Genomic DNA, 72,089 nt, shown 5'->3' with positions numbered 1-72,089 from the left:
GAGAAGAGATAAAACTGTCACTGTATGCAGATGACATGATACTATACATAGAAAACCCTAAGGACTCAACCCCAAAACTACTTGAACTGATTCATAAATTCAGCAAAGTAGCAGGATAGAAGATTAACACTCAGAAGTCAGTTGCATTTCTGTATACCAGCAATGAAATATTAGAAAAGGAATACAAAAATACGATACCTTTTAAAATTGCACCTCACAAAATCAAATACCTCGGAATACACCTGACCAAGGAGGTAAAGGACCTATATGCCGAGAACTATAAAACTTTAATCAAAGAAATCAAAGAAGATGGAAAGAAATGGAAAGATATTCCGTGTTCCTGGATTGGAAAAATCAATATTGTAAAAATGGCCATACTACCCAAAGCAATCTACAGATTCAATGCAATCCCTATCAAATGACCCATGACATTTTTCACAGAACTAGAACAAACAATCCAAACATTTATATGGAACAACAAAAGACCCAGAATCACCAAAGCAATCCTGAGAAACAAAAACCAAGCAGGAGGCATAACTCTCCCAGACTTCAGGAAATATTACAAAGCCACAGTCATCAAAACAGTGTGGTACTGGTATCAAAACAGACAGACAGACCAATGGAACAGAATAGAGAATCCGGAAATCAACCCTGACACCTATGGTCAATTAATCTTTGACAAGGGAGGCAAGAACATCAAATGGGAAAAAGAAAGTCTATTCAGCAAGCATTGCTGGGAAACCTGGACAGCTGCATGCAAAGCAAGGAAACTAGAACACACCCTCACACCATGCACAAAAATAAACTCAAAATGGCTGAAAGACTTCAATATACGACAGGACACCATCCAACTCCTAGAAGAAAACATAGGCAAAACACTCTCTGACATCAACATCATGAATATTTTCTCAGGTCAGTCTCTCAAAGCAATAGAAATTAGAGCAAAAATAAACCCATGGGACCTCATCAAACTGAAAAGCTTTTGCACAGCAAAGGAAACCAAAAAGAAAACAAAAAGACAACTTACAGAATGGGAGAAAACAGTTTCAAATGATGCAACGGACAAGGGCTTAATCTCTAGAATATATAAACAATTTATACAACTCAACAGCAAAAAAACCCAATCACCCAATGGAAAAGTGGGCAAAAGACCTAAATGGACATTTCTCCAAGGAAGATATACAGATGGCCAACAAGCACATGAAAAAATGCTCTACATCCTTGATCATTAGAGAAATGCAAATCAAAACTACCATGAGATACCACTTCACACCAGTCAGAATGGCCATCATTAATAAGTCCACAAATAACAAGTGCTGGAGGGATTGCGGAGAAAAGGGAACCCTCCTGCATTCTTGGTGGGAATGTAAACTGGTACAGCCACTATGGCGAACAGTCAGGAGGTACCTTAGAAATCTATACATAGAACTACCATATGACCCAGCAGTCCCACTTTTAGGCATATATCTGGACAAAACTTTCCTTTAAAAAGACACATGCACCCACATGTTCATTGCAGCTTTATTCACAATAGCCAAGAAATGAAAACAACCTAAATGTCCATTGACAGATGATCGGATTAGGAAGATGTGGTATATATACACAATGGAATACTACTCAGCCATAAAAAAAAATGCCATTTGCAGTGACATGGGTGGAACTAGAGACTCTCATACTACATGAAGTAAGTCAGAAAGACAAAGACAAATACCACATGATGTCACTTATATCTGGAATCTAATATACAGCACAAATGAATTTTTCCACAGAAAAGAAAATCATGGAGTTGGAAAATAGACTTGTGGCTGCCCAGGGGGAAAGGGAGGGAGTGGGAGGGATCAGGTGCTTGGGGCTAACGGATGAAACTATTGCTCTTGGAATGGATTTACAATGAGATCCTGCTGTGTTGCACTGAGAACTATGTCTAGATACTTACATCACAACATGACAATGGGAGGAAAAATTATGTCTACATGTATGTGTAACTTGCTCACCATGCTATACAATGGAAAAAATAAATAAATAAGAAAAAATAAATTAAGAAAATACACTAAGGGATGTTTTACAACCTTTTAGTAAAATTATAGGTAATTTTCTTCTGCTTTTGAGGTGTTTTAAAAATTTACTATAAGCTTGTTTCTTTTTTTACCAAAATTTTTAAAAATGTTAACTCAAAAATTTCAACTTCACAGTATTAAAGAAGGCTTATTCTTTATATCTAATTCTTCACTCAGTGAAATGGGGGGATGTTGCCTCTGGAGCTGAGGCTGAGTGAACACAATGGGATTCTGTTTGGTGTTGGAGGGGGGAGTCTGCCTGCTGCTAGCTGAAGCAGCCACTGCCAAACTTTCAGCAACAAAATCTGCAAAGAAGTTTGAGCATGGACCCTATCCCCCAAACTAAAATTGGTTCAGAACCAGTATACCAGACACATACCTGATCCTTCAAGAACAAAATAAAACCTACATAAAGTACACAGACACACAAACAAAGCTGGTATATCTGCTATTTACTATAAATGTTCTTGGAAATTTTACTCACTGCCTAGAGCTCATTTAGGACGCAAGTGCTGCATGTCTGGTTTTGGAGACCTCATCAGTGTCCTCTCAATACCACCCATGTATAAACTAACCGCATAAGTAAGCCGAGTATGAAAAAAGTTTCCACTTCTTGGTTTTGTGCTCTCTCCTCAAACTGGTTCTCCTTTATATCATGTGCATTTTCTCTTAACCATCTCACTTCCTCAAACTTCCTCTTAGAAAGTCAGGCCTGGAGAATAATCTGAAATTGTAAATAAATTATATATCCACCAATAAATAAATTGTCAGGACCATTACAGTATGTATACATGATAGAATGTTTTACCAGTAATACAAAAAATAGTATTGAAGACTGTCCCAAAATATGAGCAAAGACTTAAGATATGCTGGTTAGTGAGAAAAATAAGGTTCCAACTTGTTATAGTATGATTAGAAAAAGATTAGGAATGGAAAATGGGGAAGAGGCAGCAAGATATTAACAACAATTTGATTCAGATGGACTAGTGGTGCCATTAATACTGTTTTCTATATTTGTATATTTGCCTATTTTTCTTAGTTTTATTTTCTAAAATAGTCATTAAAATGTGTAGAATTTTCTGATACAGTGTAAATGCCTGTAAACTCAAAGAGTAGATACCTACAGTGGTATGCAACTTAAAATGATTAAAACTTTTATGTGCAAAAGGTATTAATGGTGTTATTTCTAGGATGACAGTGCAGTGGCAGAGTTATTTTGATAGAGACTTAGTCCTGTGAGTCTTAGGCTTTTGAAATTGTCTCCCTAAGACAATCTCCTTCTCAGAGTTGGAAGTATTACCCCTGTGTGTGGGAAAGTGACACAATCTGGATATTTCAACAAGCTTAGTTTCCTCAATAGTTGGTGTCTTTAGCTTTACCCATATCCTTCTAGGCCTCTCTATGTCCAGGAATTTCTCCTTTTTTTCCTCTTGAATTTCATACCATCACACAATGTGCCTGAGATTGTCTTTAATATCTTAGGCACAAATGAATAATATCATTGATCCTGAAACTACATGCCATCCTAGAAACTAAATTCTTTTCACACTATTCTTACAGAAATTCTCTGAGCAACAGCTTAATACTAACAAAATTTGTTCTATCTCCCCATTCCTCCCACGTTCAAAGGTGATACCTGGATACCGTACTCTTATATGTTTTCTCTATCCCACAAATAATAATTCAGTGAACTTTACTATATATATATATATATATATATATATATATATATATACTTTTAGGTATAATGTTTTGAAATTATAAAAACCCTCTTACGGAGTTCCCATCACAGCACAGTAGAAACAAATGTGACTAGGAATCATGAGGTTGCGGGTTTGATCCCTGGCCTCAATCAGGGGGCTAAGGATCCAGTGTTGCCATAAGCTGTGGTGTAGGTCACAGATGCAGCTCAAATCCTATGTTGTTGTGGCTGTGGTGTAGGCCAGCCGCTGTAGCTCTGATTGGACCCCTAGCCTAGGAACCTCCAAATGCCACGGGTATGGCCCTAAAAAGCAAAAAAAAAAAAAAAAAAAAAACAAAAACAAAAACAAAAACAAAAACAAAAAAACCCTCTTTAGCCATATCTTTTTATTCTCTGCCCAGCCACCTCCACTGAATCTTTCTTATAATGAAACCCAAAGTCTTTACAACACCCTACACAGCCCTAAATGATTTGCCCTCATCTTCTTATCTCTCTGCTAGCTTGTTCTATTACTTCCCCATTACACTACATAGCCACAGTAGCCTTCTTGCTGTTTCTCCAACATGTTATAATTTCTTCGGCCTGGTTTCTATGACTAACTATTCTTTTTGCCTGGAATGCAATTTTTGCAGGTATCCAGAAAGGTTGTTCTTTCACTTTAAGATGCTGTTTAAATGTTTACCTTCTGTCAGGCTTTCCTTACCACTCTATTTAAAATCATAACTCCATCATTCTAACATTCCCCACTCTCTGCATTATTTTTTTCTCCATATTATTTTCTAATATATATGTATTATTTATTTCTTCTCCTTTCAATAAAATACAGATACTATGAAGACATTTTGGAGTTGTTTTCTATAAGAAATCTGAGATCTGAAATAGTGATTTTCACATGGTAGGTATTCCATAAAATATTTGTGGAATAAATGAATGTCAGTTAAATTTATTTTTCCCTTTTTTTGAAAATTTTTATTATAGTTGGCTTTCAGTGTTCTGTCAATTTCCACTGTACAGCAAAGTGAGCCAGATATACATATATAGACATTCTTTTTCTCACATTATCCTCTATCATGTTCCATCCCAGGTGACTGGATATAGTTCCCTGTGCTTTACAGCAGGATCTCAAAATTACAATGAGGTACCACCTCACACCAGTCAGAATGGCCATCATTGGTAAGACTACAAATAACAAATGCTGGAGAGTGGGGAGAAAAGGGAGCCCTCCCACATTACTGGTGGGAATGTAAATTGGTTCAACCACTGTGGAAAAGAGTATGGACGTACCTCAGAAAACTGAATATAGAACTACCATATGTTCTAGCATCCCCACTCCTGGGCATATACCTGGACAAAATATTCATTCAAAAAGATCCATGCACCACTATGTTCACTGCAGCACTATTCACAACAGCCAAGACAAGAGGACAACCTAAATGTGTATCAACAGATGAATGGATTAAGAAAATGTGGTACATATACACAATGGAATACTATTCATCCATAAAAAGAACAAAAAATGCCATTTGCAGCAACATGGATGCAACTACAGACTCCCATAGTAAGTGAAGTATGTCAGAAGGAGAAGGACAAATACCATATGATATCACTTACATCTGGAATCTAATATATGACATGAATCTGTCTATAGAAAAGAAACAAACTCATGGGGATGGATAACAGACCTGTGGTTGCCAAGGGCAAGGGGGAGGGAATGGGATGGACCTGGAGTTTGGGGTTAGTAGATCCAAAATATTGCATTTGGAGTGGACAAGCAATGAGATCCAATTAAACTTCTTACTGACTTTTTTCCAGGTTTACTAACATGTAAGTTTAAGGCTTATAACATGATGATTTGATATACATATATATTATATACATATATATAATATATATGTATATATTTGATATACATATATATTATAAAATGAACACCATAATAAAGTTATTTGATACCTCAACTGCCTCTCAAAATTACCTTTTCTTGGTTGGGGCTAGGAACAAGAGATTTAAGGTTTACTTTCTTGCCAAATTTCAAGTATATATTTGTTAATTATAGTCACCCAGCAGTACATTAGAACTTATCCATCTTTTTAAAAAAAATTTATTGGAGCATACTTAACTTACAATGTTGTATTTCAGGTTTGTAGCAAAGTGAATCAGTTATATGTATACATATATCCATTCTTTTTTCCCATAGAGGCTATTATTACAGAAACTTTAGTAGACCTCCCTGTACAATATAGTAGGTCCTTGTTAGTTTTCTATTTTATATAGAGCAGTATGTATGTGTTAATCCCATCCTCCCAATTTGTTGTGCCCTCCCCACATGGTTCCCACTTTAGTAACCATAACTTTGATTTCAAAAGCTGTGAGTTCGTTTCTATTTTATAAAGAAGTTCTTTTGTACCATTTTTATTACATTCTACATATAAGTGATATCATATATTTGTATTTTTCTGTCTGACTTATTTCACCTAGAATATTAATTTCTAGGTCCATCCATGTTGTTGCAGATGGCATTGCTTCATTCTTTATTATGTCTGAGTAATATTCTATGGTACATATGTCCCACATCTTTTTTATTCAGTCCTCTGTTGATTTTCATTTAGGTTGCTTCCATGTCATGGCTATTGTAAATAGTGTTACAATTAACACTACAGTATATGTATCTTTTTCAATTATGGTTTTCACTGAATATATGCCCAAGAGTGGGATTGCTCCATCATATGGTAGTTCTGTTTTTAGATTTTTAGGAACCTCCATACCATTCTCCATAGTGGTTGCACCAGCTTACATTCCTACCAACAGTGTAGGAGGGTTCCCTTTTCTCCACATCTCTCCAGCATTTGTTGTTTGTTATCTTCTTTTTTTGTTGTTGTTGTTGTTGCTATTTCTTGGGCCGCTCCCGCGGCATATGGAGGTTCCCAGGCTAGGGGTCCAATCGGAGCTGCAGCCACCGGCCTACGCCAGAGCCACAGCAACTCGGGATCCGAGCCGCGTCTGCAACCTACACCACAGCTCACGGCAACGCCGGATCGTTAACCCACTGAGCAAGGGCAGGACCGAACCCGCAACCTCATGGTTCCTAGTTGGATTCGTTAACCACTGCGCCACGACGGGAACTCCTGTTGTTTGTTATCTTTTTGATGATGGCCACTTTGACTGGTATGAAGTGATATTTCACTGTAGTTTTGATTTACATTTCTCTAATAATTAGTGATGTTGAAGATATTTTCATGTGCTTTTTGGCCATTTGTCTGTCTTTGGAGAAATGTCTGTTCAGATTTTCTGATCATTTTTTAATTGGATTGTTTGGGTTTGTTATTAATAGATGTATGAGATGTTTGCGTATTCTGGAGATTAATCAATTACTTGTTGGCAGCTTCATTTGTAAAGATTTTTTCCTATTCTGTGCATTGTGTTTTCATTTTGTTTATGGTTTCCTTTGCTGTGCAAAAGCTTTTAGGTTTAATTAGGCCCCATTTGTTTGTTCTTGTTTTTATTTTCTTACTCTAGGAGGTGGATCCAAAATGATACTGCTACAATTTATGTCTAAGAGTGTTTCACCATTTTCCTCTAGGAGTTTTAGAGTATCTGGTCCTATGTTTAGGTCTTTAATCCATTTTGAGTTTATTTTTGTGTATGGTGTTATAGACTGTTCTAATTTCATTCTTTTACATGTAACTGTAGTTTTTCTAGCCCCACTTATTGAAGAGACTGTCTTTTCTCCATTATATATTCTCGCCTCATTTGTAATAGATTGATTGACCATAGGTGCATGGGTTTAGCTCTGGGCTTTCTATGCTGTTCCATTTATCTCTATTTCTGTCTTTGTAGCAGTACTATACTGTTTTGATGGCTGTAGATTTGTAGTACAGCCTGAAGTGAAAGAGACTGATTGCTCCTCTATTTTTCTTCCTCAAAATTGCTTTGGCTATTCAGGGTCTTTGTGTTTCCATACACATTTAAAAATTTTTTGTTCTAGTTCTGTGAAAAATGACATTGTCAATTTGATAGGGAATTAAATCTGTAGATTTCCTTGGGTAGTATAGTCATTTTGAAGATATTGATTCTTCCAACCCAAGAGCATGGTATATCTTTGCATTTGTTTGTGCCATCTTTGATTTCTTTCATCATCATCTTATAGTTTTCAGACTACAGGTCTTTTGCCTCTTTAGGTAGGTTTATTTCTAGGTATTTTATTCTTTTTGATATGATTTTAAATGCGATGTTTCCCTTAATTTCTTTTTCTGATCTTTCATTTATTGTTAGTGTATAGGAATGCAAAAGATTTCTGTGTATCTTGTATCCTGTAACTTTACCAAATTCATTGATGAGCCCTAATAGTTTTTCTGATAGAATCCTTAGGATTTTTTAATAATAGAAATGAACTTTTGCAGAGTTCCCATCGTGGCTCAGTGGTTAACAAATCCAACAAGGATCCATGAGGTTGCGGGTTGGATCCCTGGCCTCACTCAGTGGGTTAAGGATCTGGCGTTGCCATGAGCTGCGCTGTATGTCACAGACACGGCTCAGATCCCACATTGCTGTGGCTCTGGCATTTACCAGTGGCTACAACTCTGATTAGACCCCTAGCCTGGGAACATCCATATGCCATGGGAGCGGCCCTAAAAAAGGCAAAAAGACAAAAAGTAAAAAAAAAAAATTTAATGGATTTTCTATGTCATCTCCAAGCAGTGACAGTTTTACTTTCTCATGTCCAATTTAGAATCCTTTTAGTTCTTTTTCTCCTCATTGCTGTGGCTAGGGCATCAAAAACAATGATGAATAAAAGTAGTGAGAATGTATATCCTTGATATTAGGGAAAATGCTTTGAGCTTTTACTGTTGAGAATGAAGTTAGCAGTGGGATTGCTATATATAGCTTTTATTATGTTAAGTTAGGTTCCCTCTATGACCACTTTCTGGAGAGGTTTTTTGTTCTTGCTGTTATCAAAAATGGCTGTTCAATTTTATCAAAAGTTTTTTCTGCATTTACTGAGAAGATCATGTGGTTTTTAATCTTCATTTTGTTAATGTGGTGTATCACAAGGATTGATTTGCAGATATTTCAGAATACTTGCATCCCTGGGATAAACTCCATTTGATCATGGTGTATGATTCTTCAAATACATTGTTGGATTTGCTTTGCTAACATTTTATTAAGGAGTTCTGTGTCTAGGTTCATCAATGAGATTGGCCTTTAATTTTCTTTTTTTTCTGCTATCTTTGTCTGGTTTTGGTATCAGGGCATTGGTGGCTTCACCATCACCAGAGTATAAGCTTGGCAGTTAGAACTTACTCATATGACAGCTGGAAATTTGTACCCTTTAGCCAACATCTTCCCACTTCCTTCATATCCCCCGTCTTCAGCAATCACCATTCTACTCTCTATTTTTATGAGATTTACCTGTCGACTCTTTTTGCTGCAAATAAAATGCAACTCCAATGTCTCTAAAAAACTATGCAAGTGCAAATATATGATGGGCAAAGAATGATTTCTTCTTCTTCAAAATAAATAGAGGGAACCTAGTGATAAAGCTTCCTATTGTCATTACAATGACATCCCAATTATTACTTAATTATTCCCTAGGAACCTTCAACTATACATGGATACAAAAGCATAAAAAAATAGAATCTCTTTCCACATTTTCACTATTCTTTTATGAATAGTAAGACTTGGTGCTGGATTATGAGTAAGTGAAAATTCAAAATGATCTCCTCCTTTAAACAAATACTAACAAAGTACCAAGAGAAAGCCCCAAATCCCCAAAGATCATGATGCAAGCAAGTCTGTAAATATATTACCTTCATCTGTGCTCTCATCTTCACCACAACCATGTGCCTTGAAGCTGGAGAAAAAATATCCTGCAGGATTCACCCTTTACAACCCATGAAAGATTATAAACTGGATCATCCAATTTCTTGTGGGTCCCTCACATGCCTTCTGCTCCATGGAGTAATACTTCATCTCCCACCTCTGAACCTCTTCTCAGCATTCATCCAAGGAGTGAGGGGAAACTCTACCCTGAAAGCCACATGTACTCCAATTTTTTACAAAAGTGATTTTATAGGAAGTATTTCTTCTTATCTTTGAGGAAGCTGAAAATATTTCATAAGAACAAAATGCTGACCAAACAACTCTAAAAATACAGATTTCCTCCTTGTTTCCTTAAGTTTTGGAAGATATTTTTCACTCAGTTCATTTTCTCTCTAAGAGATGAATGAGAGAGAGAAACCAAGAGGCTTAGGATTTCTACTGGAAATGCCTATTTACTCATAAACTGCTGGAGAAGGATTTATTTTGATGAGTTCTGATGCTTGGTGAGTAGAGGGAATATGGCAAACCTTTCATTTAAGAGATATCTTCTTTCCCAAGCCCATATATTGCTCCTCAGTTCCATTAGATTAATGCACCCTGGTTTAACATGTATTAATTCTTCTTGAAGTAACAATTTTCAGCATGTATGAGTTTGTTTTTCTTTTTTCTTCTTTTGTATATTCAAGATGTACTCTAAATCTGTCATTGGACAATCACCATCCTCAGGAAATAGTCCAAAACAAAAAGGGTAAGTATCAATAATGATTTAAAACAAATCCTTTGTCAATGACTTTCCTCTACATAAATACCTCAAGATGACTGACACTAGGATCCTGAGTAAAAAGAACAGGAATGTCTAAAGGACAGAGAGATAATCTACTGAAATATAAACACAGCTTTCAAACAAGGTATTAGGAGACATGATTCCTCAAAACCCCTGGGTGAATAAGTGAATTCTGTCTTTAAAATCATTAACAAACTATTTGAGACAACACAGAGAGCCAAGAATTTTGCTGGCCTAATTTACTACATCTATATTTACATATTCCAAAGGGTAATGGGGATCTATAAATAGTAGCAGTTCCTTCAATTTAGGTGCCATCTCAATCATCAAATAAAAGAGTTAGCAATCTATGTGGCCGGACTTAGGACTCCTGATATCATCTTCCTATACAGGACTATGTCAAGGACTTTCCAGACTCAAAGTCTTACATTCCCACCTTGAAAAGGCAACCTTGATTTATTAAATATTCCTTATGGAATCCAAAAGTATTTCCAGTAGTGGAAAATCAAAATTCAGCAAAAAAAATGTGTTAAAAATCTGCTGTTAACCCTCCACATTTAAAAAAATGTGTTAAAAATCTGCACAGGCTCTATCACATCCACAGCTGTTTACATAGCACTTAAAAGCCTACACAACACAGTGAAGATGTTCATAAATATTTTTGGGGCTGAGTAATAATATTCCATTACACTGTAATGTTATTGGTACAATAATATATGTGGTAAAATTTTATTACTTTATGGCTTATTAGTCCATGTATCAATATACCACATCTTTTTTATTCATTTGTCTCTTGATGGACACTTGAGTTGCTTCTATATCTGCCATTTGCAGCAGTGTGGATGGACCTAGAGAATATTCCATTATGGAAATAAGTCAGACAAAGACAAAAGGCTGTATGATACTAACTTGTATGTGGAATGTAAACAATAATACAAATGAGTGTATATGGAAAAATAGAAACAAATCATAGATATAGAAAACAAACAAGTGGTTAACAGTGGGGAGACGGAAGGGGGAAGGAAGATCATGTTGGGGTATAGGACTAAGAGATAAATACTATTATAAATAAAATATATAGGCAGTAAGGATATATTTATAGAGCAGGGAAATACATCCATTAGCTTGAAATAACTTTTATTGCGGTATAATCTGTAAAAACACTGAATCGCCATGCTGTACACCTAAAGTAATACAATACTGTCAATCAAAAAGAAAGAAAGAAAGATTTTTGAATGATTTCTTCAGCCTAATGTAGTTACATTGGAACAAGGCTGAGGAAACAGGAGAATTGAGTTTTGATTCAATAACAACTAGCTGGGATAGAAGCAGCCAGAGGGGGAGAGAAGTGAGACATTTCTTGTTTCATTTTTAAGGCCTAGATGGGCTTAATGAGATAGTGGGATGTAAAAAGATACCAAAGGTCTGTCTAAAATGAAGGACATGGAAAGAGGCTATGAAGGAAGCATTATGAAAATCCTCACAGACACACTATATATATATAGAATATATAATATTCTATATAAGTATTATTTTTATATATTATTATTATTATATATAAATATATGTATTATTTTTTCTTTCAACTAACTTGATTTTGGATACCACATCAGGCACACTGAACTTGTCCAGTCACTGAGACAGGCTGCTCTTCCTTTTCTTAATTGTCATATTCAGCTTATTACACCTTGACTAAGCTGGAGGAACTGAAAGTGAGAATGAGATTTAGGTTCTACCATGGTACCACATTGGAACAGAGTGCTTTACAATACCTTGCTTTCAGTTTTATTATTATATCACTTACAAATCATAAAGAAACAAGTATTCTCAGTACTGTTGAAAGAACACATGGACAGAACTATAAGAACAATAGCACGGGTAAACAGATGAAAGAGGAGACTAATATAGGCAATTTATCAGAATCACGAAAGTTTACATTCCTAGTACCAAGTTTAGCATTCTCAAAAGGTAAAATTTTGTCTCCAATTTACGTTCTTCCCTCTTTTTGATTATTGTGACTTTTTAAAATAATATGTGCTCAGGGTCTGGATCATGAATGTCATAGTTATAGTCGCTTAAGGAAAAGTCTGTTAACAACTTATAAAAGATAAAGACATTAGGTGTTTTCAGGAAGAATCTGCACACTCCACTGAAGTGCAGTATCCATTATCATCTCCATGTCTTCCAGAATAATGAATGTGTCCAGCAGAGAAACCACCCACACCGTTAGCCACTTTATCCTCCTCGGCTTCCCCTCACACCCACGAATGCAGCTCCTCTACTTCGGGCTCTTCTCAGTAGCCTACACCCTGACCCTGATGGGGAACACAGCCATTGTCTGCGCTGTGCGGTGGGATCGGCGCCTTCACACCCCCATGTACATCCTCTTGGGGAACTTCTCTCTCCTGGAAATATGTTATGTCACCACGACTGTCCCTAACATGTTGGCCAACTTCCTGTCCACAAGCAAGTCCATCTCCTTTGTGAGCTGTTTTGCACAGTTCTATTTCTTCTTCTCTTTCGGGTGTGATGAGGGCTTCTACCTTTGCATCATGGCCTTTGACAGGTACCTTGCCATCTGCCGTCCTCTGCACTACCCACGCATCATGACAAAACAACTGTGCACTGGCCTCATCGTCTCTGGGTGGTCCTGTGGGTTCATCCTCTTCCTAACCCCGGTCGTTCTCATTTCTCAGTTGCCCTATTGTGGCCCAAATGTCATCAACCATTTCATGTGTGATCCTGTCCCACTGATGATGCTGTCCTGTTCTGAAGACACCACCACACAATTTATTTACTCTACTTTCAATTCCATTTTCATGACTGGCACCTTTCTCTTCATCCTCTGCTCCTATGCTCTGGTGATTCTGGCTGTGCTAAGGATGCCCTCGGCAGCGAGCAAGCGCAAGGCTTTCTCCACTTGTGCTTCTCATCTGGCTGTGGTAATCCTCTTTTTTGGCTCTGTTATGGTGATGTATGTTAGCCCTGGATCAGAACACCCAGTGGAAATGCAAAAACTTGTGACTTTATTTTATTCTGTGATAACACCTTTATGCAATCCTCTAATTTATAGCCTCCGGAACAAGGAGATGAAGACTGCCCTAAGGAAAGTATGTGGGACTGAAGGACATGTTAGTAAAATACAAATGAGAGCTAAATTTCATTTTTCAAATGCAACTTACCTTAATAAGACATAAGTGATACCTCCATTCATTAAGTTTTATTAAGAAGCTATTGTAATGGGTACTGATTGTCATCCTATCACTTGCCGCAAGATTCAGTAGTCTTATTTAAGAAAAATATTTTAACAATTCCATTTTCAAGATACTATCAAGAAAGTGAAACTTCATGTATCTAAACCAATCAGCCCCACCATATATAATTCAATTTCTAAATAGAAGATAGAAGTCTCCTTTGTATTACTGAGTTGAAGCACATGTAATAGAGGTGACAGACTGACCTGGAGATTCATACTGTAAGCCAGAAATTTTCCACTGGAAGATACTGCCTGTTAAAAAAGACTCAATTTTAAAGAAAGTCTACCTTGCCAGAGTGTAGCATTTATTTTACTCTAAGAAGACAGACTAATAACATTGGCTAGATATTTGTGATTTTTTTGATGCAATTAGAAATGGAATTGTTTTCTTAATTTCTCATTTGGTTATTTCATTATTAGTGTACAGAAATGCCATCATTTTCTATATATTAATCTTGTATCCTTTAACCTTACTGAATTCATTATTGTTAGTTTTACCAGTTTTTTATGGAGTTTTTAGGGTTCTTTGTACATTATATCTTGTCATTTGCAAATAGTGACAGTTTTACTTCTTTCTTTCTGATGTGGATACATATTTTTTCCTTGCTCAACAGCTCTGGTTAGGACTTCCAATACTATCCTAAGTAAATGATGAGAGTGCACATCTTTGTTTTATTCCTTTTGTAGAGAGAAATCTTTCACTTTTCACCCCTGAGAATGATGTTAGCTGTGGTTCTGTCATTTGTAGCCTTTATTATGGTGAGGTACATTCCCCTCTATACCACTTTGTGGAGAATTTTTATTATAAATGGCTATTGAACTCTATAAAATGCTTTTTGTGTATCTATTGAGACTATCACATATGAAAGGAAAAATGAAAATACGGGGTATATATATACAATGGACTATTACTTGGCCATAAAAAAGAATGAAATCCTGTCATTTGCAGCAATGTGGACAGACCAAGAGAATATTATGCTTAGCTAAATAAGTTAAAGAAAGACAAATACTACATGATATCAATTATACATGGAATCTAAAAAATAATACAAATCATAGAGGAGAACAAAAACAGCTCACAGATAAGGAAATCAAACTGATATTTAACAGTGAGAAGAAGAAAGGGGAGAGAGGCAAGTTTGGGGTATGGTATTAAGAGATTCAAACTAGTATGTATAATACAGATAAGCAACAAGGATATATTGTATACAAGGATATATTATATAGCTATTAGCTTACAATAACATTTAAAGGAGTATAATCTGTAAAAACCCTGAATCACTATGCTGTACACCTGAAAGAGAGAAAATGCAAGGAAATTTGAAGAATAATAGAAACACATACAGTGTCTAATCTTAGAGTGGAGAAATGTCTTGAAACTTCTGGGGAAAACAACATTTTCAGAAAGGCTAACTTTCCCACAACGTCTTGGAGAGATACAGTTTCATGGAAGAATGGATTCTGAGCTACATGTCATCTCAGACTAAAAAAGATTTGGGACTGATTTGGAAAGACACTATTGTAACACCAAGAAGTTCATATTAGAGAAGATAGACTATCGTTAAAATGGCAGAAAATTAACAGATACTTAATGTAAACAGATAATTGAGCTGGGTATGACAAGGTTTTTGAAATGAAGGATGAAACCCCAGATACTCTAGAAATTCTAAAAACTCTAGAAATTCTCCAAAGTATAACCTTGGAATGTCCTTGAGTTAGCACTGAAAAGAGAGTAGACCCAAAGGTGGGTGGTAAATGGAAACTAAACATTTCCTCTGAATTGCTCCCAGCCTGAGTTTGAGGTATGGGTAAGCATGCACTTAAAAGCCTGTGGCTGCAGCCAGTTTGAATAAGAAATTATGAGGCTTGGAGTTCCCATTGTGGCTCAGCAGTTAACGAACTTGACTATATCCATGAGGACAGGGGTTCCATCCCTGGCCTTGCTCAGTGGGTTAAGGATCTGTTGTTGCCTTGAGCTGTGGTGTAGGTTGCAGATGCAACTCATATTATGTGTTGCTGTAGCTGTGGCATCCAGCAGCTACAGCTCCGATTCAACCCTTAGCCTGGGAACATCCATATGCCACAGTGAGACCCCTAAAAAATAAAAAGAAAGAAAAAGAAATGATGACACTTATCCTGCCACCTGTGGCACTGGGTCAATGTGCACAAAGCTTGGAGAAGGGAAGCCAGTGCTGAAGAGAATCAGAGTGCTTAACTAAAGAAGTAAGTTCAGAACACATCCTCATCTCTCCTTCCCACAGAAATCAACTCGGCCAAGACTGTACAACACTCCCAGTGTAGGATGTCAGTGTAATTACTTACTTAGCTAAAAATGAGTCACTTCTGAAGTTCCGCCCTTGAGTGGGATTTTTGCCCCTATAGACTCCCTAGGACTTTTGTCTAATCACAGTGGCTGGTTAGACTGTGAGCTCCTTAAGGGCAAAGAGTAACTTTTCTTGTCACTCTAGAAACTAACATTCAAATCATCTTTATCAAGTAGAGTGCTTTAAGTGACAACATTATTTAAGAAATCAGCTTAAAAAAAATAAAAGGGTGTCTGTTTTAATGTTGATCTGATGAGGAAAAAGCATAACAATTTAGGAGTTCCCGTCGTGGCGCAGTGGTTAACAAATCCGACTAGGAACCATGAGGCTGCGGGTTCGGTCCCTGCCCTTGCTCAGTGGGTTGACGATCCAGCGTTGCCGTGAGCTGTGGTGTAGGTTGCAGACGCGGCTCGGATCCCGCGTTGCTGTGGCTTTGGCGTAGGCCGGTGGCTGCAGCTCCGATTGGACCCCTGGCCTGGGAACCTCCATATGCCGCGGGAGCAGCCCAAGAAATAGCAACAACAACAACAACAACAAAAAAGACAAAAAAAAAAAGCATAACAATTTAATAACAGCTAAATGTAATTTTCACTAGGGCTACCCTAGTCCCTTGAAAGATAAAACACCTAGACGAATTATAGCCAACTCCATAATTCTCTGTAAACTTCTGTTTTGTCCCATGAAAGGGGTAATGCCTCCCTCACATGTTGCAAGTAAAATCTGCTAGCACAGGGCCAGGCATGAGATAGACTTGTGGGGATGGCCCAGGAACATGAATGCTGCGTTAGACCCCAAGTGGTTCAAATACACCCTGAAGTCTGTAGGCTAGTAGACCACTCCAGTGAGCATCACTTCCTCTGCTGAGTGGCCTGTAGGTGGAATAGAGGAGACCAAATTGTAAGACTCCTCTGCTGAGCAAGAATAACAGGCAGGTTATTCTTAATGGGTGATTGGCAAGGTACCTGGGATTTGGGGATTCCCTGGAGTGAATTTTAGCTGTCACATAAAGAAGCACATGAAGAAAGAGGAGCTCCAGAATCCTGGAAGCCACTGGTGACATCCAACATGGAGCTGGTGTTTTAAACCCAGAAACTCTCTGGAGGCATCAGGTGAACAGGAAATCAGGGGGGTCATTACTAGGTGACAGTCTCTGACAGATTCAGGAAGGTTCTTTCACCTTTACACTCATCACTGAAAGTAAAACTCATTTGGGGATTGAGTGATGCACTGTGATTGTCCCTGCGGCTCCTGAGAGGCAACCCCCAGGGATAATATAGGGCCAGAAAAGGATAAATAATAAAAGGAAGGGAGAGTTTGCTCATCTCTACTCCTTTTTTGTCTAACAGCTAAAGGGGAATCTTTTATGAAGACCAGCCTGTGTCAATACTGCAGTAGGAATCCACAATCTTGAATACCTTAGATTGCTTAGAAATGTTTAAGTATAAGTGGGAGGTCTCTGACTGTCCTGATTCAATGTTCACTTTGTCATAAATGTTGCTACCAAAAAAATCCATGAGCGTTATTTTATCTATAAACATATTTTAAATTATAGAAGAATTAAACATATTTTAAATTATAAAATAACATATCATTCTTCTACAAAACCCACATATGGTTTGGTTGGCCTTCCCAGAGAATATCTATGAAATATTTGTTTGAAAATCTTGTCAGGTTAATCTTAGTACCTCTTTGTTTCCTGTTATTTTTCAGATGACATGACAGAATTTAGTGAGTTTGGCTTGAATCAGAAATGCAATCGTTGAAATTAGGTTTATTTATTTATTTATTTAAAACGATTTTTTTCCTTATAGTTGATTTACAATGTCCTGTCAATATCTGTGGTATAGCAAAGTGACCCTGTCATAAGTAAATATATGTCAATATACACATATATATATATTTATATATATATTCTTCTTCTCATATTATCTTGCATCATGTTCTATCACAAGTGACTGGGTATAGTGCCCTGTGCTATAGAGCAGGACCTCATTGTTTATCCAGTCTAAACATAATAGTTCACATCTACAAACCCCAAACTCCCAGTCCATCCCACTCCCTCCCCCTCCCCCTTGCCAAACACAAGTCTGTTCTCCACATCTCTGAGTTTCCTTCTGTTCTGTAGACAAGTTCATCTGTGTCATATTTTAGATTCTACATTTAAATGATACCATACGGCATTTGTCATTCTCTTCCTGACTTACTTCACTAAGTATGAGAATCTCTTTTTCCATCCATGCTGCTGTAAATGGCATTAGTTTGCCTTTTTTATGGCTGAGTAGAATTTCATTGTATGTATGTACCACTTCTTTGTTACTTGTAGGCTTATTAATGATAGCCATTCTGACGGGCTATGATTAGGTCTATTTAGGTCTTCCACCCATTTTTCAATTGGGTTGTTCTTTTCTGTTGAGCGGAAGACAACTAAGGTCAATTAATCTTCAACAAGGGGGGCAAGAATATTAAATAGGAAAAAGATAGTATCCTCAGCAAGTAGGACTGGGAAAACTGGACAGCTACATGTAAATCAATGAAACTACAACACACCTTCACACCATGCACAAAAGCAAGCTTGAAATGGTTTAAAGACTTAAACCTAAGACAAGAGACCATAAAACTCCTAGAAGAGAACACAGGCCAAACATCCTCTGACATCAGTCATACAAATGTTTTCTTAGGTCAGGATCCCATGGCAATAGAAATAAAAACAAAAACAAACCAATGGGACGTAATCAAGCTTAGAAATTTTGTACAGCAAAATGCTATAAAATTAGGTTGTGATGATCATTGTACAACAGTAAATGTAATAAAATTCATTGAGTAATTTTTTTAAAAAAAAGGAAAACATTTAAAAAAAAAAGACAACCTATGGATTAGGCAAAAATTGTTGTAAATGATGCAACTGACAAGGGCTTAATCTCCAAATTTTGAAATTAAGATTTTTAAATTCCCTATACCTGAAAAAGGAAAACTGAACTTGTATTACTAGGTGAAATGTATAATAAGGCAGAAACAGGATGATCCCTCCTACATTTTTGGTAGGAATGTAAATTGGTGTAGCCAGTATGGAGAGTCCTCAAAAAACTTAAAACAGAGCTACCATATGATCCAGAAACCTCACTCCCTGGCATATATACAGAAAAAACTATAACTTAAAATGATACATACACCCCTATGTTTATAGCAATACTATTTACAATATCCAAGACAGAGAAAAAACTTAAATGTCCATTCACAGAGGAATGAATATATACAAATATATATACACACACTATATATACTCTATACACACACACACTATGATATATTACTTAGCCATAAAAAAGAGTAAAATAAGTCATTTGCAACAAAATGGATGAAACTAGAGATTATTATCCTAAGATAGGTAAGTCAGAAAAAGACAAACACTATGTGATATCACTTATATATGAAATACAATACAAATGAGCATGTATATGAAAGAGAAACAGATTCACAGATATAGAGAACAGATTTGTGATTGCCAAGTGGGGAGGGTGGTTGGGGAGGGAAGGATTGAAAGTTTTGGATTAGCCAATGCCAATGCAAACTATTATATATAGAATGGATAAACAATAAAGTCCTACTGTATAGCACAGGGAACTATATTCAATATCTTATAATAAACCATAATGGAAAATAGATGAAAAAGAATACATATATACATGTAAATAAATGAAACTAGAACACACCCTCAGACCATGTACAAGTAAACCCCACCAATTGGTAACTTTGGGTAAATCTACTTATCTTCTCTGAATCATCTATAACAGATGGATGACAAAGTTATTTACCTCACAAAGCTGTTATAGAAATAAAGTGAGATCATATATATAAAGGTTTTGGATTTATGAAGTTTTCAATTTATAATTAAATTCTGTGAAGTGAGATCTCTCTAGTAAGTAGAATTTGTAATTTGATCTAGTTAGCTATTATATAAAATGTATATAGTTAATTAGTAGAAAATATTACACTCATATATAATTTTACTCTGAGATAATAAACTATAGCATTACAAAAAAAAAAAAAAAGGAGTTCCCGTCGTGGCGCAGTGGTTAACGAATCCGACTAGGAACCATGAGGTTGCGGGTTCGGTTCTCTGCCCTTGCTCAGTGGGTTAACGATCCGGCGTTGCCGTGAGCTGTGGTGTAGGTTGCAGATGCGGCTCGGATCCTGCGTTGCTGTGGCTCTGGCATAGGCCGGTGGCTACAGCTCCGATTCGACCCCTAGCCTGGGAACCTCCATATGCCACGGGAGCGGCCCAAGAAATAGCAAAAAGACAAAAATAAATAAATAAATAAACTATAGCATCAACTTATTTTCATTGTAGAGATACAATTAATAGTTATTAACATTTATTTAAGCACTTTTCTATGTTCAGGATTGTATACTAAATTTTATCTTATGTTACCTCATTCTACTCTCACATCAGCATTATGATTTTTATCCTCATTTTACAAAGCACCTAAGTTTGAAGAGTTTAAGTTTTCCAATATAACAGTCAGTGAAGGGGCTAATATTTGCATTGCCATATTCTGATTATAAAACCCAAAAAAATACACACATGTATATAAATGATGAAAGAATGAACAATATAGAGAAATATGATTGATAGATGGTTGATATGATGATGAGATAGATTATTAATAGAAAGATAAACTTCTCATGAAAAAGCATTGAATTTAAATAAGCAATTGTTCTTATGGTACAAAGTCCCCTTTAATAGGAAAGTATGCTCTATGTCCTTAAATAGGAAGTCACCTCCTAAACTTAGAATCACTTTTCTCTGAGATGAGGGTAAGGAGGTCCAGGAGAGTCAAGGACATCTTTCCAAGGAAGGTCATCACTGAGTGGAATTTTTGGAAGTTGAGTCCCTGAAGCTGAAGCAGATTGCAGGGTGTAGGCACAGAAAAGTGTATGAGGCAAGAAGGGAAGAGTAAATAGGATATAGGAAGATAAAGGGTGCAAATCATCCTAGCATTCTCTATGTGGAATGTCAGGGAGTTTCACCAGATTTAGCACAGAATCCATGAAGAGAAGTCTTGGGAAAGAAGGCCAAAAAGGAAGAATTTCTCAAATCATAAAGAGTCTTGTCAGTGAAGTTGAGGACATGGAATTATCTTGGATGACTCAGAGGATGATAAAGAAAGGTCATCCTCCTCTTGTTGCTGATCTCAGCAGGAATTCTTTCAGCTTTTCACCATTGAGAATGATGTTAGGTGTGGGTCTGTCATATATGGTCTTTATTATGTTGAGGTAGGTTCCCTCTGTGCCCACTTTCTGAAGGGTTTTTATCAGAAACGGGTGTTGGATTTTGTCAAAGGTTTTTTCTGCATCTATTGAGAGGATCATATGGTTTTTATTCTTCAGTTTGTTAATGTGGTGTATCACATTGATGGATTTGCAGATATTGAAGAACCCTTGCATCCCTGGGATAAATCCCACTTGATCATGATGTACAATCCTTTTAATGTATTGTTGGATGCAGTTTGCTAGGATTTTGTTGAGGATTTTTGCATCGATGTTCATCAGTGAAATTGAAGGGTACTTTTCTTTTCTGTGGAGTCTTTGGATTTGGTATCAGGGTGATGGTGCCCTTATAGAATGAGTTTGGCAGTATCCCTTCCTCTGCAATTTTTTGGAATAGTTTCAGAAGGAGAGGTGTTAGCTCTTCTCTAAATGTTTGATAGAATTCGCCTGTGAAGCCATCTGGTCCTGGACTTTTGTTTGTTGGAAGTTTTGTAATCAGAGTTTCAACTTCAGATCTTGTGACTGGTCCATTCATCTTTTCTATTTCATCTTGGTTTAGTCTTGGAAGATTGTACCTTTCTAAGAATTTGTCCATTTCTTCTAGGTTTTCTGTTTTATTGGCATATAGTTGCATGTAGTAGTCTCTTATGATCCTTAGTATTTCTGTGATGTCCATTGTTACTTCTCCCTTTTCATTTCCAATTTTATTGATCTGAATCCTCTCTCTTTTTTTCTTGAGAAATCTGCTAAGGGTTTATCAATTTTTTTGATCTTTTCAAAGAACAAGCTTTTCATTTCATTGATCTTTTCTATGGTTTTCTTTGTTTCTATTTCATTGATTTCTGCTCTGATCTTTATGATTTCTTTCCTTCTACTAACTTTAGGTCTTGTCTGTTCTTCTCTCTTGAGCTGCTTTAGATGTAAAGTTAGCTTGTTTCCCCTTTTCCCCAATATAAGCTTGTATTGCTATAAACTTTCCTCTTAGAATGGCTTTTGCTGCATCCCATAGGTTTTGGAGTGTTGTATCTTCATTGTCATTTGCTTCTAGGTATTTTTTAATTTCCTCTTGGATTTCTTCAGTGATCCATTGGTTATTTAGTAGCATGTTATTTAGTGTTTGTGTTTTTTGCAGTTTTTTTCTTGTTGTTGATTTCCAGTCATAGAGTTGTAGTCAGAAAAGATGCTTGATATAATTTCAATTTTCTTAAAGTTACTGAGGTTGGATTTGTAGCCCATGATGTGATCAATCTTAGAGAATGTTCCATGTGAACTTGAGAAGAATGTGTATTCTGTTGCTTTTGGATGAAATGTCCTATAAATATCTATTAAGTCCATCTGGTCTAATGCTTCATTTGCTCTCACCACTACTATTCAACATAGTTTTGGAAGTCCTAGCCACAGGAATCAGAGAAGTAAAAGAGATAAAAAGGAGACCAAATTGAAAAGGAAGAAGCAAAACTATCTCTATTTGCAGATGACATGATACTATAACTAGAAAATCCTAAAGATTCTACCAGAAAACTGTTAGAGCTTATCAATGAATCTGGCAAAGTCACAGGATACATAATTAATACATAGAAATCAATGGCATTTCTATATAGTAACAATGAAATACCAGAAAGAGAAATTAGGGAAGCAATTCCATTTACCTCACATCCAAAGGAATAAAATACCTAGGAGAAAACCTACCTAAAGAAACAAAAGACCTGTACTCTGAAAACTATAAGACACTGATGAAAGAAATCAAAGAGGACACAAATAGATGGAAAGATTTATCATGCTCGTGGATTGGAAGAGTTAATATTATCAAAATGACTATACTGCCTAAGGCAATCTGTAGATTCAATGCAATCCCTATCAGAGTACCAAGGACATTTTTCACAAAACTCAAACAAAATATTCTAAAGTTTGTTTGGAAGCACAAAACACCCAGAATAGCCAAAGACATCCTGAAAAAGAAAAATGGAGCTAGATGAATGAGGCTCCCGGACTTCAGACTATACTACAAAGCAACAATCATAAAAACTGTATGGTACTGGCACAAACACAGACATATAGATGAGTGGAACAGGATAGAAAGTCCAAATTACACCCATGCACCTACAGTCAACTAATCTATGACAAAGGAGGCAAGAATATACAATGGAGAAAAGACATCTTGTTCAATAAGTGGTGCTGGGAAAACGGGACAGCCACATGCAAAAGAATGAAATTAGAACACTCCCTAATACCATACACAAAAATAAACTCCAAATGGATTAAAGACATAGATATAAGACCAGACACTATAAAACTCTTAGAGGAAAACAGGCCAAACACTCTCCCACATAAACAACGGCAACATCCTTTCAGATCCAACTCCTAGAGTAAAGACAATTAAAAATAAAAATACACAAATGACACTTAATTAAACTTGAAAGTTTCTACACAGCAAAGGAAACCATAAACAAAACAAAAAGACAACCCACAGAATGAGAGAAAATCTTTGTAAATGAAGTGACTGACAAGGGATTATTCTGCAAAATTTATAAACACCTCCTACAGCTCAATACCAAAATAACAAACAACCCCATCAAAAAGTGGGCAGAAGATCTAAACAGACAGTTCTCCAAAGACATGTGGGTGGCCAAAAAACACATTAAAAGATGTTCAACATCACTCATTATTAGAGAAATGCAAATCAAAACCACCATGAGATACCACCTTACACCAGCCAGAATGGTTATCATCAAAAAGTCTAAAAACAATAAGTGCTAGAGAGGGTGTGGAGAAAAAGGAACCCTAGTACACTGTTGGTGGGAAGGTAAATTGGTGCAACCACTGTGGAAAACAGGATGGAGATTCCTCAGAAAACTAAAAATAGAACTACCATTTGATCCAGCAGTCCCACTCCTGGGCATCTATCCAGAAAAAACCTTGACTTGAAAAGATGCATGTACTCCAATGTTCATTGCAGTACTATTTGCAATAGCCAAGACATTGAAACAACCTAAATGTCCAATGAAGGAAGAATGGATAAAGAAGTGGTACATATACACAATGGAATATTACCCAGCCATTAAATGGAACAAAATACCAGCATTTTTAGCAACATGAATGGACCTAGAAATTATCATGCCAAGCAAAGTCAGTCAGAGAGTGAAACACCAACATCAAATGCTATCATTTACATGTATAATCAAAAAAAAGGACACAATGAACTTCTTTGGAGAACAGATACTGACTCATAGACTTTGGAAAACTTACAGTTTCCAAATGAGACAGGTTGGGGGGTGAAGGGGGGATGCACTGAGGACTTGGGATGGAAATGCTATAAAATTTGGTTGTGATGATTATTGTACAACCATATAGGTAATAAAATTCACTGAGTAATTAAAAATATAATAAAAAAGTGAAAAAACAAAGCCTGAAACCCAGTGTGCTCGGTTCAGATTCTAGTTCTACTATTTGCTAACACTGACTTCAGGAAAATTACTGAACTTCTTTTTGGCTGTTTCATCAAGTGCAAAAGGAGGAGAAGATTAGTACATACAATATAAGTGTTGTAAAGATTATATATGAGTTCCATACAAAGCACTTATGTGCCCAGACACTGTCAGTGAGTATTTAATTGTCATTACCCATCTTAGTGACTAGAGAACATTCTGGAGGGAGAGAAGACTGCACAGGAGTATTCTTAGGACACTAAGTTCCTTACCATGTTTATCTCCTCATCAAAATCTTAGAAAAGGTATCTACTGCTGAAACATACCTGCTTAAATATATTTTTGACTAGAGTAGTACCAGAATAGACTATATCCTTGCATGGCTTTCTTCAAGAGTTAAGGCAAGGATAACCAAGGATGCTTGGACAGCTGCACTATCCTTCCTGAATGGTGACTATCTCAACTTTGTCTTAGATCCACTTTAGCAGCCCATAAAATTAAGCTGATATAAGACTCAAGACCTTTCTACTACATTCACTGGGAGAAAGAGCACAAAGAAAGAACAACTGGCCTTGAAGTACAACTCTGCCTCTTACAATCTGTGTGACCTTAATGCAATTTTCCTCACTTCTATTAACTTCAGTCCTCCTCTGTGAGAGAATAATGCCATTCGGGGTGAGGATCAAATTAGTAACAAACATAAAAACAATAAATGATCTGCAAATATAAGCCAAGATTATCTTGGTGGTGTAATTTCAGGAGCATCAGTATCAGATATATGAACTCTGTCAAAAAGAGACTCTTAGGTCCTCCCAGGTTCTTAGGTCAAATTTGGCCTTCCATAATGATGCCAAAGAATAGATACCAATTATTATGGGATCTATGCTGTTCAAGAAACAAGGTTACTCCTTTGTTTAACTCCATGAGCCCATCTAAATTATTTCAGATAGAACAAACAGCAAGACTACAACTCCTTGAAATTTTGTGGAAAAGTCAATAATATGAGAACTCCTAGATTTTCTTATCACCATGCATATCCCATACTCCTACAGATTCCCATGATATTATTTGAACTAGAATCAAGTGCAGGATTGAACTTGCAGATGATAAACTATAGACTTGAAGAGAGGAGAGGAAGACACAGGTAAAGATAGAAAGTTGAAGAGCTATTCACTAAAGAGATCAGATCCAGACTGCACCATATTTATATTATACACATTAACATTTCCTCTAAAATCTACAATGAAATTTAGATACTGGTAGTTCTTTATGAGAACATAAAGGGCAATAAGGACAATAAGTCAATAACTATCATGATAATAAAAAAGGAATAACTTGCCCATGCCTATTTGTCAAGGAAAAACTACTGAAATTTAAATAAAATATGGACTTCAGTTAATAATAACTATCAGTGTTTGTTCATTAGTTGTGAGAAATGTACCAAAGTAATGTAAGAAGTTAATAGGGGAAATTATGTGAGGTATACAGAAATTGTCTGAATTATCTTTGCAACCATTCTGTAAATTTAAGACTACTCAAATATTTGAATAAAATATTTAAAATTGGGTATTCCCATTATGGCCCAGCACGTTAAGAACCCAATTGGTATTCATGGGGATGCAGGTTCAATCCCTAGGCTTGTTTAGTGGGTTAAGGATCCGCCATTGCCATGAGATATGGTGTAAGTCACAGATACCACTCGATCCTGCATGCTGTGGCTGTGGTGTAGGCCAGCAGCTGCAACTCTGATTTGACCCCTAGCTTGGGAACTTCCATCTGCCACAGGTATGACGCTAAAAAGAAAAAGTAAATTTTAAAAAACGCTGTGGTATAAAAGTCTTGAAAGTATGATGTTAAGCAGAACATTTTTTAAAACACTGAAAATGTCATCTCTTTATCACCTAACATGGAATTTCTTGTCAAGGCTATTTTCAGCATGAAGGAGTTACCAGGGATTTATTGTCATATGGCAGGGGTCTGGGGTCAAAAGCTCTAATCCATCTTTCTGTCCTGTGACTCTCTAAGATTAAACAATTATGTGATCTTCTTTCAGCCTTTATTTCCCTTTTAACACAACACTTAGCAATACTGGTAACATAACCAGTCAATATTTATTGAGTTCTGATCATATGGAGACACACTTATTAAAGCTTGACAGGTATTGTTTTGTTTACTTTTCCTGAGAACCTTGTAAGGCAGATACTACTGTTGTCCTTGTTGTACAAAGAGATCTTGAGAGGTTAAGCCGCTTGTCCTCTGCTACGTTGGAGCTGGACTGTGATGAGGATGTCAGAGACCAGCGTCCACACTTCTGACCTCTCAGCTTTGCTTCCCCAGTTACTGGGCTCATGCATTGTCTTATCTTGTGATTCACCTTCCCTGGTGGATATTGAGAGACTTTCTAATTAGATACTTGGATGATCTGTTGATACCAAGGGAACTCCTACCTAACAAAACATCCACCACATTTCCAAGCACATAATAGGTACTCAGCAAACAGCTATTAAATGAATGAATGGATGGATGATAAATTAATAGTGAACTTGTGAATGACAGGGGAATGAATAAATATTTTTTAAAAATCAAAAATTCACTAGGAGTTATTTATAAAGGGAACATCTCCCAGGAAATGTTTTCCCCAGATAAGGAGGAAGTGTTGTGATGGCAACATTGGTGGCTAACTTCTCACCAATTACACTTCCTCGTTTATAGGGCACTAAGAGGCAGTAATTTGGCAATGGGAAAAACTTCTTTGTCTAAAAATCCCCACTAAGTGACTCTCTGAAAAATTACATTGAAGGCTATTTGGTTAAAAAAAAATTAGCTAATAAAATGGGCCGTTTCTATACAGTTCTGCACAATTTGCTCAGAGTTGGGACAAGGGAAAGGGGAGGGTGGTACTCGGTATTACTATCTTGGACCACTAACCCTGCAACTACGAATAAAACCCTGACTTTCCTGACTACTAGTGGCTTCCTTACTATGTCCTTACTATTATTTCCCTTACTCTTATTGACTCATTCGCAATGTAGAGTTTAGAGCCAGGCTATCAAAGTGCAGCCTTAGTTCCCGGTACTCTGGAAATGTGAAGTCAGTAATCCTGGTGATTTTACGAATCAGACTTCTCTCTGACCCCTTTCACTTATTTTAGTACCTCAAAGGACCCCAAGAGCCTGAAAGAAGAAGGGGCAGACCCACTCCAAATATCTGTGGGACCCACAGCAAGGTACAAAGAGCCATGTGCCATGTCTAAAAGCTATAAATCAAAGAAACAAACTTTAAATGATTGAAGTGTTCTCATACTCAGAAAATAACATTCCCATGTTCTTATAATGACTGGAAGGCTAGTTTCAAAGTTAAAATCAAATTAAAAACCCACCAGACATGGCAGTGTGGAAAGAGTAAGCTTTGGCCCTCAGTCTCCAGATCACCTTGTCTGGTTCCAAATCCCAACACAAGAGGTGTCTCATGTATGAATGTGGAATCTGCAGCCCAGCCACCCAGGCTCTGGACACACACTTTGCACACAGTGCCCCTCAGCCCAAAGGAGCTGGTCCAACTTCAGAACGATCTACCCCAAAGTCCACTGAAAAAAAAAAATGCACAGGCTAAAAGTTGAGAGTTAGGTTTTTTTCAGCCAATTTTCTGAGGACTTTAAGGCCAGGAGACAGGACTCTCAGATCACCCTGAGGACTGCTCTGAAGAAGCAAGGAGAGGGCCAGGCTACATAGGAGTTTCTGCAACAAAGACAAGATAGTTGGAACATCAAAAGATTATAATGTCATTTAAATAAAACCAGGAGTTCCCGTTGTGGTGCAGTGGTTATCGAATCCGACTAGGAACCATGAGGTTGCGGGTTCGGTCCCTGCCCTAGCTCAGTGGGTTAAAGATCCAGCATTGCCGTGAGCTGTGGTATAGGTTGCAGACGCGGCTCACATCCCGTGTTGCTGTGGCTCTGGTGTGGGCCGGTGGCTACAGCTCCAATTCGACCCCTAGCCTGGGAATCTCCATATGCCGTGGGAGCGGCCCAAGAAATAGCAAAAAAAAAAAAAAAAAGAAAAGAAAAGAAAGAAAAGAAAACCAGACACCTCGATTTAAAGAATTTAGTGCTTTTCTATTTATGGGACGACGCAAGAGTCTACACTTACTGACATCATTCCTTGGATATACACTTCACAGCTCTCTGGGGCCAGTATCCCCTATGCTTTCTCACCCTGCTCCATGGGGGGCATCCTGCCTCCATCCTGAGTTCCCTCAGGGCTCAATATCAGGGCAGCTGTAATATGATGGCTTGATGCCAGCAACATCCTCTATTTGCTGATATGGCAGGAAATATTTTTCATTCACACAAAGAAGAGGCTTAAGCACGCCCTGGAAGTGAGCTCAGGGCATTTAAACTATGACCTTCATAGGTATTATCAATTATATACAACCTAAAAACAGAAATGTTATAAGCTTGTTAATGAAAATTTTACTATAGATAATTGATTAAGCAAGTATTAGAGAATTAAAAACCCAAAAGGCAATATCTTGCTTTTTGGAATATCATGCTACCAATCCCAGATTATCAATAGGACATTTAAAAATGATTTCCCAAGACCTTAAATTTTGCTATGAAAGAGGAACATTAGAAAAAGGGGGGGATCCCCACTGTGGCTCAGTGGGTAACAAACCCTATTAGTTTGCATGAGGATGCAAGTTCAATCCCTGATCTCGCCCAGTTGGTTAAGAATCAGGCACTGCCAAGAGCTGTGGTGTAGGTCACAGATGTGGCTCAGATCCCCCATTTCTGTGGCTGGGGCTGTGTGGGCCAGCAGCTGAAGCTCCAATTTGACCCCTAACCTGGGAACTTACATGTGTCACAGGTATGGTCCTAAAAAAGCAAAAAAAAAAAAAAAAAAAAAGAAAAGAAAAAGAACGAACGAAAAAGAAAAAATGTAATGGGAACACTGCAGACAGCTGACACAAAAAGAAAGCCTGGGGTCGCATATCCCTACAATGTGCCTCAGCAGTGCTTAAACCTTCTGGTCAACCCACACACTACTCTGACTGGAAGTTTACCCCATCTGCTCTTCCAGATATTTATAATAGGCAGCGTATCTCTGTGGAAATATTGCAGTGAAAGGGAAAGAGGAGGGTGTGATCTGTACCAGGGATGTCACTCATCCTATTAAGAAATCACCAAAGTGGGAGCTGTGTTCCTGATCTTTGAGAAACCCTTCTGTACATACACATACATACATACATAAAAACAGTTTCTTAAATATAAAGACACTAATTCCCAGCATAAAAGTGAAAATCATCTCTTTACCTTGAGAAACCCCTACATGATGATGGGTACTGCAAACTGTCCAGTCAATACTAGCAATCGGGTAGAATTTCAGACATTTTTCCCCTTAAATATGTTTCTCAGCTAAGTAGTCAGAAAAGCCTCTCCATAGCAATTGCTTAGTAAGCAAAGTGAACAAATATAAAAATATTTCTGAAAGTCTGATCATTACATTATTATTTAGTAAATAAATACCTTTCCACCAGCATAAAAAGTTGCAAAGAGCCTTACGTCAGAGATAGATAAATGTAAACACAAATGTTTAAGTGAATCTTTTTAGGGATTTCCTGGATCTCAAGATCCTATACAAGTAAAGCTGAAATAAAGAAGTTAGTCTATCTAATTGAGATAAATACTCTTTCTGGGGGAGAAAAAAAATTAACTTAGACTTAATTATATAAAGTTTCTATCCTTTTTGGATAATTACACTTTTTCTAATTGATCTTTGGCAAGATCACTTAGTAATTCTGAGTTCATTAGTAAATATAAAGTTGATTAACATTACCTACTATTCAAAGTACTTTGGGGCCTCAGAGATAATAACTGTGAGTACTTTAAGGGCAGGAACCAGGCAGGTGAGAGCTTTAAACACACAGCTCATTTCTTTCTCTCTTTTCCTTTAGAGTCCAGAACTTTTAAACATTATGATCAGTTAAAGAACCAGCTTATTAATTCGCCCCCTCTATAATTCAACTCAAACAAAAAACTTGAGGTGGAGTTCCCATTGGGGCTTAGCAGTCATTAACCAACTAGTATCCATGAGGATTTGCGTTTGATCCCTGGTCTTGTTCAGTGGGTTAAGGATCTGATGTTGTCTTGAGCTGTGTTGAAGGTCACAGATGAGGCTCGGACCCTGTGTTGCTGTGGCTGTGGCATAGGCTATCAGCTGCTGCTCCAATTTGACCTCTGGCCTGGGAAGCTCCATGGGCCACAGGTAAGGCCCTAAAAAGCCAAAAAGAAAGAAAAAGAGGTGGTGGGAAGGGATGGAGGCAGGGAGGAAAGATGGAAGGAAAAGAAAGAAAATCTTGAGATGAAATGGAATGCCTCTTCAAGAGAAGCCTCTTCAGCAGAATACTGAGAGCTTCCATCACCCCAGCATCTCCAGGCTTCATTTCTCTCACACATTAATTCTGTTAAGAGCCTATGTCCTTTCAAGTGAGTTGCTGAACTGCATGTCTAAAATTTGGCACAATACACAACACAGTTCCTGTGTGAACACTAATATGCTGGGTTGTCAGTGATATTTTCAGGCTTTCTTAGGGACAGGACAAAATGGATCCACTGTGCCTCAGAAGATATTCTGATGAGACCTCAAAGGATAGAAGGAACTTCCAGACACCAGGAATTATTAAACCCTAGAGGAACAGGACACAACAAGAGATGTAATATCTTCTATCAAAAGTTAAGTGAATTGAATAAAGGAAGACCACTTATAAACAAAAGCCTAGAAGAACTGATTAGTAAGGTGTCTTTTTTTTGGGGGGGGAACACTTCTTTTCAGGATTTCTTTTTATCTTTCAAATAGATTATAGTTATTTCTTTAAAAAGGAGACTTACTGTAGTAAGGTGTCTTAATGACTCTACTCCTCAATTAATTTGTTATTACTTCTGGGCCACTGAACACTCCTGAGTTCTCTGCTTCATATTTAATACATGAGAAAGTCACCTGTGCCTGCCAACTATAATCAAGAGCAATGCATTATAATTTTTATGCTGTCTTCTCTTCCATATACTAAATTCACCCAAGTGGTTTTCTTCCATGTATTCAGGTACCGGATGAGTCAAGTGTCCCAAGAAAGTACGTTTTCTAAAGCACCTCCTCCTGTTCATTCTTTGACATGGCAGCAGGATGTCACATGTTTTTTTCTCAGCTTCTTCATGGCTGTCTTCACATCAGCATTTCTGAGTGTATAGATGAGGGGGTTCAACATAGGTGTGATCACTGTGTAGAAGACGGAGAACACTTTATCCACGGAGAAGCTGCAGAAAGGCCTCAGGTAGATGAATACACATGGCACAAAGATCAGGCTGACCACTGTTAGGTGGGAGGCACAGGTAGAGAGTGCCTTGCTCTGGCCCTGGCGGAAGCGAGTTCTCAGGGTGATCAGGATGACAGCATAAGAGAAGAGCAAGACCAAGAAGCAGATGAGAGAGAGCAGACCACTGTTCAAGACCATCAGCACCTCTATCACATAGGTGTCCACGCAGGCTAGCTTGATGACCTGTGGGACATCACAGTAGAAGCTGTCCAGTTCATTGGGGCCACAGAAGGGCAGCTGAATGACCAGTGTGACCTGTGTGATAGAGTGGATGAAACCTCCACACCAGCAGGCAAAAACCAACTGAACACATAGCTGATGGTTCATGACTGCCAGGTAGTGCAAGGGATTACCTATGGCAACATACCTGTCATAGGCCATCACTGTCAGCAGAAGCATCTCACTGGCTCCCAGAAAGTGCAAGAAGTAGATCTGGGCCAGGCATCCTGAAAAAGAGATGACCTTGCCCTCCTGTAGGAAATCCCCTAACATCTTGGGCACAGTAACACAGCTCAGGCATAGGTCAAGGAAGGACAGGTGGCCCAAAAAAAAGTACATAGGCAATTGGAGCAGGTAAGCATCAGTCCACACTGTTAACATTATCAACACATTTCCCAGGACAATAACCATGTACAACAACACAAATACTAAGAAGAGAAAGAGCTGCAGCTCCCAGGAGGATGATAGGCCCAGAAGCACAAATTCTGTCACCTTAGAATCATTTTCTTTTCTCATCAAGTCAAGGATACCAAGTGACCTAGAGAAAGAAGAATTAAATTGGAACAGGAGCATTTCAAATTAGACAAAAGACGAAAAAAAAAAATGAGTTATCAAGATTGAGTCTGGTGTTTATAGAATTATCTTCCAGGCTGAGACAAACTTAAGCATGTTCCATAAAGTATGAAATGAACATTCCTGTGTAGCTAGAACAAGAACCAGTTTGCATCTTTTAAGCCCTACCCTATCATCTACCTCTCTAAAGTAATATTTAACACTGGGGAATTTCAGTGCAATAAGTGTTTGGGAGTAGTTTCTAGGAGATGAGTATAAAAGGATTTGATTAATAGTGATATCAAAATCTTCAAAATTTCATAAGACAAAAGTAGGCAACACTGCATCTTAGTTATTTGAGTTATAATTATTTTGTTCGTTTGCCTTTTTAGGGTCACATCCTTGTCATTTGGAAGTTCCCAGGTTAGGGGTCAAATCGGAAATGCAGCTGCCAGACTAAACAAATACAGCAACACCAGATCCAACCCATGCCACATCTTGTGGTAATGCTGGTTCCTTAAAGCACTGAGCATGGCCAGGGAATAAATCTTCATCCTCGTGGATAATAGTCAGGTTCTTAACATGTTGAGTAACAACGGGAACTCCCATGGGTTATAATTAAGGTACACACTGGATTATGGTTATTCTTGAATTTTCTTACTGACTCGAGAAATGTTTTGCCTTCAGATAATATGAAAATATAATGCCAAATATAGCAAGTTCAATTTCAGTGCTAATAAAATTCCATGTTTGGTAGAAACATTCCCAATTTCTATATTTCTGAAGTCTCTGATCACAATAAGAAATTCAGCCTGTGACTATTCTGTGAGGAAGGAAAGGGGCACTACACCCATCAGCCTGAAGGAATGACCATCCCTTAAACCACCTTCCATCACAGCATAGTTTCCCACACCAAAGCCCTGCTGGGACCTAGGAAGCAACCTTCAGAAGTGCCAGGTCGGTTATCACATTACTCACTATAGGATCAGACCCTACTTAGTATATCTTGCTTCACATCCTAAGAATAACCTAAGAATTTTCAAATGTCAATGAAAATGTTTTGAATTTGTCAAAACTGAGCCAAAGGAATTGAAAATGCATAATAAGAAGTTAAAATCTTTATGGAAAGATCCAGTGCAACCTGGAGAGAAGAGGACAGAATCAAGCTCTTTAAATCTACACAGGCTATTTATGGACTCCTGAGCGGTTATTCTCTAGTTTTTCTAAGCAGGGAACCAATGTCCCCGCTACCATGGGAATTTCATTGCTCTGTAATGCTTCTAAGAGTATAAACTAAGAAAAACAAAACTCAAATAATTTCTTAAATTTAAAAATGATGTCAGTATACGGAGAAAAAGAGTATGAAGGTATTTTAAAAAATGGTTTCAGAAATAGAAAGAGGTGCAAGGGAGGAAAGTGGAGCGCTGAGAAACTTACATCATTGCCCTGTCAGGAGCTATGTGGGTTCAAAGAAGGAACATGCTACCCTGCTACTCATTCCACCAGTCCTGTCTCCATATCTCAGGCCAGAAAAATGAGAAATTCTCACATCAGGCTTGCCCTGTCTGTGCCCGAAATGTGTCCTTTTAAGTCCAGCCCTAATTGAGGGCTGGCTGCAAGGGTTAGAAAGGTCTGTCCCTAGGGCTCTAGCTGTGTCTGAGGCTTTTATGTCCTCACGCCACCATTCAGCCTAATGAGCCCTGGGATTCCCCAGGCTCCTGAATCTCAGTCCTTTCTAGAAAACTGACCTTGGGCTCTAAAGGCTCTGAAACAGACTTTATTGCATAACACAACCTGCCCTCTCACTTACTTTGGATTCATGAATTTGACTTTACACATGCTACCAATTCTCCATCATCAGTCTGTACCTGCATAAAACAATTCTCCATGGTATCTATCTCAGGCATGCTTCCTGAGGAGGCTAAATGGAATGAGAAATGCCAAGTTATCACTGGAAGCTATAGAAGCAGAAATGCTTCCTTCAAGGTGTTATCTAGAGCCCTAATATGACACCTGAGTCTTGATGATGCTTCAAGACTATGGATGGATCTTATCTAGAAAACAAAGCTGCTGTCATTAGTAATTCAACATTTTTTTATAAACTGTTACTGTGAAGTATAATCTTTTAATGTTATAAAACAGTATTCTCAAAGACATGCACATTTATTAGAGTCACTGTTCTCAAGAATACTCAAATCTACCTGGAAAACAGACTTCTGGTTTCCAAGGGGTGGGGGGGGAGTGGGATGGACTGGGAGTCAGGGGTTAATTGATGCAAACTATTGCATTTGGAGGGATAACAATGAGATCCTGCTGTATACCACAGGAAACTGTATCTAGTCGCTTGCGATGGAACATGATGGAAGGTCAAGTGAGAAAAAGAATATATATATATATATATTTGTGACTGTGTCACTTTGCCATACAGTAGGAAATTGACAGAACACTGTAAACCAACTATAATGGAAAAAATTAAAATCATTAAAAAAAAAGAATACCCAAATCTATGGCTTCTCGCTAAAAAATAATAGGTCACTCATTAAATTCTTACTCCCGATAAAAAGTTACCAAATCAATTTTACCTTAACAAATATTTCTTAGTAGAATAGCTGACATTCCACCATTTTTAGGTTTTCAATGAACAGAGCTGCAAAATTAACCCCAAATAAAATGTATTCAGAAAAAAATAATGCAGTTACTGTAAATTAAGGCAAAGCTCACTTTCCTTCAAACGTCTACAGCTTTCTGTTTCATCCCACGTTTTGTCTTTTATCATTTTATTTCACATCCTGGCACAACCTGACATTTAGGTTTTAAAACAAATGACTCTTCTCTGCTCTCAGTCAGTAAGAACATAGTCATTCCCTCACATATACATTTGTCTTTCCTTACCACCAGTGTATTTAGAAGAGTCTCAACCACCTATATTAATTACAAGCATTAACCAAGGAAAAATAGGAGATGGATACTTGAGAATTTCTACACACAAGCATCTCAGCAGATCAGCAATGAGCACACATTTTATGCATGTCTACAGTCACACGCATCCCTTTGGTTCCTTAAAGAGACGAAAATAAACACACGCCTTAACATGGTCTACAGGCAGCTAAACACCCTATCAAATTGTTATCTGACAGCCATTCTATAATATGTAAAAATAGGAGGCAAATTAAAACTATGCCTGATAATCGGTATGTTTGCATCCTATTTTATTAAAAATTGTCTCGATAGCCCAAATTTTTTACTAATTAAAGTTTACAAAGGATATTAGAAATTGTACGTAAGATGACACATTACAGAGCATCACAACTACTGCTGATAACAAAAATATCTTCAGAAATAAATTCAATTAAATAAATTCAATTTATTGAAGAATTTAATTTTTTAATTACATTCAATTTGTTTCATAAATCAATGCATTGATTGAACACATAATTTTACATTTTTAATAATGCTACATATGCAGAAGTAATGCCAACTCATCTGCTCAGTGAAACCAGTACAGCATGTTTAAGTTCAAATTAAGTAGTTTTTCTATATGCAAAGGTTTACAAAAAATAAAATGCATGTTTGTATTATAGTCTAACTTGTTATAAAATGGAGAAAAACATACCACTCTTTCTAAACCAAAATGATCAAACCATTCTGAATTGTCCAATGATTCATTCAGAATAGCTGAACTTGGATTCTTACATATAAATGCCATGAGCTAGAAGTCTCTGTTAGAAGTTTGTTTGTTTTTCTGAAATGTCTACCACATATAACTTATTAAAAAGCCATTCCTTTCTTCTCTGGAAATTCTTTCCCTTATTTTAAATTTGTGAAAGCACTTATTAGTCTCTATAACCACTGGAATTGTAGCCTTATTAAATTAAGGAAGTTTTATAATCTAATCTATGTGTTTTGTTCTTGGAGTAAGGAAACATTTGACACTCAAAAATAAAATATTTAATAATTTTCAGACACTCGGAGTACTTTCACCCTCAATTTACAAATTCAGCCATATGTGAAAAACTGTTAGAAACACAGCCTGTGAACACTCCTACAGAAAAAATAAATAAATAAAAATGAACAGTACAGGAAGACACTCTCTTGGGAATGCATATTTAATTTTTTAAAAACTGGGGCTTTAACACTTTTTTCAAATAAAATACATGCAGACTATATGGCTCTGGCCCCTACTGTTTCCCATTCACTATGAAATTCAGAGCCCTCCACATAAGAATCAGAGAGATGTCCCAGAGTTTACCACTGTACTCCACTTTTTGAAGCTCCTATCAGATGCAAACACTGCATGCAGACAGAGGATCTCAGTCTTTAACGAGAGAGACAGGGACAGGCAAACATTTTCCCTAGAGTGGATACTGCTGCCATGCCCTCGCTCATGGAAGTAGACAAAATCTTCCAGATTCTTATCTGAAATAGAACACCCAGGATAAGCAAGCCTTATCAGTCTCCCAGTAGAAATCAGTTTTGCCTTATAAATACAGATCCTTTCTGTTTCTAACTTTTACAAGATAAATACATTTTAGACAGCAATCTTTGACAGAGAACTCTTTTACAAGATAAATACATTTTAGACAGCAATCTTTGACAGAGAACTCTGAAAAAAAAAATTTTTTTTTTGCTTGCTTGCTTTTCATTAGTTATAGAACCTTTGGAATCAGGACAAGTCAAGAAAACAAAAAGAGTTTCAAAGGCACACTTTTGTGATGTTTCCTGATTCAAGGGCTCCTCTTGGATTCAGTATCTATTTTTTTCCCCACAAGCAGTTTCACTAGATGGGCTTGTAATATTAATTCTTTTATTCTCATTTTTTGTCTAGTTTCCAAGTTTCTTATAATATTTCTTAAAATAGCAATATCTAATTATTTTAGTGTTTATAAATTTACTGCCATCAGCAGGAAAAAAATTTTGAGGAACCTCTATGTGAGGAACGTAAAATGTTACAATTCATACTTCCAATTGCACCTAAGAAAACAGAATATGCATATTAAAATTATATAAAACCCCTCAGGCAGAAGAGACACCAAAATTCCAGACACTGGGCTTATCAGACAAGGTTTATAAAAGAACCCTCAGACATTGATTGTTTAATAATGACATCTAAAGAAGCAAAACACAAGGTTTGCATGTAGCTCAGAGTTAGGAAGGGCACACTTTCCATCTTTTTCCATGATGTTTTTATTTGTTTGGCTTTTTCTTTTGATTGACTCACCTGCAGCCATATGGAAGTTCCCGGGCTAGCTGTCAAAGGGGAAATGCAGCTAAGACCTACACCACAGCCACAGCAATTTCAGATCCAAGCTGCATCTGCAACCTATGCCACAGCTTGTGGCAAGGATGGATCTTTAACCCACTGAGTGAGGCCAGAGATTGAAACCACTTCCTCACAGAGACTATGCCAGGTTCTTAACCCACTGAGCCACAAAGGGAACTCCTTCATGTTGCTTTTGTTTATCATATCATTATTTAACACATCCTCTACAGATGTTGTTCCTGCTAATGCAATTCTGGTTTGACAGTTTCCCTCGCATTTGCAGAACATTCAAGATGTAATTCCATGTCTTCTAGTTTTCACCAAAGCTATTGAGAAATCAACTCTCTGCCTAAGTCTTGCTTCTAGAAAGGTAATAGATCTTTTTCTCTTGTGTCTTTTCAAGTATTATTATTATTGTTAGTTTTCTGTTATTTAAATATGATTTTATTTTTATTCATACTGCTTGGAATGTGTTGGGCTTAATCTTTGAAGCTGTAGATTTTTTGCTTGACCAAATCTATAGAAATTTTCAAACATGATCTCGTTAAATATTGCTTTTGTCTACCTCTCTCTCTCCTTGGGAATTGCTAAACTAAGGTTAGGCTTCCATATTTAACTTCTTCCATATTTAACTTCTTCCATTTTTTCTATTCTTTTGTTTATTCAGACACATTAATATATAAATTCTTTTGATGTAGTTTTTAATTAATACATTTTTATCTGTTTCCCCATCTGCAATTAAACCAGTGCATTGAATTTTTAACTTTTGTCATTTTATATATATGTTTTAAATTTCTGGGTAGTTAGTTATCTTTCCTCCAAAAAATATTTCCACATCTATTAGCCAGCATGTTGACACATCTACCTGGTGTTACTGGATGAAGATGTTAAATGATAGAGAAGTTTAAATCAATTTCCATGATGGAATAGAAATTCTCCATGTCCTCATGGGGAAAAGTTGTTTAAAAAGAATATGCTGAGCCCTAGCTTTTAGGGAGAAGAGAAAAACAAAACAAAACAAAAGAAACAAACAAATGCTTATTTGTTGCTAAATCTAATGGTGGGGAACAATGGCTTACCCAAGCAGCAAAAAGAAGACGTGTGAGCTAAAATAAATCTGAATATCATCAAAAACAGATCTACATGCCAAATGCTTCTATCCACTAGGGCAGAAGAAAATTCCAGTGAATTCCCAATTTGTGAAATAGAATGGACAACTTCTTTGAAAATTTGATATTAATAAATCACAATGGAAAATTCACCAACCACTATGTACACCAAGTTTGAAGCACTTGCCTCGCTTCATCACAATGTGGAAAGATTTCCATTTGGAACAACTGAAAAGCCAATAGGTGGCAACCTATGGCATGCCTACCACAGATGACATTAAGAGGGAAAGAAAATTATTAAGTAAGGGAAAATGTATCTTGGTCCATGTTCTCTCTACCTTGTGTCTTCCATTCCCAATCACCATACACACACTGTGGTTCTGCTACCTCAAACTGACTATGCTCAGAGCTCCCTGCATTGCCCTATAATGACCTATAAATGTTTTATGTTTCAAATATTTTCACTCAACCTTTTGCTGCAACACAGAAATAGGCATTAATAGACTAATTCTATCACTCTGTGTTACTGTATCTGACTCTAGAAATTCTCTAAAAGGTCATTTAGATGGTGAGTCTTAAAGAAATATGTAAAAAACATGTCAGAGGAGATGTTTTTAAAATAGGGTTATTGCACCTATTATACTGACCAAAAACATAACTCCTTTTTTAAATACACATACACAAACAAAATTAGAATGTTGAGAATATTTCCAAAAATCATAAGAGAAAGATCATCATACTGTAACAATACAGAGCTAGTAAGATTAGATCACTGATTCTGAAGAAAACCGAAGATGACATTATAATGGATTTACTTTATGAACTAGAAACAAAGCCCTCATATTCTTTAAGTTGTCCCTTTTTTCTTCCTCATGAGAAAGAAATTATATATATATATATTTATTTTCTACCTTTCTCTGGCAATCAGCTATATGGCTATCACCTTTCCCTTGAGGAACCTTGGTTTTACAGAGTAAAGAACAACTCATATTTAGCTTTAAGTTCAGTAGACACAGCCACATACTCATTTCACATAACTACTTATTCTTCCTAGTTCCTCTCCCAAAGGCATCTAATCACAGAAAGTAAAAGAAGATATTGGCCTGAGATACTGGCCTGCCCAAAGGACTACTGAGATAAGGAGTCATTTTTTTAAATACACAAGAACCAAATCTTTGGAAATACAGGCCCAAAATAGAGTCCTCTACATTTTAATCTAAAATAGAACTCCATTTTTAGATTAAAATGTTTATATAGGTGGTACTTGAATCCTCTCTTCCAAATAAGAAACTGGTAACTACTCCCAACGTCTCATCTACGTCATCCTCCAAACATCTCCCCTGATGAAACTCTTGTTAGTCATTGCAGTTAATTATACAAAAGGGGGTTTGTTTTCCAGTGAAGGTCCTGGGAATCCACACTTTTGAAACTGAAGCTGAGAAGACTCAGTTCCTCCAAAGCATAGCTCCCAGGTAGGCAGAAATCTCATCATATCCCTACCCCTTTTTTTCTCAAGAACTAATCCTAATTTTGTTGGTAGTGGTGGTATTCTTGATAAAAGAGCTAAGGGATAAAATCTAAATAGCTTCAATTCCCAGCAAAGCTGTGGTGTTTGTCATTAACTGAAAGAGGAATCCTTTTCTAGCTTTTTCACAATTCTAAATAAGTTACAATATATTCTCTTTCTAAAATAAAAGAGGGAGATCCACCTGTGGTGCAGCAGGTTAAAAATCCAACAGCAGTGGCTCAGGTCGCTGTGGAGGGGCAAGTTCGATTCCTGGTTGGGCACAGTGGTTAAAGGATCCATGTTGTTGCAGCTTCAGCTTGGGTTGCAGTTGTGATTTGAAGTCAGTCCCTGGCCCAGGAACTTCAACATGCCATGGGTGCAGTGATTAACAAAATAAACAGGGAGTTCCCGTCATGGCTCAGTGGTTAACAAATCTGACTAGGAACCATGAGGTTGCACGTTTGATCCCTGGCCTTACTCAGTAGGTTAAGGATCCGGTGTTGCCATGAGCTGTGGTGTAGGTCGCAGACCCGGCTCGGATCTGGCCTGGCTGTAGCTCTGGCACAGCTCTGATTAGACCTCTAGCCTGGGAACCTCCATATGTCGTGGGTGCAGCCCTAAAAAATACAAAAAATAAAAATAAAAATAAATAAATAACAATATTATTGCTTTACAACTAGTAATTCATAGAAGATGTTGTCACACAGGATTAAAAGTATTGGTTCCTCCAGTCCATTTTGGGAGTTGTATTACATCGTTACAGGGTTTCAGAGAGACACATAACTGAAGACAAAAGCTATTATAAATAACTACCATCCACTAGGAGGTCCAAGCAGGTTAAGGAATTAGGAAAAGCAAATCAGTTTGGGGATGTTTCACAAATTATTTTTAAAACTAAAAGAATATTAGCTCTTTGTGCTTTGTTTTTATTTATACACATATATAATGTCTAATTAGTGAGTAGCCAAGACTTGGGAAATCAGAGTAATGCTTTCATCTGATAAGAGAGATTCCATAATAACATGGCCAACTGAATGAAGCAGACACAGAGGGAGAATCTGGCCAAACCAGAGTAACTACCAGCAGGGAGAAATTCAGTTCTTCTGAAGGAAGTATCCGACTTAATGTGATTAATATGAATGCCAGCATGCCCTTCAGGAAATGTGAAATACTCTTTCCCATGAGTAAGGAAACTAAATTAAACTATTCAGGTCTTTCTTTTCCCAAGGTTGTTTTATTTTTTCTTCATTCTATTGATCATTGGAAACCAGATCATTAAATGTTTTGGAAGATCATCAACTCAATCTAGATCAGATTACCAACCCCAATTTCTTCTTAAATACCAAGTCACTCTGTCTCACTGGTTCCTCCCTATCATTATATTTTCCCCTTGCAAAGGGCTTCATGGAGTCTTTTTCTTCTACTAATACGTTTGGAGACTTCTGAATTAAAGAATCAACTGCCTTAAAAGGGGGATCATAAGAAGATAGGATGGCAGAATTGCTCAGAGAAAACCTGTGTCAAAAAATAATGCATTACTTAGTAATTTAGTCTTGAGTGGAAAAAAAAAAAAAAGAGTATCAGGGTTGCATCCACCCACCCCAGGACCTTGGACATGTGATTCCACACAGCTTTTGCATCTGGAGTGTGGCCTCTGTTGATAATTAGTGCTCATGGCTGCACAGAACATCCAGCAATTCCTGGAAAGCCATTTGGGCATTGCCCTGCTGTTGTGCTTTTGTTTCCGAGCATCTTCTCAGTACTTTCATGTGTCCTCTCAGTACTCTCATGGGTCATACTGAAGACCTTTCCTTTTTCTCTGCAGACAAATTAGGCAAAGGAGGACTTCAGTAAGACCCAAGGGGACAGGTGCATATGTGTTTTTAAAGTAGCAGGGTCAGCTTCAGGATCTCACACAGGGTGACTAACTGTCCCTGTTTCCCTAGGGCTGAGGAGTTTTCTGAATCACAAAACTCCCAGTGCTAAAATTGGGATAGTCTCCTGCAAATGGGCACATCTTGTTACTCTAGTCTCATACCATATTGGTCCACTGTTTCCTCTTTTGCCAAGCCTTTGCTCTCATCTGCCTTCACCACCACCCCATGCAAGTAAAGAACCATTCCACTGGAACTTGAAGTGAACAGTGTAAGTTGCATGTACAATTTATGCAGACAAAAAGAAGTAAATTAGTAAACCAATAGGTAAAAAGATGGAGAAAGAGAAAGGAAAGGACCCAGAAGGGATGGGAAGATAGGGAGGGAGGGAAGGAAGGAAGGAAGGAAGGAAGGAAGGAAGGAAGGAAGGAAGCAAAGAAGGAAGGAAGAAGGAAGGAAGGAAGGAAGGAAGGAAGGAAGGAAGGAAGGAAGGAAGGAAGGAGAAATATATTATCTTACGTGGGGAGAACACCACGACATTTGGTAGAAGTGCAACTATTCCTTTCTTACTGGGACACAAGACTCAAGAGAGTACAAGGAAACTGGTGAGGTTAAATAAGTAGATAAAGATCAGATCATGAAGGTCCTAATATGTTATGTTGAGTTGCTTGGATTTGGCTTCTTTATTATGTTTCATTGCAGCACAGCTTATGGACTAAATGAACATCTCCGGGTCAGGATTCTATTCTGAATCAGTGCATGAATTCATCCTTCTGGGTTTTCCCTGCAGCAGGGAGATTCAAGTCATCCTGTTTATGTTCTTCTGCATCGTCTACCTCCTGACTCTCATGGGAAACGGAGCCATTATCTGTGCTGTGTGTTGGGACCAGCAGCTCCACACCCCCATGTACTTCCTTCTGGGGAATTTTGCATTCCTGGAGATCTGGTACGTCAACTCCACTGTTCCCAACACGCTGGTTAACTTCCTCTCAAAGACCAAGGCCATCTCTTTCACTGGGTGCTTCCTTCAGTTATATTTTTTCTTTTCCATGGGCTCCACTGAGTGCTTCTTTCTCTCAGCAATGTCATTTGATCGATACTTTGCCATCTGTCATCCTCTGCATTATGCCACAGTTATGACTGGACAATGTTGTTTCAACCTGGTGATTTCTTGTTGGGTGTGTGGCTTTCTCTGGTATCTGGTGCCTGTTATTCTTATCTCCCAACTGCCTTTCTGTGGCCCCAATGTAATTGACCACTTTGTGTGTGACCCAGGCCCATTGCTGACCCTTTCGTGTGCTCCTGCCCCCATGTCCAAGTTTACCAGCTATACCCTAAGCTCCCTCATCATCCTGCTCAGCTTCATTTTCATCCTCATCTCCTACACCCTGGTCCTACTTGCTGTGCTTCAGTTGCCCTTGGCATCCAGTCGACATAAGGCCTTTTCCACCTGTGGGTCCCATTTGGCTGTGGTGCTGCTATTCTATGGGACCATCGTGGTGATGCATGTGAGCCCTGGATCCAGCCACTCCACCTTGATGCCAAAGATTATGACCCTGTTCTATGCAATGGTGACTCCACTCTTCAACCCATTGATTTACAGTCTCAGGAATAAGGATATGAAAAATGCTCTCTGGAAAGTTCTGGAAAAGTCTAAACTTTCTTTGGTAGCAGGCCCAGGAGGAATATGGAATAATCCAGCTTAGTGGAATATGGGTAAAATGGCCATCCTTTTACTTTCACTCATTTGTATAATTATCCACTCAGTAAATAGTAACTGAATGCCTCCTCTGTGTTAAGGCACTGTGCTTGGCACTAGATTGTGAAGATAATTATGAAGATAAAGCAGATACAGTCTCTTCTCTCAGAAAACACTCTAATGATGTAGAGAAACAGATGAGAAAATAATTACCATAAAATGCAAAAAAACGTTCTAACCAATATATGTACAATATATGAAACACAAAGAAAAAAGAGCAGCTAATTTGCCCAGAGTTGTGGGCAGTAGGGATTAGTGTCAGGGAAAACTTCAGTCAACATCATATTAGACATATGCATTTTGTGATTGGGGAGGGGGAATTCTTACATTTCTGTTTAACTTTTCTAGCTAGAGTTCTTTTTCAGTCTTACTGTGATATTGTTAAAGGATATGGAACTTTAAATCAGAAGATCTAGTTAGGAACTCAATTCTTTCATTAATCAATATGAATTTGGCAGGTGGTTTAATTTCAACTAAAATTGGAGTGGTCATTCCCACCCCCAGAGAACCATTATGTGATGTGTGATGTTTTCATGAGATCATGGATACAAAAGTTCATGAAACACCTCTAGTACACAGAAAGCATGAAATAAATGTTAATTGAGCAGGAATGTTGATCAATTCTTTGTTCTCATGTTCTTCATCAGAATCAAAAGAAATCTCAGATGGCCCATAAAAGTCACCTCCTATAAATAACTTTTGATGAAGTCCTTTTACAACAGATCTCCTTCTCAACTTTCCTTGAGACATAGAGATTATGTTTCTTCCATGTATACCCCAAATACCATGTGTTTAGTTTGGGTTTGGGGTGTGTGTATGTCTGTGTGAGTGTCTGTCTGTCAGTGGGGTATTCTAGACAACTAATCTTTAAAACTAGGTCTTGCATACCCCTGAGGATACTCAAAGACTTTCCAAGAGGTACATACACAAGCATGAATAGTTCAATTTCCAGGTCCTAAATTTACATACATATATTTTCCTAAAGCGGTGACTAAGAACCCATCCATTGTTGAAGCTTCAAATGGTCTTATTTCACACATCCTTTTCACAATTGCTCCTCTCCCACTTCATATATAAAGCCTGCCTTTAACCTATCATGACATTAATATTTTACAGTCTTCAGATATATAAACTTCCAGTTGGGACACTGAATGAATAATTTGAAATACTGATCACTCTACTATGAAAGTGAGTGAATTTAACTGTGAGATAATAAATCTTTTTGTAACTAGTGGTTGACAATTATTTCTTTCTAACACAATTCAAGGAGGGTGTCTTGCTTTGGGTTGTCCCACAAGGAGAACCTGAGGCAAAGACTTGGGTGCAGGTAGTTTATTGGACAGGGAGCAAGAATGAGGAATGAGAAGTTACTATAATCAATGAGGATCTGATTCCACTAGAACTTCTGAGAATTGCCCATTTGAATGTATACATACATACATAAAATGTGTCATATATCAGAATAGTAACAAGTCTCTCTAAGCCACCCTCTTGTTGGAGGAATTTCTAGCCTGCCTACTCCGGGAAACAAAATTTTGGGAACAATTGACAGAGACAAAATTAGACTGGTTTGGCACAAAACACTCACACCTCTATTCTAACTTCTGTGGATCTGCACCTGGACAGGTTTGTTAACATCAGATTGGAAACAAAGACCCAGCCATCTTTGATTTAAGGGAGAATTTAAAAATATCCTTCTGACCTAAACCTGAACCACTGTCTTCAATGAGTACGACCTAGGTATTTTTTTAATGACACTTCTTTTCCGACATATCTGTTGTTCTTTGAGTAGATAATTCCCTTAGTCCAGAGTCTCCAGAGGAAGGGAAAGTAGTGAGATTTTAAAACCCAACTCTGAAGTCCTAATATCACATATTCAAACAGTATGGGTGGAGCCTTTTGTAGGTGCCAGGCGCTGACCTCTGTCATGTATTCAGAATCCGTCCTCACAGAGCTTACGTGGAAACAGGCAAAGAGTTTCTATGTAATGAGAAAAATGCTGTGACAGAGAAGCATAAATGCTGTGGGCTCACACAGAAGGGGTGAAGAGGCCACTTATTCTGGGTTTTCAGGGAAAGTAGCACAGGGTTAAAACTAAAAAGATGACCAGAAAGATGGTAGGGAGATAAAGTGTCAGTGGAAGCAAGTTCCTGACAAGAGATATGGAATGAGCAAAAACCTGGAGGTGAAAGAGCACAGGATGTTCAGGAGGCTGAAAGTCCTTTAGGATAATGGGAGCACACAGAATCATAGTGAGAAGGGCTAGCCTTTCCACGGGTTGGCAGTTTATATAGGAACATACAACAGACCAGAAAGCACCAGGGGTACTTCCCCATAGGAAGTTACACTTCTTGAACTTTCCTTCCCATGGTTTTGGGTCCACTATTTTATGCACATCTGTAAAAGCTGAATTTCTTTTCCACTTAATAATCCTTAAAATATTCCCTCTCACTCTCCCTCTCTCTCTCCTTGGCTACATCCACCACATGTAACAGTTCTTAGGCCAGTGACTGAACCCACACCACAGCAGTCACCCAGGCAACTGCAGTAACAATGCTGAATCCTTAACCCACTGGGCAAAGGGGAACTACCATTAATCCTTAAAATATTTTTTTTTCTTTTTCTTTTTAGGATGGCACCTCTGACATAAAACAGTTCTGGAGCTAGGTGTCAAATCAGAGCTGCAGCTTCCAGACTATGCCACAATAGCCACAACAGATCTGAGCTGCATCTGCTTGCAGCAAACACTGGATCCTAACCCACCAAGCTAGGCCAGGGATCAAACCTGCTTCCTCATGGATACTAGTTGAGTTCTTAACTTGCTGAGGCACGATAAGAACTCCTATAAATTTTTGAGTCCTACATAATGTGAACATATTTCAAGTTGTCTCATTATTTTGTTAAACTTTTGCTGATTTTGCTAAAGTTTGATTATGTTTCTTTTTTTATTTTTCAGCTGCTCCCTTGGCATATGGAAATTCCCAGGGCAGGAATCAAATCTGAGTGGGAGCTATGACCTAAAACTTTTATTTGGACCTAAACATACAGTTGGTTTGGCATATGTTAGCAGCAACTAAAAGTGAAAGTCTGCAGCTTTACAGCCCCAAATTAGTTAAATATTAGCCAGTTTTGATTAGTATTATGATTACAGTACTGCCAAATAGCGATGAGGAGAAATTTTCCCATTGGGAAGAAGCGCAAGCTGTGCATTTGGTTGTCCACTTTGTTTGGCTATCAGTAGAGGCATGGCCATCTATCGACTCATGAAGAACTACCAATCATTTGGTTGGATATCAGGGCCTAGAATGAACAGAATTGGAAGGGTATTGGCAAAGAATTCCTGGAGGGAAATTCTGGTAACAGAGGTCTCAGAATGGGCAAAGTTTATGCAAATATATATGTCCTCTATGAATGCTCACCAAAAGGCATCCACTACAGAGGAAACGTTAGTAATCAGGTAGACAAATGACGAGTTCTGTGCATGTTAACCTCTGTTTCTAGCCACTGCCAGTAATTACTAAATGGGCTTCTGTACAAAGTGACTGATTTGAGGAAAGGAGCCAGTGTCACAGAAACATTTTCCAAATGGAGTTAGGAGAAAATTCAAGAGAAGTTTATTAAGATGTTATCCATCAGGAAGTATGTATGACTCGGTTAAATGGTCAGCATCTCATTGAACATAGTTAAAGGCATAGAAAGACTGATTAGATTAGACAATCCCCTCACAAAGGATTATTAGTGTGTGGATTTTAGGTAAATATTACATGATATTTTACTGGTTTATTAATAAATGGAATTCTCATTGTGGCTCAGTGGGTTAAAGACCCAATGTTGCAATCATGAGGATGCAGGTTTGATCCCTGGCCATGCTCAGTGGTTTGAGGATACAAGAGTGCTTCAAGCTGTGGCATAGGTCACAGATGCAGCTTGGATCTGGCATTCCTGTGGCTGTGGCATAAGCTGCAGCTGTAGCTCCAATTTGAATCCTATTGAATCCAATTTGAGTCCCGGGCAACTCCCATATGCCACAGGTATAGCCATAAAAAGAAAAAATAAAGTAATTAAATTCTAAACTGTTGAAATTCCTTGAAATAATATTAGCCTTATTCCTATACCTGGAGGCAGTCATAACATGTAGCTATAAACTAAGTGTTTAGAATATTAGCCCCATTTTATATGGTAAATATATTGTCAATTTGAAGTGCCTACAGTGAGGTTTCTAGGCATTAAATATTTTCCTTGGCATGCAAGTAGTAGCTTCTGAATCTCTTCATAGCATTTTTTATCTCTTTATTTCTTAGGGTATAAATGGCTGGATTTAGAAGAGGTGTAATAACAGAGTAAAACACAGCAAGAAATTTGTCCACCCACGTGATGCTAAGTGGCCACACATAGATGAAGATGCAGGGCCCAAAGAAGAGCACCACCACTGTGATATGTGCAGTGCAGGTAGAGAATGCCCTAGATGCACTGGTTTTAGAGCCTTGTCGAACAGTAAAAAGAATGTATGTGTAGGATATCAGCAACAGTATGAAGCAGGTCATGGCCAGAACCCCACTGTCAGCATTCATTAACATTCCCAAGCTATGAGAATCCATGCAGGCAAGCTTGATGACCAGTGGTATATCACAGAAGAAGCTGTCCATTTCCCTGGGGCCACAAAAAGGCAATTGCATAATCACGGCCATTTGACTCATGGCATGCACAAAGCCAATGGTCCAGGAAATCACCACAAGCCCAAGGCACTTTTGCAAGTTCATAATGGTTGAATAGTGGAGTGGCTTGCAGATGGCCACATAGCGATCATACGCCATTACTACTAATAGCACCATCTCACCACCTCCAACAAAATGCACAAAGAGAATCTGACACATGCAACCTCCAAAGGAAATAGTCTTGTTCTCCCTGACCAAGTCTGTAATCATCTTAGGAGTGGTAACTGAAGAAAGCCACATATCAACAAAGGACAAGTTGGCCAACAAGAAGTACATGGGGGAATGCAGATGGGTGTCGATGATGATTAAGATCATGATGGCGATATTTCCAGATACAATAATCAGGTAAAGCATAAAAAATATCAGTAAGAGTAGGACCTGCATAGCCCACGACTGGCAAAGTCCCAGAAGCACAAATTCTGACACTACAGACAGATTTCCTGTATCCATTTTCTTCAGTGTTTCCTCTAAAATAACCTCAAGAGAAGGATAAATTGTTAGTTAGTAAGATGGGAAGTGGTAATTAATTTTTTGTATTCAGCTGAAATTCTATCTCATTGAAATTTAAACTTCATGAAATTTAGCATCGATATCTGAAAGTGAAAATTATATTTGAGAAGACAAATCTTGGCAAGATGCTTCTGGTATTATGCCTACATGAGAAGTCAACATGCCTAAAATTGCCTTTCCAAGATATGATTTTTATGGATGATTAAGAGGGTATTCTCATAAGGAGGAAGTGAGAAAGGTGAACAGCAATATGAAATACCAAGAAAAGATTGCCATGTCACCTAGAAACTAGCTCCATTCCAGTACTGCAGTAAAAGAATCTGGGTAGGGCACTACCAACAACAATTTTACTTAATAACTAAAATTTAAGTCATCTACTTAGGAAGATGATGGTGAACAGATATTGAAATCCAGAACAAATGACATGGCACAAAATTACAGTTTCTCTGAATTATGCATAATGATTCCTTAAAGCTTCATTTGAACCTCTTCTATAAGACATCATAAAATTAAAACTTTAGCTTATTATTCTAAAATATTTGTTGAAACAACCTTTAGGAGAGAAGCTACATAGAAGGCCATTTAATAAATACCATGGTACGATAATACAAATGCAAAATCAGACACATAATTTATCTTTGGTTAGGATCAAAATTAAATGGAATTAATTTAGTAAAATAAATCTACTAGAAAAAAAATGTCAGTGGAGATTTATGTGAGGAAGGAATTAACCAGAGTAGAAGGTAACTCAGACTCAGGTTCTGACTTGATGAATGCTGAATGGAAGCTCCTCATAACTCAAGTTTATCAATAGAAAATATTTACCTTCAATTACATCACTGGATGCTTTGAAATACCACCATAAAAGTTAAAAAATATGTCTTTTCTAAGACTAGAGAAAACAACAGACATGTAAGTAAGCAAAGTATGTATTTGACTGTTAGTACTGACTGAACATGAAGTGAAAACTTCAGAAATCACCAGTTACTCATTTCTAAATAGAATTATGATATTGCTTATAGTCATCCTTAAGTAAATTAAGAATTCCTCTCAAGCTGAATGGTAGAAAGATAATTACATATCTCTCTTCCTGTTTATTGACTTCCCTTGGATTTGTTGTACTTTGGGGTCTTGCATCTTCCTTTATGCTTTGAAATTGCAAGGATGGTGCCAAGGAAAGCAGGTGAACAATGAAAACCGTTACCTCCTCATGAGCACTAGCTTCCCCTCCCCTTATAAAGAAACACAGATCAAGCATAGAAAGAAAGAAGAATTTCTTAAAGAAATTTTGGGAATCACACATTAGCTATGAACAGGGGAACATGTAGTAACAGTCTCACAACTTACAAATAAACATATCCTCCACTAGAGATATTTTTAATTTCTAAGAAAATATTCTGATATTATACCCAGTAGACTTATGCCTCCGATAAACATGAACAGTTTGATATTTACCTTGAAACTCTGTCAAGATAAATCTTCCCAGAATTAGTTTTTAATACTTAGTTTTGTGGAGTTCCCACTGTGGCACAACAGGTTAAGGACCTTCTGCAGTGGCTCAGGTCACTGTGGAGGTGCAGCTTTGACATCTCACCCCAGAACTTCCATATACTGCGGGTGCAGGCAAAATAATATTAATAATAATAGTAATTAGTTTTGTATCTATTGGAATAAGGGACATAGAAAATAGCTAATAGCAAAAGCAGAATTTCAACTGTGTTGGAAAGAGGAATTTGTACATTGCTAGGGAACAATTTACCAATAAAAAAATCATAGCCTTTCATCAGTTTTGAAATTGTCGCTATATCATAACATTGATAGAATAAGAATTACTTTATTAATTTAATCCAACACGTGGGATCATAGTGGAATAACCATAGACTTTTAAATTAGTGAGATCAGGTCTGAACGCATTACTTGTTGACCCTGTGACCTTGAGCTAAATTTATTTTTATTTCCGTTTCCTCATCTGTAAAAACAGCACACTCAATCTAATAGATTTGCTGTCAAGTCAGAAAATATGCATAAAGCACTTAACAGTTTTCTAGTACTCAGTTAACTTTAGAGTTAACTTCCTCTCTATTCATTAAAATGCAGTTTAAAGCACTAAAGACTTCAAAGCTTACTGGTTACAATCTTAGAAAATAGCCAACTACCTTCTGAGGTAAAAGACACAGAATCACCTTTCTTTAAAATACCTACTCCTTACATTCTCTCCAAATTAATAAGCTGTCAAACTTGCTTCTTGCTTTCCATGAGCTTAACAACTTTTTCACCTTTCACTTCTACTTTTATTCACAAGGGGATTAATATTTTGAGAAGACTGACAGGAGGCAATAACACATTCTTTTAAAGTACCTTTGGAACTCCGTAACTCAGGGTACATTTTCACAAAAGGAGGTAGAGATAACTTTGGGATTAGTAAACTTGAAAACTTAAGGAAAAGAAACAAGTAGAGTCACTCTTCTTGGAATATTAAAATATAGCAATGCATTTTTCTTCCTGTTCTAGATGCAATGTCCTTCCATTAATTTTTTAATATAGAATCCTAAAACTGTGGGATTATCAACATTTATAATTTACAAGTATAAACTCAGAGAATTTAATAGATTGCCTGAGATAGACACCAGATGAATCATGCAGAGAGATGTCCAAGTTCCTTCCACTACCTAAAGCTGCCTTCCTCAGCTTGCTCAGGTTAATGAGATTTAATCCTATTAATCTTATAATAACTGAGTTTTATATCACTGCCCACTGGATATACAATTTTTTACTTCTATGTCTATGCTAAAAGTTATCTTAGTATTCATAACTCTCTCTGATAATAACATTCTTTATCTTCTTAAATGGGAAGAACCATTAAGCCATAATAGTTTCTAATAATCAAGTACTTGTCAAAGAACCATGACCTCCCAAAGCAGACTTAGAGCATCACTGAGGCACAGCATTATGTGTGGTATGTACACTGTTGTTAGAGACCACAGAAATTCTAGTAGGAATAGCATAGGATCAGAAAAACCCATGATTTATCTCTTTAAAGGTCAGAAGCTGAACAAGCCGTACTCAACTCCAAACAGAGTGGGCATGCATAAAACACATACATAGAAATATTTTAAAATTATTTAGAGAGTCACCGAGAATATGAGATAACTCACTATACACAAATTTGTCTAAGACCAGATTACTTTTCTACCCTTATCTTCTGATATATGCTTGAGATAATATCCATTGTTAGGTGGAGGTAGTGGGAGAACTTTCCCTCAGCCTGATATTTATTCATCACTGGAAGGAATCCCTTGGGTGAAGTTTTCCTGGTCTTGGTTTTGGCCAGAACAAGAAGCATGAAAATAACTCACCCTGGACATCTCTTGGGAACCTCTATGTTAAGAGTGATAACTTTTGCATATTCTGGGAATCAGAACAGGGAGACAAGAAAAACACACATAAAGCAGCTAAGCACATACTTGTGAGTCTGTGGTTCACCGAACAGTGTTCCAAGGCATAGATTCCTGATCTCCTCAAAGCATGTTACGCTATATGATATGAGCATGCATTCCCACCTGGGTGTTTTACTCATAATATGTAGACTCCAAACACATAAAAATGAAAGGGGCACTATTTAATGACATCAGCTGGGCCATCACATGTTCATCTGAAGTGTTTCAGTCAGTCAACTCAAATACTGAGACTTCTTGCTCTTTTCTCTCAAATCTAAAGAATTCTACCATGCTGCCTTTATAAATCTCATTTCTAAATTCTCCAAGTTTTTATCATCAAGGTCCTACACTATCTATACCTCAACATTTGCCTCAATGACCTCTCTGCACAGCACTTCTGTATCCTATAATCTATGCGACTATATTTGAAATTTAGTCACCTATACATCCAATATGCTCAGTATATTTGAAATGCTCCTAAACTTCATATCAGAACTTTTGGTGATAAGTTGTCTCCTAATGCTCCTTGAACTGTGTCTTCTGGAAACTTCTTGGAATCCGTATTTCAGTTGGGCAAGAGAAAAGTTGCCCCAGAAAAGTTGTTACTGCTCTTTACTGATTCCTCAGGGAATGTGCAATAGTTTAACTTTTTAAAAAACCATTGGCTTGGAAGAGGACATTCCTAATGCTACAGAGGCCAAGTCCCAGGAGAACCTGTGATAACAAAACTGCAATCTTAATTTTTGTGTTGCAATAATGTCTTTATCCAGCTGGAGATGGAAGGAGAAGATTTATTAAACAGATCCTTAGAGATTTGGTTAATATCAAAACCATGAAAGTTCTATTTTTCTAGCACAGCAGAGACACCTCTATGCTAATCTCCTTTCATTTCATAATTGCTTTATGTTGATTTATAAATGCCCCTGATCTTGAGCAGTTTTAAAAGGATTCATATAACTAAAAGAAGCACAAACAAGCTTCCACTAAATCATTATTAAAAACCTCTCAAATCTCTAGTGTGGAGAATAGATGGGAAAAAATTCCTTTTTAAAATTTTGTGTTTGTGCCAAAATATGAGCTCTCAAAACTTTTAGGACTCATATCCTTGCATATTACTACACACAAAATTTTTCAGATAACTCAGGTCCCTGACATTTTTCTATAAGAATGTAGGATGAAGGAAGTTTACTTACGGCAAAAGAAAGCATTTGACTTCTCTCAGCTTGGAAATTTTTTTTTTTGTCTTTTGTCTTTTTTGTTTTTGTTGTTGTTGTTGCTATTTCTTGGGCCACTCCCGCGGCATATGGAGGTTCCCAGGCTAGGGGTCCAATCGGAGCTGTAGCCTCCGGCCTACGCCAGAGCCACAGCAACGCGGGATCCGAGCTGCGTCTGCAACCTACACCACAGCTCACGGCAACGCCAGATCGTTAACCCACTGAGCAAGGCCAGGGACCGAACCCGCAACCTCATGGTTCCTAGTCAGATTCGTTAACCACTGCACCACGACGGGAACTCCGGAAAAATTTTTTACTTTAAAGTAGCATATAAAGAAAATCAATACCAAAATTTTGTGGGAAAAAAATACTTCAAAAAATAAAATCCTATACCTAGGTTTTTTGGTTTTTTTGTTTGGTTGGTTGTTTTTTGTTTTTTGTTTGTTTGTTATTTTGTTTTTTTGCAAACTTCTGTTTAAATAAAAGATTTAGTGAAAACATAAAGCTATTCTTTTCTACAAGAAACACTACAACATTACAATATTTAAAGTCAATGTTGGTAAGTAAAATTATGGTATTACAGTTTTATGATGCTTAATCTAACAGCAACAAGAAATGCAGATATTGGCTTTGAAATGATTACTACCAATTTACAAAATGACATATGTCCATTTTTTTCATATTTGAATGATAAGTAGTATATTTAACTGAAATGTAAGTCATAAAACTCTCTACCAAGTCTATTTCACCATAGAATGGGATTAGGATTAGAAAATAGTATACATTAAGTGTTAATTCTGTGTTATATGCTATTCAGAAACTATCACAGATCATCTCAGTCCCCCCAAAATAACAAGCTTACAAAATGTAGGAGAGACTTGTGTTTGCCAGTGGGGAGGGGGAGGTAGTGGGTTGCATTGGGAGTCTAGCATTTGTAAATGAAAACTGCTGCATTTGGAGTGGATGGGCAATGAGATCCTGCTGTATAGAAACATGATGGAGGATAGAGAAAAAGAATATATATATATAGGATATATATAGATATATATATAGATAGATAGATATATAGATATATAGATATTCAGAATATATATATATTTCTAAAAGAAACACTACAAATATATATATATTCTATATATATATTTCTACAAAAAAACATGATGGAGGATAGAGAAAAAGAATATATATATATATATATAGAATAACTGGGTCACTGTGCTACATAGCAGAAATTGATAGAACATTGTAAATCCATCATAATAAAAAATTTCAAAAAATTAAAGTGCCAAAAAAAGGAAATAAAATAAATTTCTCTAGTTGTGTCATTGTAAGGGAGAGATACAGAAGCAGGCAAAAGTTTCTTTCTGTGCAGCCACCTGCCTACTATGCCCAGAACACAGAGTATATAGCCAAGAGCAAGTAGACTACATTCTCTTCCTAAACGAGGATGCTCTTGAAAAATGAGTCTTCTCGTCATTCTTAACAGCAACACATTTGAAACTAGTCCTAACTGATAAATACGTGTCCCTTGACCTTGCAGGTGATTGACCCCATGAACATCTCTGAGCCAGATTCCAGCTTTGCTTTTATAAGAGAATTTATACTCCTAGGTTTTTCTTGTGAGTGGAAGATTCAGATCCTCCTCTTCTCACTTTTCCTTACCACATATGCTCTGACCATAACAGGCAATGGGGCCATTGTTTGTGTGTTATGCTGTGACCGGCGACTCCACATCCTCATGTATATGTTCCTGGGGAATTTCTCCTTTCTAGAAATCTGGTATGTCTCGTCTACAACACCCAAGATGTTAATCAACTTCCTCTCAGACAAAAAGACCATCTCCTTTGTTGGATGCTTCCTCCAATTTTATTTCTTTTTCTCTTTGGGAACAACTGAATGCTTACTTTTGGCTGTCATGGCCTTTGATCGGTACCTCGCTATCTGTCATCCCTTGCACTACCCTAATCTCATGACTGGGCATCTCTGTACCAAACTGGTCATGACCTGCTGGGCTTGTGGGTTTCTGTGGTTCCTGATCCCCATTGTTCTCATCTCTCAGATGTCCTTCTGTGGATCAAACATCATTGACCATGTTGTGTGTGACCCAGGACCACTATTTGCACTGGCGTGTGTCTCTGCCCCAGCAACTCAACTGCTTTGTTACACTCTAAGCTCATTAGTTATCTTTGGTAACGTTCTCTTCATCCTTGGGTCCTATACCCTTGTCCTAACAGCTGTGTTACGGATGCCTTCAGCCACTGGGAGACATAAGGCCTTCTCCACTTGTGGGTCTCATTTGGCTGTGGTATCACTGTTCTATGGATCTCTGATGGTCATGTATGTGAGCCCAGGACTCGGACATTCTGCTGCAATGCAGAAAGTTGCAACTTTGTTCTATGCTATGGTGACCCCACTCTTCAATCCCTTCATCTATAGTTTCCGGAATAAGGAGATAAAGGCGGCCCTGAGGAAAGTTCTGGGGAGCTTCAGTATATTCTAAGACATATTAGATGACCCCTCTATGATCAGGTCAGTAGAGTCTGATGAAAACCAACCTAAATTATATCATTATCCAAATCTTCAAATATGGGTCTAGTGATATTAATTTATATCAGCCTATGAAATTAAGAATCTATGGTGCCACTTATAAAGTGCTGAAATTATATAGATAAATGGAAGTGTGGGGTTCCTCTTTGGCACTTAGACTGCATATTAAATAAGAAATGTACCCATTTGGATGTTGTTCAAATAGTTCACTTATCAGTGATTAAAAACTATTTGGTGTTCCCACTGTGGCTCAGTGGGTTATGAACTCGACTAGTATCTATGAGGATGCAGGTTTGATCTCTGGCTTTGCTCAATGGGTTAAGGATCTGGTGTTGCCATGAACTGTGGTGTAGGTTGTAGACACAGCTTGGATCCTACATTGCTGTGGCTGTGGTGCAGGCTGCCAGCTGCAGCTCCAATTCGATACCTAGACTGGGAACTTCCACATGCCACAGCCTTAAAAAGCAAAAATATATTAAAAAATAAAAGATAAAAGGTTTTTAATTTTAAAAAAAACTCCTTTTACATGATAATTTACATTAATAGTTCTGGCATTGATAAAATTGTATCATTTTGCTTCTTTAGTTGGCAGGTTATAAATAAAGGAAGGAAATATATTCTTTTCTGATTGTGGTTCTTGTATTTGACTTTATTATTTTTGTGACATGATCATTACTAGTAAATAAATTCTAAAAACAATCATCCATTGGAGTTCCCATTGTGGCACAGTGGAAACTCATTCGACTAGTATCCATGAGGATGCCAGTTCGATCCCTGGCCTTGCTCAGTGGGTTAAGGATCCTGTGTTGCTCTGAGCTGTGATAAAGGTCACAGATATGGCTTGGATCCCCCGTTGCTGTGGCTATGGTGTAGGCTGGCAACTACAGTTCCAATTCGACCCCTAGCCTGGGAAATTCTATGTGCTGCAGGTGCAGCCCCCCACCAAAAAAAAACCAAAGCAAAAAAAAATCATTCATTATCATACTATGTAAAGTATGATAAGCCAGACAATGAAAGACAACCATATGATATCTCATATATGTAACCACTAAAAAAAAAAAAAAATGATACAAATGAACTTATTTATAAAATAGAAACAGACTCATAGACTTAGAAAACAAACTTACCATGACCAAAGGGGAAAGAAAGGGGGAAGGATGGATTGGGGTTTGGGATTGGCATTTCACACAACTGTATATGGTATGGATTGTCAGTGGGGACCTGCTGTATAGCACAGTGAATTCTACTCGATATTCTGTCATAACCTAAATGGGAAAAAAAATCTGGAAAAATGTATCTGTGTATATGTACAACTGAATCACTTTGTTGTAGATCAGAAATTATTACAACACTGAAAATCAACTATACTTCAATAAAACTTTTTAAAAAATCATCCAAAATTTGTCGGACAATAAGAGTTTGCTATCCTAATGACATCCAGACATACTTTGTTTCTTTTTCACATTACCCCATTATACGCCTCTAAAGGGTAGGTTCTAAATCCATATATAACAGCATTGATCAAAATATTCAGAATAAAGTATTCTGAATACTAAAATTTTCACCAAAATGAATGTCACCAAAAATTTGATTGGTCAGGTAATTGGGTTTTAGGTAATAGAGCCTGTCTCGCCAAAAGCTGAAGAAGGAAATGATCAAAGGATAAATTACTTAGGTTCAAAAAAACAAATGAGAGAGTTCTTTGCTATCTGTTACTGAAACAGTGTTAAAATAACATTAAGGAAAAATTTTTTAAAAAAGCATTCATAATTCAATCCCTGTAACACAACTATTTTCATTTGTATGTGTGTTATATTTAATATAATGTCAAACTTATTCTGTATTATAACAAGTTTTGATAATTATTTTTAGGAATTATAATATTCCATTCAAGTAATGTGGCATGGATTGTAAATTTTTATGTGTTGAGATGAATATTTTCCTAGAAGGAGAACTGTCCTTCCAAGTACCTTATAGCTGATTGTGAAGGATATAAGAAGGCATTTTCAGAACATAGCGGAGGAGAAAAATGTACGTCACCACTAAACAATAACTACTGCTTACAGAATTGCTATTCAGAGAATAAGACCTTCCTTCCATCTACTACTAGTCCTTTCCTTGGGCATTAATTATTTCCATTCTTTTACTGTAAAAAAACAATACCTCAATAAAATCTTTATAAATATTTGTCATGATGATAAATTACAAACCTAAATTAGGACTCATCACTTAATCCCAAAACAAAACTGCTTCAGAAAATCCAGGCTGTAAGAATATTTTGTGCATATAACAATTTTCCCTTTAGGATTTTTATCTTAAAAAGGTTTCTCAGGAAAGAGATGGATTACTTAGCTCAAAAGATAGGAATGCATTTTGAGTTTGGAAACGGACATCCCAGGTTAAAAAAAAAAAACTTTTGTTTTCATTTTTTAAAATTTTATTGAATTATAGTTGATTTACAATGTTGTGATAAGTTCTGCTGTACAACAGTGATTCATTTATACATGCATTTATTTTCCAGATTCTTTTCCTATATAGATTATCACAGAATATGGGGTAGAGCCTCCTATGCCAATCCCAGACCCCTGATCCATCTCTCCCTCAACCTGTCCCCTTTGGTAACCGTAAGTTTGTTTTCAAAGTCTGTGAGTCTGTTTCTGTTTTGTAGATAGGTTCATTTGTGCCATTCTTCAGATTCCACATATAAGTGATAACATATGATGCTTATCTTTCACTGTCTAACTTCGCTTAGTATGATAATCTCTCGGTCCATCCATGTTGCTACAAATGGCATTATTTCCATTCTTGATATGGCTGAGTAATATTCCATTGTATATATGTACCATATCTTCTCTATCCGCTCCTCTGACAATGGACATTTAGGTTGCTTCCATGACTTGGCTGTAGTGCTGCAATGAACAATGGGGTGCATGTATCTTCTCTTTTTTTTTAACTTTTCATTTTTTTTCTCAAGCATTTTTTGTAAATTGTTATTTCCCCATACAATTTTTTTTCTACTGTACAGTATGGTGACCCAGTTACACATACATGTATACATTCTATTTCTCACATTGTCATGCTTCATCATAAGTGACTAGACATAGTTCCCAGTGCTACACAGCAGGATCTCATTGCTTCTCTATTCCAAAGGCAATAGTTTGCATCTATTAACCCCGAGCTCCCCATCCATCCCACTCCCTCTCCCTCCCCCTTGGCAACCACAAGTCTATTCTCAAAGTCCATGATTTTCTTTTCTGTGGAAAGGTTCATTTGTGCCATATATTAGATTCCAGATATAAGTGATATCATATGGTATTTGTTTTTTTCGCTCTCTCTCTTTTCAAATTACATTTTTTTCCCAGATAGATTTCCAGAAGTGGGACTGCTAGATCATAAGATAATTCTGTTTTTAGTTTTTTGAGGAACCTCCATACTGTTTTCCATAGTGGTTGGACCAGTTTACATTCTACCAACAGTGTAAGATGGTTAGCCTTACCCTGATTTTCCACATGGACTTAAATTCATTTAGCCTTAAGTGAGATAAGACATAAATAGGATTAGGCAAGAAGCTTCCTTCTCTCTCTCTTAGACTTCTTTGCAGTTTCCTTCCCATCTGCCTATCTCTTAAATACTGTTAAAATAAGTTTTTCTTATTTAAATTATAAAACAATAAATTAACATGTCCCATATTTTTAAAAAATATATATACAATAAAATACACACAAACACATATTTGGTCTTCCCTCCGCCCTACTCCATGGGCTCTTATTGTAATTACCATTTTGCAGCTTAACTTTTTTTATTTTGTATTTTTTACTTTTATTAAAGTACAGTTGATTTATAACCTTGTGCCAATTTCTGCTGTATAGCAAAGTGACCCAATCATAATTCCAAGTGCTATACAATAGGTCCCTATTGTTTAACCATTCTAAATGTAATGGTTTACATCTACTAACCCCAAACTCCCAGTCCATCTCACTCCCTCTCCCTCTCCCCTGGCAACCATAAGTCTGTTCTCTATGTCTATGAGTCTGTTGTAGATCAGTTCATTTGTGCCATATTTTAGATTCCATATAAAAGTGACATATGGTATTTGTCTTTCTCTTTCTGGCTTAACTTCACTTAGTATGAGAATCTCTAGTTGCATCAATGTTGCTGCAAATGGCATTATTTTGTCCTTTTTATGGCTAAGTAGTATTCCACTGTGTGTGTGTATATAGAAATATATTTACCACATCTTAATGCATTGCTCTGTTGATGGACATTTAGGTTGTTTCCCTGTCTTGGCTTTTGTGAATAGCACTGCAGTGAAAATAGGGCTTCATGTATCTTTTTGAATTATAGCAAAACATGTAACTTAGAACAATGCTTTTAGACATATTACTTACCTAAGCTTTCTCTCTATTTTAGGCATTAGGAAATGACTTTGCTCCTGTCTTTGGTAAGTTTTATAGCACATGCTTTTCCAGAACTTCTCAAAGACCTTTCCATGTGAGGTCACTTTATGGAGAGAAGTAAACTTGGTCCCCTAGTACTTCTGTTTCTCTCAGAATCAGCTATATCTCTAAAGGAAAGAGGCATCCCTAGCAGCAAACTCTGGTTTTATAGTTTTGCTTAGAACAGGAAGAAAAGAGGAAATAGATGTAATACAATCAAATGAACCTCCAATGAATGTACCCAAACAAGAACATTTTCACCAGGGTCCTACATGTTTCCCTCTCTCACCTAAACTCCTGCTTACCACTAGTGCAAGAGCCAGTTTTTCATTAAAAGAGATTTTTGTTTTGTTTACTTTCTTTTTTTTCATCTCCCAATAGATTGTTTTTCTTTCCTACTGCACAGCATGGTAACCCAGTTACACACATATGTATACAAGAGAAAGACAAAGACCATATGATATCACTTATATCTGGAATCTAATATATGACACAAATGGATTTTTCCACATAAAAGAGAGTTTTGATTATTTTTCTTTAATACCCACCCTTTATTACTTCCATTTTTTAACAAGCTTTTTCCAATGTCTTTCCTTTTTAGAGAATGTAAGCCATTTATCTACAAAAATATATACTTCGAATCATCTTAAAAACAGACCTATTTTTCCAAATGATCATTTGACTGTCTCAAAAGCAGCTTAGAATCCAGAATTTAAAAACTAAAATAAATAATAACTTTTTATTGGATAATTCAATTACTCCGTATTTTACCCACTTCAGTGATGGAAACAAAAAGGAAACTCAAGAATATCCAGGGACTCAGAATTGTTGTATTAGACTTAGATTCAGCTGCATGTAATAGAAACCCAAGTAACAGGAACTTATGGAAGATAAAGATTTAGGTTTTTCCTTATATATAAACTTCTATAGGTAAATAGTTCATGGAAGTCCATAGGCAGACAGTTCTAACATATCCTCAGGGACTCAAGGTCTCCAGGCTTTTTGATAAATCCTTCCTTAGTGAGTGTGTGTGTCTGTGTATAAAATAAAGTATATATAATATACACTCATTATATACACTCATTCATTATACACATTCATTCATTATACATATAGTATAAACACTGTGTATATATATATTCACTAAATACATTCATCTTCAAGGTCATCTTATTATTTGAAAATGGCAGCTGAAGCTTCAGACAGCAAGCAAGAAGGCAAACTATATTCCACTTATATTTTTGATGGACCAGACTGTGCCACATGATAACCCCTATATACAAGGGAGGCTGTGACATTTGACTCGTCACACTGGGCACATGGCCATTGGAAGAGAAATGAGATTTATTAGGCAGGGATCTAAGAAAAATGGATAGTAAATATGCAGCTAACACACTTTACCACACATGTATTGAACATAAAGTAAGATAATGAATAAAGTAGGAGAAGGTTAAAAATAGCCTCTTTTCTCAGCCACTACCACTTCAGGAGGTTGATATTCAAGCAAATATTTATATATACAGAAAAACAACAAGAAACACAGATTTAGTGGCTAGAAAAGCTTTGAAAGACAAAAAATGTTAACAAAACCCCAAAATGAGGGAATACAGAGCTTGTGATTTCAGTTAAAACCCAAGAATAAGTTTGGAAAAAAATAAACATAAATTTGTCTTTCAGGGCCTCAACAAACAAAAGCACCTCATGTGGCACCTTAAAAAATGTGAATGCTTACAATAAGAAATAATAGAAATATTTTAATGTCACCATAATCAAACTGATGAAATTATTCCTCCAAGAACAGACCCCCCCCCCCAAAAAAAAGCAGTTTCTGTCAAGTCAAACATGAGAGGAATCAGAGTTGGGGGCAGGGTAGGGGGTAGGGGATGGGGTTTTCTTTTGGGGATACTAAGTTACCAAAACTCAAAACTCAGTCCTGGCTTTGATTTCATGGCTTCCTCCCCAGAATATCTCATAACCCATATCCTCTGGAAAAGGAGATAATACCATTCAGATAGAAATCTACAATTCCTTTTCTTCTTCCTTCGCCTCTCCACTCCCAGCCTCAGTTTAAATTAGGTGAAGTTCTCTCCAGGAAAATTTCAGATTCATCTTCAATCTTCCTGCTACAAGGGGCTTAATATTGAGACCACAGGGTAACATCATCTCCAACATATCCAGCAAGAACCTGGAGGGACTGAGGTGGCTAAAGACCCTAGGCCTGGCTTGGAACCAAGGTAAGGTGCTGAGGGCAGGCTGGCTCTCCTCTCTTTTCTGCCCTCACCTCACTGAACATCTCAGGCACCACTTAGAGTGTGTCTCAGGCAGGCAGCTCCACAGTGCCCTGAAGCTGAGCCATCTGCAGCTGAGTTCTCAGGAGATCTTGGAGTTCGAGCCTCCCTGGCCTCTAGCACTGCTCAGCTTGGAGGCCTGGGCAGAAGCTAACATCAAGTGTAGGGTCCTTACTAGAGAAACCTGCTGGTTCTTCACGAATCTTACTTTGCAAACTTCCTATATTTTGTTGCATCCAGACAATACCACAGTCCATTTCCCTTCCCTGAGTCACCTCTCTATGTGAGGCTGCAGCCCTTACACATCCTCTAGTCATCCATCCCAGTGACTCTTCCCATAGCCTCTGCTCCTGAAGCACTTGCAACTCTGTTCTGACTGTGATGGTACAGGAGCTCTGCATCTATTTGGCGCTCCCAGGCTGCAAGTGCTGGACCTGGAGGACCTCGATGTGCTCTAGGAGCCAAGCTCAGTGAAGCTGGACGTGCCCCTGGAGGAGCTGCCTCAGTTACAGGTGCTGCCAAGGAGCACCTCAATCCTCTGCAAACTCTCTGTCTCCAGCTCCAGAGGCTTGGCCTCCTTCAGCTGATGCTGCTCAACTCCACTCTACCACCTTTCAGTTTCTCTAACCTATGACAACTTCTCCCGCTACAAAGTTAAAATAAGCAAACATGGAAAATATCTTAACAATATGCCAACATATGATCTACTCCCAAAAATTGTTTCTGAAGAAAGAAAAATCGCATTCCCATAAAATTTCATAAAATTATAAGTGCCCCCAAAGAGAAGGAGAGTTAGAGTACACTGATTGAAATGGAATATCATACACCCATTAAAAATCATGCTACAAGGTTTGTATAGTTCTATGGGAAGAGACTCACGACATAATATAAAACAAAATTATTAACCAACTGCGTGTTCTATGATTCCAAGTTTGAAAAAGTAGCACATGTACCTAGTACATGAAATATGTGGAAAGAAAGACTAGAAATAGGGACTAGAAATGACACTAGAAATGGACTTACGGATGATTTAAACTTCATATATACTTCTGTTTTATTTATTTTTTTCCAAAGTAAAAATGCATTACTTCCAAATAATAAAAATAATAAATTCTCTTTCAAAAGTAAAATTTTACACCTGAAACTAACACAACTTTCTCAGTCAACTATATTCCAATTAAGAATTAGTTAAATTTGAAGTTCCCATCATGGCTCAGTGGAAGCAAACATTACTAGCATCGATTAGGATGCAGTTTTGATCCCTGGCCTCACTCAGTGGGTTAAGGATCTGGCATTGCCATGAGCTGTGGTGTAGGTCACAGACATGGCTCAGATCTGGCATTGCTGTGGCTGTGGTGTAGGCCAGCAGCTACAGCTCCAATTCAACCCCTAGCCTAGGAACCTCCATATGGCACAGGTGCAGCCCTAAATGTGTATGTATATATATATTTAGGTGCAGCCCTAAATATGTATGTATATATATAAAAATATATATATTTAAACAAACAAGCAAAAAACAAGTAAAAACATTTAGTGTAGGCTAGTTTAAATAATTCTCTACTTTATGGTGGCACAAAGGGAGCTTTAGAAAAAGCATGAGTGCTGAAATCTAAATAAATAGAGGTAACAGAGTGAAAAGCCATCACAAACAATCTATTTCAAAGACCATCTGTCATGCAAATGAGACAAAGATAGTCTCTACATATTGGTCCCTCAGTTATTTACTTTTCACAGCAGGATAAATTCTTTGAGCTCTCAAGCCCACAGGGGCCAAATTATTTAAGTATAAAGCTTTTTCACACTTAGTCCAAATATGCAGCTTTTTAACCATTTAAGAGCCTGCCTGCTTTAAGCAGTGTCCAACATCTGCTGGACATAGTGAAGATAAAGAACCCAAGTTAGTGCAGACCCTTCAGAAATCTTTGGCATAGCATTCTCATCCTCATCAACTGACATCACCTATCTCTGTTCTTCCTCTTTCTCCTGGGAGTTCCTTGGCCCTCTTCCCTTTCTGAGTAGTGACCTCCATGCCTAATGGCCTCTGGAAGGTCTCCTGCTGTGAGCAATTTCCCCTGCATGCAAATCTGTCAAAGCAATGTCCCCAAATAAAAGTTTGTGCACTACTGCCACCCCAGAGCCAAACCTTTTCCCTTGTTCAGACCACAAATCCCTTGAATCCCCTAAATACTCCTAGCAGAACTAACTTTGGTCAAACTAAGGGGACATTTAATTGTTGGCTCAGAGAGTGAAAGAATTCCACATACATTATTTTTAGGGGAAAAATACCCATTTCTTTAATTAATAGAGTTGGACTATTTACAGTCTCATGGTATAACTCTGGTACTTTGCTGACTAAGCCACAGTCCATAATTTCCTTTTCTCACTTTTCTGCTCTCAACTAATAACCTTTAGAACATAAAATTAAGATTCATCAACATTAATAGAAACTTCAAGTTCTCATTAATCTTACTATTTCCCATTATGCTTTTTTATGCCATTGAGGTTACCTGGATAGGTTTTCTTTTTCTTGACACATCTTAAATGCATATAACCAAATTTCAATATGGAAAGAAATTTCCTTCTGATGCTTAAATACCCTCTACCACTTTCCCAGCCTTTATCTGAAAAAATTCGTTATAGGAACTAGTTTTCTGAAACAACCATTTCATCACTGGATAGGATTCTGCTTCGAAGTTATTCTCCACAATAAATCACCATGTGTCAGGAGTTCCCTTGTGGCTCAGTGGATCAAGGATCCAGCGTTGTCAATGTAGCAGCTCAGGCTGCAGCTCAGGCTTTGATCCCTGGCCCAGGAATGTCCAATGCCATGGGCGTAGCCAAAAAAATTAGTGTGTCTACCTATAACTTTTAACTTCTATTTTTAATTCTGTACTTTGAGGATTAAATGGGACAGACTGATTGCTGTGTTCAGCAATCACCCCTCCTTTATTCCAATGGAATCATTTATTTTCCAATTTAAAATTCCAGTCCTTTGCACCGTTACTCTTTTTAGATACTTCTAAGCCCCTCTAAGCTGCTTTCCTCTAAATTCACTGCACTTTGCCCATGTTCTTTTTAAATTATGAGACCCGGAACTTATAAAGGGTTCTATATCGGATATAGAGATATCTACAATAGAGATAAAACAATTAGATCATTACTTTCATTTAAATAGCTAAAATCACATTATTAGTTGTGGCAATTATAATTTTGATTTAAATTTTTACCTTCCTGCAGGGCGAATTGAAATTGAAAGGACAAAGTCACCAAAAAAAGGGTAGAGTAACAGTTTATCACCAAGTATGAATGGAACAGCATACACTGGGCTGGTATAGGTGTAGAATTGTGGAAAGAAGGGAAACAGGTAGGTAAAATCTTGGAAGTGTTTCTTAAATTCTTTGCAACAACTAACCTGTCTCTATATACTTTGGCTTCATAGAACCCTTTGCTCTGACATTTTCAATCCAAGGCTCAGTATCATCTCTACTGTGGGAAAACATAGCTGCATTACTATAAAAATATATAGAGATGCTACAGGTTTTACTTAATATCCTGATCCAAGGTTCAAGGATAAATTATTCACCACCTTAGCCTGCAGGCATCATCATCTTTCCCTTTTTCCCTAGAGGTTGGACCAATGTAGACCTCATTTAAAGAAATGCTTTCTGGCATTGGGCCAAAACAGTCTCACTGTTATGCCTAGATGAGGCCACTGGGAGAAGTTGAGTAATCCAGGAGAGTCAGACACAATCTTTGTACATTTATTAAAATGTGTATGGGGAATAGGAGCTCATGGATAAGGCCTGACTGCACACACAGAGTGCTCTGGATCACCTCCCCTCTAAGATGGGCTGTACAGGACAGAATAGCCACAATTCAGAACATGTTTGCCACAAACTCTCCTTTAGAGGCAGGTATAAGTGGTTCCTCCCAAACCAGGAAAGACGATAGAACCCTTTACTGTTTAAGCAATTTGGTTTTTTGTGGGCTTCAAATAATTGCTATAATTGGTATACTTGATGATAATACTACCTTCTCACACTCACCTCCTTTCAAAAGCCATCTAACATACTTGGAAGCCAGTGGTACTATTTGGCTTTGCTGCACATTTCCTCCGAAGTAAGAGAATAAGGAGACTGAGGCTGACCACATGCTCCAGGAGAGAGAAACCTAAACTTTGGAATCTGCCCTTTATTGGATTCTATAATTCTCACTTGAAAACTTCAGGTAAGATGCAGTTCAAAATTTTTGGTAGTTTCTTTTCCACCTTCCTCTAACCCTGCATTGTATTTTCACCATATGAAAATATAAATTAGAGTAGCTTTCACACAATGGACACTGGTCAGATTCTCAACTATCTAACATGGCCACTAATGTTAGAACTGATCTGATTAAACATTAGGTTATATGTATTTTGTTTATAAAAGTATAAATAAACAGATTTAAATAAAATAACTTAATTGAGATGGTAGCTAAACCACAAAACCACAAGAGTGGAATGGCAACTTTATCTTAACTCTTATTACTTATTCAAGTCACATACATCAGATTTTCTGACCCTGAATTTCTACATTTCTACATTTCTTCTTCTAAGAGAAGAACATTATTCTACTAAAGTAATTGACCGGTTATATTTTCTTTAGGAAGGGGAAATCAAAAACAGTTCACTAACCTATTTAAAAATAAGATAAAAGAACTGTAAAAAAACATTCGACGAAAATATTTTAAAATAAGGACAATTAGATACAGAAACACATGGAGAGAATAAAAACAGGGAATAAAAACAGGCTGAGTGAAAAACCAGTGTGTGTGTACACACACACAAATACACATACACACAAACACTCTTACACTATGATTGTAACTTAGCAAGAATAAGAAAGCACTGAGCACCCAGCAGGGTGGATGAAGGCAACATAAAGACAGACAAGGTGATTCACACAGAGAAGGAGCTTCAAGGGTGGTCCTGAGTAGGCGCCTCTCACAGATATCCTCCTGTTTACTTGCACTGAGGCTGTCACCCCACACACATCTTGTTCCCTTGCTTTAGTTTTTAATGAACTAGAGATTCCAGTCTTCATTGTCTTAGACATTTTTCCTGCCTACAAGCAACTATTTTCCTAATTGGTTATTATTAGGACATGTTCATTGATGGAGACAACAAATATTTTAATGAGCACTGCTAATATATCCTGAATATTGTCCTAGGTTCTGGGACTACATCTGGGAGCAAAACACTGTCCTCTTACATTCAGGTGTCTGAGGCAGAAAATATGTACTAAGGGGATATAATACAATGCCAGGCAGTAATGTGTGCTTTGTAGAAAACAAAAGCAGAACTGGGACATAGAGCAGCAAAGATGGGCTAAATTAAGAAAGGCCTGAGTCTTTGGTTTTTATCAGAAATCAGAATAAAATAAGAGATTAAAGCATGTGAATATTGGCAAGGAGGAGTGAGCAACTGGGCCTTAATACTGATCACACTGCCATAGTCAAGTTTCAGCATGGCTGGAGCAGGGTCAGTAGACAGGTGAGTGGTAGGATGTGAGGACATGCAGAAAGGCCTTGCTGGCTAAAGAGACTGTGCCTAGGAATTTTTTTTTTTTTTTTTTGGTGCTCGAAGGATTTTATTATATATATATATGTATATATATTTTATTTCCCCAGTACATTAGAAATTTAGAGTTGTGTTTAAGAGTAGGTAGTTGACATGATCAGAGTTTTTAAAGACTACATTTTGAACACAAGGCCTCAAGGATTTGTTGATGGTTTGGATGAAGAACATTCAGGGGGCAGTAAGGATGTGGTCAAAGTTTATGGCCTGAGCAACTGAGTAATTGGAGGTACCACTGAGTGACATGGCAGAGAAGTAGGGACCAGACCGTTTCAGGTGAGAAGAACCAAGAGTTTAGCCATGGGCTCCTTGTGTTTTAGTGACTTTCCAGAGTAAATGGAGATGTTGAGTAAGAAGCTGACTAGGTAAATCTAGATTGAAGAAAATCACAGTTAAGGAGACAAAATCTGGCTTCATCTCACATGGATGGTTTTTATGTGAAGGGGCTAGGTGACAGGTCACTTGCAGAGAGAGCATCATTGGAGAAGGAAAAATATGAAGGACCAGTACTCAGAAAAAAACATTTACAGGCCAAGGCAACCATAAGGAACTCTAACATAGGAGCCTCAGATAATATACAGAGAGTAATAAGAAAGAATACTGCATGCACAGATCTTCCATTAATGTAATTTAAATCTCAAAGTGTTTTCAATGATATATACCACTGGAGTTATTTCTGCTCTATGTGGCAAAAATATAGAGAGAATACTATATTAAGGTAGTTTCTCAGCATATGATAAATTTCACCTAAGGACTGGAACCTCTCTCCTCAATTCAGGGTAATTTTCAGTTAAAAGAGAATCACGTTAGTTTGTAGTTCTTCAAAGTGACAATGCATGAACCTCACTCCTTTTCAACAAGAACATTTTGACTGCAAAGATGACCAAGTTAAAAATAAAGAGTTGTTTGTAGAATTGTGCATACGTCGCTAAACATTGAGAAAAATTAACAATGCTAGTTGTGGAATTTTTTCATGGGGATCTTTAAAAATAAGAGGGAACACGAACTTCACAATTGGCCTTGCTATAAGCAATCACTGATAAATGTTGTTTTCCTTGTTTCTTTTCCAACATTCCCAATACTATACAAACAGAAACCCCACCTGAAACTTGCCTGTGATAGCACTAAAGATTACAGTAGTAAACAAACTCTTGCTTTATGGCTATACATTCTTGCAATGTTATCTTCTATTGACACAGAGCATGATTATATAATTGTTTAAACCTCCCTGTGTCCTTATATAGGGTTGGCCCAGCGGGATGTTTCTGAACTCGGCTGAAAGCCTCTGAATGGCAAGGAGCATCTCCCATGGTTTATGTAGTGCTGAGAACATGGCACAAAGGCAGGTATTTAGTAGACCGTGATAGGCATGGTGATCATGATGATACGGCTGTAATTAGCATCCACACCTCCAAGTTCCTTATTTCTCAAGTGAAACACTGGGGCAAAGAATGCTGGAAATCTTCAAAACATCTAAAACTATACTGTGAACTGAACTGTAAAGAAGTTCAGAAAACATCTGAATGAGAAAACTTCTATAGAATCATTTGTAACATGTAATGTCTTGTTACTGTAGTTGTAGGAGAAGGGAAAAACAATGAAAAACCCAGGAGGGACTAATCACTCTGACCCTGTGAGTGAATTCATTCTTCTTGGCTTCACCTGTACCTGGGCGATGCAGATCTTCCTCTTCTCACTCTTCTCTGTGATGTACGTGTTGACACTAATTGGAAACCTGTGCATTACCTGCACAGTGTGGTGGGACCAGCACCTCCACACCCCCATGTACATCCTGCTGGCCAATTTTTCCTTCCTGGAGATGTGGTATGTCACCTCCACTGTCCCCAGTATGCTAGCCAACTTGCTCTCTGAGACCAAGACCATCTCCTTCTCTGGCTGCTTCCTCCAGTTCTACTTCTTCTCCATGGGCACCACTGAAAACTTCTTCTTGTCTGCCATGGCCTTTGATAGGTATCTTGCTATCTGCAGGCCCCTACACTACCCCACTGTCATGACAGTTCAACGCTGCATCAGAATGGGAGCCTGCTGCTGGGTGTGTGGCTTCTCCTGTTTCCTTTTCCCAGTTTATCTCATCTCCCAGCTTCCTTTTTGTGGCCCTAATACTATTGATCACTTTTTATGTGACCCGGGACCCCTCATGAAGTTGTCTTGTGTGCCAGCCCCTGCCACTGAGATCGTCTGTGCCATCTTTAACTCAGTCCTAATTTTCTCCACGTTCCTGTTCATTACCAGCTCCTACACCCTGGTAATCAGGGCTGTGCTTAGGGTCCCCTCAGCAGAAGGCAGGCGTAAGGCTTTCTCCACCTGTGGCTCCCATTTGGCTGTGGTGTCCCTGTTCTATGGCTCAATCATGGTGATGTATGTGAGTCCCACAGCAGGCAATCCAGCAGGGATTCAGAAAATTGTGACTTTATTTTACTCTGTGATGACTCCACTTTTCAATCCCCTGATCTACAGCCTCCGAAATAAGGAGATGAAGGAAGCCCTGAGAAAACTGTGTAGGAGCATGCTATTTGGTCAAAGACAGCTTCTCAAGTACTAGAATCCATATATAGGTAGGATATAGAGTGGTAAAATTATAGAAGATTAATGGCTTTAAGTAAATTTGGGAGACATGTATGTCTCCTAAATCCTCTGGAATATTTTTAGGAATGCATTTCAATGATGCAAATTACAAGTAAGTTCTTACCAGAATTAACGTAAATCATTTGTACTAGGCTTTACTGTTTGTATTGATCAATATAAATGTTTTATGAATGTGCCTGTGTGTGCTGCATGGAAATAGGAAAATGCCAAATACTCAAGACATTTTTACAAGGAAAAAATAGCATATACACCCAGATGTCAACTGCTCAATTCCTATATCTTTGGCAAATTTAAGTAAATTTGTCTCTGACCATGAGTTCCATAGTGATTAGAGGTCTAGAGTCTATACCACTGTCTGCACACACACACACACACACACACACACACACACTCACATGCACACACCATACAAGCAGGCTCATGTGTGCTTCTATCCT

At 37.5% G+C, this 72,089-nt stretch overlaps 6 protein-coding genes across 6 annotated transcripts; 4 read left to right on the top strand and 2 right to left on the bottom strand.

Annotated features, from left to right (window-relative positions):
• Positions 1-12,555: 12,555 nt before the first annotated feature.
• On the top strand, positions 12,556-13,560 carry LOC125136685 (olfactory receptor 11G2-like). The gene has a single exon (XM_047797496.1). It carries the CDS (start codon positions 12,556-12,558, stop codon positions 13,558-13,560), a length of 1,005 nt encoding a protein of 334 aa, XP_047653452.1.
• An 18,231-nt stretch (positions 13,561-31,791) lies between these two features.
• On the bottom strand, positions 31,792-32,778 carry LOC125136684 (olfactory receptor 4Q3-like). Its single transcript, XM_047797495.1, has one exon. It carries the CDS (start codon positions 32,737-32,739, stop codon positions 31,792-31,794), a length of 948 nt encoding a protein of 315 aa, XP_047653451.1. The 5' UTR covers positions 32,740-32,778.
• A 10,450-nt stretch (positions 32,779-43,228) lies between these two features.
• On the top strand, positions 43,229-44,272 carry LOC125135832 (olfactory receptor 11H4-like). Its single transcript, XM_047796283.1, has one exon. The coding sequence runs from the start codon at positions 43,245-43,247 to the stop codon at positions 44,229-44,231; it is 987 nt and encodes a 328-aa protein (XP_047652239.1). The 5' UTR covers positions 43,229-43,244; the 3' UTR covers positions 44,232-44,272.
• A 4,238-nt stretch (positions 44,273-48,510) lies between these two features.
• LOC125136436 (olfactory receptor 4K14-like) lies at positions 48,511-49,452 on the bottom strand. The gene has a single exon (XM_047797242.1). The coding sequence runs from the start codon at positions 49,447-49,449 to the stop codon at positions 48,511-48,513; it is 939 nt and encodes a 312-aa protein (XP_047653198.1). The 5' UTR covers positions 49,450-49,452.
• Positions 49,453-55,631: 6,179 nt separating this feature from the next.
• Positions 55,632-56,686, top strand: LOC125135854 (olfactory receptor 11H12-like). Its single transcript, XM_047796315.1, has one exon. It carries the CDS (start codon positions 55,713-55,715, stop codon positions 56,658-56,660), a length of 948 nt encoding a protein of 315 aa, XP_047652271.1. The 5' UTR covers positions 55,632-55,712; the 3' UTR covers positions 56,661-56,686.
• A 13,980-nt stretch (positions 56,687-70,666) lies between these two features.
• On the top strand, positions 70,667-71,608 carry LOC125136683 (olfactory receptor 11H6-like). Its single transcript, XM_047797494.1, has one exon. It carries the CDS (start codon positions 70,721-70,723, stop codon positions 71,606-71,608), a length of 888 nt encoding a protein of 295 aa, XP_047653450.1. The 5' UTR covers positions 70,667-70,720.
• Positions 71,609-72,089: the final 481 nt, after the last annotated feature.

This window comes from Phacochoerus africanus, chromosome 9, assembly GCF_016906955.1.
Source record: "Phacochoerus africanus isolate WHEZ1 chromosome 9, ROS_Pafr_v1, whole genome shotgun sequence".
NCBI classification, from domain to species: Eukaryota; Metazoa; Chordata; class Mammalia; order Artiodactyla; family Suidae; genus Phacochoerus; species Phacochoerus africanus.
This window is presented reverse-complemented; position numbering and strand designations above follow the sequence as displayed.

What these genes read in the sequence shown, in the direction of transcription:
- LOC125136685 (XM_047797496.1), top strand. Translation starts at nt 12,556, where the DNA reads ATGAATGTGTCCAGCAGAGAAACCACCCACACCGTTAGCCACTTTATC.
- LOC125136684 (XM_047797495.1), bottom strand. Translation starts at nt 32,739, where the DNA reads ATGAGAAAAGAAAATGATTCTAAGGTGACAGAATTTGTGCTTCTGGGC.
- LOC125135832 (XM_047796283.1), top strand. Translation starts at nt 43,245, where the DNA reads ATGAACATCTCCGGGTCAGGATTCTATTCTGAATCAGTGCATGAATTC.
- LOC125136436 (XM_047797242.1), bottom strand. Translation starts at nt 49,449, where the DNA reads ATGGATACAGGAAATCTGTCTGTAGTGTCAGAATTTGTGCTTCTGGGA.
- LOC125135854 (XM_047796315.1), top strand. Translation starts at nt 55,713, where the DNA reads ATGAACATCTCTGAGCCAGATTCCAGCTTTGCTTTTATAAGAGAATTT.
- LOC125136683 (XM_047797494.1), top strand. Translation starts at nt 70,721, where the DNA reads ATGCAGATCTTCCTCTTCTCACTCTTCTCTGTGATGTACGTGTTGACA.